General features: G+C 38.4%; 4 protein-coding genes across 6 annotated transcripts in view; all 4 read right to left on the reverse strand.

Moving 5' to 3' along the window:
• Positions 1-5,796: 5,796 nt before the first annotated feature.
• sp7 (Sp7 transcription factor) lies at positions 5,797-17,897 on the reverse strand. Its single transcript, XM_082136455.1, has 3 exons — positions 17,856-17,897; positions 9,014-9,166; positions 5,797-7,583 (listed from the first exon to the last, which is right to left on the reverse strand). Exons 2-3 carry the CDS (start codon positions 9,032-9,034, stop codon positions 6,270-6,272), a joined length of 1,335 nt encoding a protein of 444 aa, XP_081992581.1. The 5' UTR covers positions 9,035-9,166; positions 17,856-17,897; the 3' UTR covers positions 5,797-6,269.
• Positions 17,898-29,980: 12,083 nt separating this feature from the next.
• Positions 29,981-47,935, reverse strand: helz2a (helicase with zinc finger 2a). The gene is made up of 21 exons (XM_082136295.1): positions 47,781-47,935; positions 46,237-46,835; positions 44,369-44,552; positions 44,077-44,187; positions 43,152-43,272; positions 42,679-43,060; positions 41,946-42,587; positions 40,785-41,577; positions 40,611-40,686; positions 37,021-40,495; positions 36,753-36,838; positions 36,419-36,562; positions 36,186-36,326; positions 35,276-35,420; positions 35,042-35,158; positions 34,727-34,919; positions 34,355-34,489; positions 33,946-34,155; positions 32,546-32,699; positions 32,102-32,269; positions 29,981-31,000 (listed from the first exon to the last, which is right to left on the reverse strand). Exons 2-21 carry the CDS (start codon positions 46,812-46,814, stop codon positions 30,873-30,875), a joined length of 7,983 nt encoding a protein of 2,660 aa, XP_081992421.1. The 5' UTR covers positions 46,815-46,835; positions 47,781-47,935; the 3' UTR covers positions 29,981-30,872.
• A 3,206-nt stretch (positions 47,936-51,141) lies between these two features.
• On the reverse strand, positions 51,142-65,099 carry stmn3 (stathmin-like 3). The gene is made up of 5 exons (XM_082136579.1): positions 64,944-65,099; positions 62,702-62,797; positions 61,759-61,940; positions 57,664-57,855; positions 51,142-52,283 (listed from the first exon to the last, which is right to left on the reverse strand). The coding sequence occupies exons 1-5, from the start codon at positions 64,960-64,962 to the stop codon at positions 52,224-52,226; spliced, it is 549 nt and encodes a 182-aa protein (XP_081992705.1). The 5' UTR covers positions 64,963-65,099; the 3' UTR covers positions 51,142-52,223.
• A 4,293-nt stretch (positions 65,100-69,392) lies between these two features.
• arfrp1 (ADP-ribosylation factor related protein 1) overlaps positions 69,393-72,089 on the reverse strand; it is an 8,406-nt gene continuing 5,709 nt past the window's right edge. The window contains exons 7-8 of one of the 3 annotated variants that reach the window (XM_082136570.1): positions 69,891-69,988; positions 69,393-69,781 (exon numbers count right to left, since the gene is read on the reverse strand). In XM_082136570.1, the coding sequence (XP_081992696.1) occupies positions 69,901-69,988 (88 nt within the window). In that variant the 3' untranslated portion in view covers positions 69,393-69,781; positions 69,891-69,900. Of the gene's footprint in view, positions 69,782-69,853; positions 69,989-72,089 lie in introns of all 3 variants that reach the window. The other 2 variants (XM_082136569.1, XM_082136568.1) reach the window with 2 other exon arrangements.

Here is a 72,089-nt window from a genome sequence, read left to right on the forward strand (position 1 = left end):
ACACACACACACACACACACACACACACACACACACACACACACACACACACCCCTCACCAGAACTAAAACAATGAAGTGCTCACCTGCACACACCTGTGACCCTTTCCTGTGGAAATCTGCCTCTCCCGCTCCCGAGGGCGTCCGACGGGAAATAAAGGCCATTGTAGATTAGTGTAAAGGCCATTGTAACTCACCGCTTTAATCAATTCTTCTGCAAATGCAAGCAAACAAAATCTTTCGTCCTGTTTAATTAGTGCTGTTTGCTAAGTCATTCATTGCTCATACTTTAGAGCAGGGATATTCACTTGAAGTTCCAAGAACAGTTGGACATTTCCATTGGGAAAGACGTAAAAGAAAAAATCCTGAACATTCAAAATAGTCATTAAGATGTGAATCTTGGGCACCGAGAGCAAAGCAGTGGTTGTTACCAATATTTACCAAAGAAAGTAAACTGGATATAAAAAAGTATGATCGGATGTTTTATCAGGCTATTATTATTACATTTAGACATAATGTGTATGGTACAGGCTTTGGGACTGAGAAAACATACAGGGTTTACCTCTTAAGAAAAATATTAACCATTTTATATTTTGCTCAAAGAAAGTAATAAACTACAAAAAAACAAACAACGTAATCTAATAATTAAAACACACACCCTTGCCATCCCTAAATAACTTTCCAAATTATAACAGTTTATTATGAAATGCTCTTAATATGCTGATTAATAATGTGGAGGGAGAAAAAAACAAATAGCCTAACTTATCACAAACCTGGTCATCTGGATGACATACAAATAATTGTATTCTGCAGCGTTTTAGCAAAAGTAGCTAAGCTGGGTCTATATTATTCTGCTCACTGTGTTTTACTGTTCTTAAAATAACCGCGTTATCTACGGCTCTTCGCGTTTTGCCTCTAGATAGAAGTATTATAGATATAGCTCCAGAAGATCATTACCATAACGGCTCTGATCGCTGGTGTGACGGTGAACCGCTGGTGTTTTGACGCGATGAAACGGTAAAATGGCGCTGTTTGAACGCCGCTGTTTCCGGGGTTTCAAAACACAAACTTGGTGTTCTGGTAATTTTGACCAACATTGATTTTGAGGCTGTCAGAAAGGTTAACTTATTACTTTTTGTCATTTAGGTACATGCATGCACATTTTTAACACTGTAATGTGTTGTTGAATGTGTGTACAAAATTTCTATAATGAAAATTATGGGTTTTTTTTAATGTATATTGTTATGTCAGTTTTTCAATACCCTCTAAGAGTGTTTAGGGTGCTTTATGCTTTTATCCCGAAGAAATTTCTACATAGATGGCGTGCATTTTTTCCATAGGCCTACAATTTCACTGGGAATCGAACTTAGCATTGCTATAGTGCCATAATGTCTGAGCTTCAGTGTTTCTAAAAAATTTAAAAGTTGTGGTTTATAAAATTTACAGTATGTTAAAAACACTTGTTAAATACATGCAGTTTACTATCAATGTTAAAGGTATAATTTTTTTTACCAGATTTTGCTGTTGTTAATACTGGGATTTTTGGTGGATTATTATAAATTTGACATAATACTATTATGACAACACAATACTTCCGCATGCGACTCATCCCACACTGTTTGTTGACCAGAAACCTCCTAAGAAAGCCCTCAGAACACCTCAGTAACTGTTTTGCAATGCCCTGGCAAGCACTCACAACAAGTCATGCTCAAGAAATGGTAAAAATCTTTAGCCAGTGACCGGGAGGAGTTTGTGCTTCTCTCTCTTTCTCTCATGGCTCTGAGTATATTTATCTTTTTATGGCTTCACTCAAGGCAGATCCTCGTCTTTCTTTTTTTTCTCTCTCCCTCCAACATAAAGATATATAAATAAAACAAGGTTACCGCCACCACAGGGGAGTATAAAAGTTCCAAAATAATATTCAGAAGCCGCGGACCCTCCTGTACCCCCCATATAAAGCTCCTGCACCCCCACCCACGGACACACACCCCACCCAACCCTCCGCCCGAGTGTTTAAAGCTGCGGACGAGACCGCCAGCCCACTTCAGACCACCATAAACATGTCAGGCCCTGATGACAGAGCCGGCCCCGGGACGCTTTATACCAACTGACCTCAACTCCAGCTCATTAGAGCCAGTAAATTAGAAACATACATCCCGAGTAAAAGAGGAGTCGGATGAGAAGAGAGCTCACTATATGAAGGGTGATGCGTGTATTTGATCATATGAACGTAGGCCCGTGTCTGCTATGCTTCCGCAATTCACAGCTTTTGCTATTGCAGTGTTTTTAATAGTTGCATCTCATAATGTCATTTAGACAGACACAGGAAAAGTTCATTGCTCTACTCCAAAATCGACATAAAAAATTATTAAAAAAGTAAAATATGTTGTCGCCATCCTGTCACTTAAGATTCCGAAGGCAGAACATTTTAAGCGAGAAATGTTTAAAATGTTATCTTCAATTTCACACAAAATATAAGGTTTATAAAAACTAAAACTAAATACACATTAGGCATACTTTTGGCAAAGTAATTTGTAAAGATAAAAAAAAAAGAGAGAAATTTCAAGTTCTTCCTCATGAGTGCTGTAATAAAATTAAAATAAATGAAACAAACAAACAAACAAAAAACAAACAAAACAAATAAAAGCACTCAGAGTATAAGGACTTGATAATTTTCTTTAAACTCTTTACTTCATTGGTCAGTCAAATGATGGAGTCTCTCCTCTAAATTAAATAAATAAATAAATAAATAAATAAGTAAGAAGTCTAATTGCAATTCCACATGCAAACATGTCGACACTGTCCTGTCATTCTGAATGCTCAACATTCTAACAATGTAAGTGGAGTGGCACATTTCAAAACTTTAAATCTTAAAGGTTTATAAAAAAAAATGTATTGGTGAGCTGAATTAATTGCATATATTTGTAAAGAATAAAAATAGAAATGTCAAATGCTGCTTCACTTTTCTTTATTGTCTTGTAATAAAATATAAAAAACTCACATAAAGATAATTTCCTGAAACTCTTTAGTTATTTAAGTGGTCAGTCCAGTGACTCCTCACATTAAAAATAAACTATTTAAAAAGAAAGAAAGAAAGAAGTCTAATTTCAACACGTTGACGCCATCATGTCACTTTAGACTCCGAATGCTGAACATTCTGACAATATAACTGGGAGATTTTTACACTTAATCTCGAATCTCATAAAAATACAAGATTTATAAAAACTATTGCTGAGGGGAATTATTTGCATATATTTGTAAAGAATAAAAATGAGATATTTCAAGTGCTGTAATAAAATAAAATAAATGCACAAATAAACCCCTTCACTGTAAAGGACTTGAGTGAGTGGTCAGTCAGTCTCCTCACATCTTCTGTGGGCCGTCCTGCAGGGGTAATTGTCCAGTGGTGGGGCAGATGGGGGGTAATTGTCCAGTGGTGGGGCTGTTGGGGGTAATTGGTTCTCGCAGACAGCGGGGGAGTTTAATTTCCTTCTGAGAGACTCTTTGTGTCGACTGAGAGCTCTGCTTTGTCAGTGCTGCAAAAACTAATTAAAGCATTTGTTGAGCCATAGGATGAACGACTGAGGGATCAGGAGCGAAGGGCAAAGCAACCCAAAGAAAGTGAGATATTACCAGGAATATATGAACATGAGGAAAAGATCCATTTTTATATTCTTTCCCCTCTGCAAACCATTACTCACAGGCCAAACATTCAAAGCAATGACACTTCATTGTTGGAGAAAAAAGGTTTTCCTCACACTCTGTGGTCGACTTATTCTGAGCATTCATACATTTGATTTATGGCATCACCACATGCAGCGTTTCTGGATTCAATAATCTGGTGTGACTCGTGCGTTTCCAAGCCAAACCTCACAACATGTCATGGCTGAGCATAAAGTTGTTTTCTTGCAATTATTATTATTTTTACACAAACAGTACTGTATATATCCGCAGTCTTTCAGATGGTTAGATGTCTTTTTTAGTATAGTCTATTAAAAACAGATGCACTGAATCTCACAAAAACAAGCCGTATTTCATCCTAAAATTAAAAGAAATACAGAAATGTTTTGCATTTTGAACCAATTCATCATTACTGTAATGCTTTTTGATGTTTTTCATTTGATGATTCTCAGAGATGATTCTAATGACTGTAACACATCTTGTATTGCAGTAAAAATTACTTTATTATTTAAATGTTTAATGTAAATTAACATAAATGAACAGATAAATGAGACCATGATGTATAAATACTTTACCATTGACTTTACCATATCAATATATATTTTTTGTATTACAGCAATGATAAATGATTAAAATGTTATAAAATGATGCTTAATTTTGGTTTATTTTGGTTAATTTTTAAGCTTAAGCTTAAATATTCCTCTTTCTTTCGTTTTTGATTTTAGGGTGAAATAGAACCTGATGTTCTTGAAATGTTTTGTGAAATTCACACAAATAATAATAATAATAATAAACCTACAGATGTTGTAAAGCTCTAATGCTTAACTAAATGATTTGTGGTCAGTTTGACTTATATCTATAATCAATTCATCAAAATCTATCCCACTGATCTCAAAAGATGATGTTTCCTATATAAATGCCTTTCTTAAGATTTAAATTGTTTTGGGGTAAAAGATTCAGAATCAAAAGAACTTAAAAATGATCTGTCAAAATAAATAAATAAATAAAACCATCACATGAATGAGAAGACTTAATTTATTCATAAATGACTCGCTTCATGGTTTCCCTCCATTCAGCAAAACCAGTGAAACACAACATTCATAATTTAAAACATAAATTAGATTTGATGTAAATAGGAAATTAAATTAAACAATGATAAGCGACAGGACCAATAATGACATAGAAGAATACGGTTCACTGTACACCAGATTGCCTCCTAAACTGAAGATCAAAGTAATAAGTCCTCAACAAAGTGTTTTAAGACACAGGATTAAAAAAAAAAAAAAGAAGAAAAAAAAAAAGAAATCAATTTGAATTAAATAAAAAAAACGATCACAAGGACGAAATGTGCATCGATTGGAAGCCCAAACGTCTGAATCGGCCGAACGCTGGGCTTCTAAAACAGCCTCGACTGAAAGTTGTCGAAAAGAAGGAAAGGTAAAACAAATTAATTCAATCATTAAAATCTTTAAAGATACTCCTCACTCCAGACAAACATGTGTCTGAAGCTCTTGTGTAAAAGTGTTTCTTTCAAAACCTGCCAGTCTAGAAACTGTTCATGATACACCGCTCACGTGGAGCTCATTCAACTATTCCTAAAAAACAGTTGGTAAAATATATATTTACACTACCAGTCTAAAGTTTAATGTTTTTAAAAGAAGTCTCTTCTGCTCACCAAGGCTGCATTATTTGATAAAAAACAAACAGTAATATTGTTAAATATTTTGATGATATAAAATGAGTGTTTTCTATTTTATATATTTTAAACTGTAATTTATTCCTGTGATCAAAGCTGAATTTTCAGCATCATTACTCCAGTCTTCAGTGTCACATGATCCTTCAGAAATCATTCTAATATGAGGATTTGATGATCAAGAAACATTTATGATTATTATCAGTGTTGAAAAAGTTTTTTTTTCAGGATTCTTTGATGAATAGAAAGTTAAAAAGAACAGCATTTATTTAAAATAGAATCTTTTCTAACATTATAAATGTCTTTACTGTCACTTTTGATCAGTTTAACTCATCCTTGATGAATAAAAGTATTGATTTATTTTATTTATTTCCCCCAAAAATTTAATTATAATTCTTACTGACCCCAAACTTTTGAACGGTAGTGTTTAATGTTACAAAAGCTATTTCTATTTCAGATAAATGCTGTTCTTTTGAACTTTCAATTCATCAAAGAATCCTGAAATAAAATGTAAACAATTGTTTTCAACTCTGATAATAATCATGAATGTTTCTTGAGCATCAAATCATCATATTAATTAGAATGATTTCTGAAGGATCATGTGATACTGATCACAGTAATGATGCTGAAATCACAGGAACAAATGACACTTTACTATATATTCACATAGAAAACAGCTGATTTACATTGTACAAATATATCACAATTTTTTGTATTTTTAATCACATAAATGCAGCCTCGGTGAGCAGAAGAGACTTCTTTAAAAAACCTTAAAAATCTTACGATCCACAACTTGTCTGGTAGTGTTTTGCTTCTTGGTTTTTTTTTGCACACATTTTTGCGCAGCTTAGCACCAGTAGCTCCACTCGTCAGAGTCTTCATCCAGCGGTTATCGTTTATATCTCCAGAAGCCCGCTGCTGTTGTCCACACCATTCCCCGTGTTGCTCTTTTCCTCTCCACCAACGGTAGGATCCTGCATCCCAGCGACGGGATCCACTTTACCGGAATCCGTCGGCTCCTCGGCTCCTCTGGTCTCGGCCTCTTCTTCCGGCCCTTTCCCTTGCATGCTAGTTTCAGTGTGCGTCTTCTGGTGTTTGCTAAGGTGGTCGCTGCGAGTGAAGCGCTTATTGCACAGGAGACACGTGAACTTCTTTTCTCTCGTGTGTGTGCGGACGTGGCGCTCGAGTTCGTCGGAGCGAGTGAAGCGTTTTCCGCAGAACAACCAGTTGCACACGAAGGGTCGTTCGCCCGTGTGCCAACGAAGATGAGCTTTTAGATGCGAAGCTTTTCCGTAGACTTTTCCGCAGCCGGGAATGTGGCAGCTGTGAACCGGTTTCTTGCGTAGGGACGCGGCGGACGCTCCGAGCCTTTCGAGCTCCTGGCAATTCGGACAATCGCACGAAGACCTGCCGGTGGAGGAGCCGCCGGTGTATCCGCCCGAACCTCGAGTTGGTTTGACCCCCATTGGATTGTCAAGGATTCCAGATGTGGATACAGGCTTGGGTTTGTACATGTCCTGTGGGATCATGTGCTGTGAGGACTGGAGCAAGTGTGAAGACGAACTCAACCCTACGGATGAGTACTGCGCTGGATTGAGAGGCGTAAAATCGGGAGTGTAGCTTTGCATCTGTGGATTTAGGGATGCTTGCGAAGCCACCGGTTGCAACGGCGCTTGGAGGCTTTCAGGTTGAGGTTGCCCAGCGCTAAGCCAGTTTGAGTTGGTGTGGACGTCCCACCAAGAAGAAGTGGCGTTCGCAGGAGAGCCCGTGATCCCGGAATGGATGCTCTTGTACCATGAGCCGTATGGATGCGTCATGTCCAAGTAAGTGTTGACACTTGCAAGGCAGTCCGCTGTAGCTTTGGTCCCCAAGAGCGAAGGGTCCTGAGAGGCACTCGAGGTCTGGAAAGTGGAGAACGGGTTGTATTCGGAGCCGTACGCTCCCGTAGGAGCCGGAGGAGGGCTTCCGGTTGGCGTTAGCAAACCACCGGCGGAGCTGAAGGAGCCGCTGTAAGTGTCCGCGACGCCCTCATTCCCTCGTCCATTTTTAGGACTCTGGAGTTCAGAGGTCATGCTGTAGGCTTTCCTAACTGGTGCTGTGCTTCCCGCTTTACCAGGCGTTGCAGAGTCTCGGACTGGACTGGTGCTCCCAAATTTATTGCAGGTTGCGGTTAGCATAGCCAAGGGACTGGATCCATAACGTGTTTCCTCCTGGGAAGAGAACGAAAGCACTGATCAGGCAACAGGTTTGTTAAAACTATGCTATAAATGCATTGAAGTAGTGCGTAAAACATCCTTCCTGTGCCATTAGTCTAGACAGAAATATGCGCCGCCACCGAAAACACAATAATTAATGTCACCACACATGGAGTTCCTGTTTGACATGTTTACATCTCCATGGTGATCATCCGTTCGTGAACAACAAGCAAGAGATTTTCAACAATACCATTTTGTTAAGAAGTTAACAAACAATTGTTTAGTTCAGAAACACTCTAATTATGTTGTCAATCAAAGTGTCGACGGTGCATTTAAACCGAAAATGAAAAATAAGCAGTAATCAACATAAATATGTCAATGATTTAGAGATCTGAGATGTTCAATCACTTCAAGATGATCTGAACATGATTCCGCAAGTATTTAATGCCAGTGCATGAACACAGCTGCAGAGTGACATGTGGTAACCATGTTTACACTTAATTCAGTATAGAATGGCAAAAAAAAAAGTGATCAAAGTGTAAAATTAAAGAATTGATTGGCATTTTTAGGATAACCCCAACCCTACCTTAAGATGTTAAGTCGACATGTCACCTTAAAGTCACAGACTACGGTTGGAATGGCAGTGGTCTACCCCATTTTCCGTTGGGAAGCGATGATAAATTAATGAGTAAGGCAGTGTGTGTGTGTGTGTGTGTGTGTGTGTGTGTGTGTGTGTGTGTGTGTGTGTGTGTGTGTGATGATATTTCCCGCTGAGTGTGTGTCTTGGCACAAGTTCTGCTCCCGTTTCCAGGTTAATTGCTCCCCATTACCGCGTGGAGCTTACATTTGATGCCTTCATCCAAAACCAATGCCGCAAGAGTTTTATGTCTAAGAGTTTTTTCATAATTCACTGTCTAGGTTACAGGCTGGCTTATATTGATTGTCTTGTAACTCTGAACAATGAAGATTCCTCAATGGTTCTTAAGTTTAGCTTCTTTTGTTTTTGCTCAATAGGGTTCATCATAGGTCATTCAGATCAGTGAGTTCTTTAAAACACCATAACAACTAGACAACTAGACTACAGAATAAGTTAATTGAGGAACTTTAAAAGTATAAAGTAGAATGAGCTATAATGTCATAGTAAGTGTATACACTTCTTCTTGACAACATGGACTGAATTAAAATTTTCTATACACTTACTATGACATTATAGCTCATTCTACTTTTAATATCTTATTGAAACTAGCCAATAACCTTTAAGTGAGTTAACTAAATCAGAAGACGCTTATCTGAACAAAACAGCCATACAGTGCTAATTCAAACAACCTTGCGCTTGTATAAGTTCACTTGACACATATAAATATTTTTAGAAATCCGATTTCTAGGCTAAAAGCAAACTGATAACATACACAGGCAGGCCTCAGATCAGATTATGTATTCCATACCTCCAGAATCGACGCGGCCATCCCGGAGGAAAAGCAATCCTGTGAAGATCAGTCCAAAAGCAGGAGAGAGACGCTCAAAACTGAAGCTCTGACTGAAATAAACTCCGTACGAGCGCAGCGACTCTCCTATGAGGATCCCGGGAGACCCGCCTCCTAATGAGAGAGAGAGAGAGAGAGAGAGAGAGAGAGAGAGAGAGAGAGAGAGAGAGAGAGAGAGAGAACGCACATTGCGATTTATGGGGGGTTTGATACTCCTAATTAGATATAAACTCGCAATTCTTCGAATTTATTTATTTTTCTCAGAATAGTGAGATATAAACTCGCAATTCTGAGGAAATTTTATTTTTTTATTTTTTTATTTATTATTATTATTATTATTATTTTATTATTCCGTGTCGGAAACAAGCTTCCGTCCGTATGAACCCTTACAAAAGAATTCAAATAAAAAGTTAGGGGTTTCAAAAGTATGTAGCCTATTGTTTTTATATATGGGCCATTCTACGTCTTGGAAAAAAAGGTGTCTTTTTCCACTAATTTTGTATGTTTGCAAATTGTATAATATCCAAGGTATAGGCTACACATTTCTAGTAATTGTGCAGTTAATTATCATATTGTATTTTCAGAAAGTTTTACAATATTTTTCCTCTCCCCAAATGTGTCACTACCGAAACACAATAATAAATAATTTAATGAGAAGGCTTATATTGACCTATTAATATGTTGTTTACATCTACCTTGTAAATATATTTTTTGCTATTTTAAAAAAAGAAGTTTTCACAGGTAAATCAATAACAATTAAAATTTTAACAATATTTCAAGTGTAATTTATAAGATTTGTTGTATTTTGAACCCAATCTTTCTCTGTAAAAGGCATTAAGTTAATCATACTGATTTCAAAGTTAGGGATTCATTAGTTTGAATATACATTGAACCAAACACTATAATAAGATCTTAGTTGATAATTCAGTATACTTTATTTAGACAAAACATCCATTACGGTTGTGACGGCACATTTTCTGTAGTGACAGTAATGTTTTGTTAGCGACCACATCACATTACAGAATTTTAACTTGCATACTAAAATACTACTAAAACATACTAAGATACTAATGATTTGCATAACGGGACAAAAATTCTGTTTATTTCCCCCGAATAAATGATTATGTGTTCCCTTTTGTCACTACCAAAACATGGCATGTTTCGCTCATGACTGTTTCGGTAGTGACACTTTTGAGGCTAGTTCAGCACATGGTTACCTAGCACAGTTCTGAACAGTTGTACACACACAAAAAACTACATTTTATGGAATTACACACAAAAAAGTTTGCTTAGTTGAAAAAAAAAAAAGATGATTGGTAGTGATGTCCCTTAAAGTTTCACACAGATTTTCAGACTTTTGAACACATTTCCCTCAACATGATGGCACCTATCTCTAATGAGAGAGAGGCTATGAGAGAGAGGCACACAGGAGTATTTCCTGATCAAAAATGTAGAGGTGTGGTTATAATCAGTCTCAGCCAATGGCCTGAAACACACACTGTTTCGGTAGTGACATGAAAATGCGGGACACATTTTTTTTACATAAAGTTTCATGATTTAAAAATAAAATATAAAATAAATGTGTTTTTTTTTTTACTTTATTTATTTTTTTAAATAAATTTTAAAAACAACAATGGAAAAAATTGAAAACAAATATTTCAATATCATTTTCACAAGTTTAAATTTCGGGGTTAGGGTTCGGGACAGCCCCCTCCCAGTTGAAAGTACCCAATAAATGATGATTTTATATATATTAAGCTTACTTATATTTTAAATATTATTGTGGGATTCAATAGATAATAAAAGGATCTTAAACATCTCAAATTTAAATACTTAAATGCTTTTTAAATGTGTTTTTTGGTTGTCAGACAGCAGTTTGCACCAATTCTGTAGAATGGCCCATATACATGTTCCTCTACTTTTCTAAAGAAGATAGATTAAAAGTTTAAAAGTTTAACTTTTAACAAGGTTAAAAGTTCAAATCAAAAGTTAAATTGCGCTAATATGCTCGTGAACAGAAATAGCATTAGCGTAAAGAGGTAAACATAGCAACAGCTGCTCGATCACTGTGTGATTCCAACATTCAGACAAGCCTATATGTAATTACATTATTATTGATTTACAGGCTGACTTTATAAATATACTGTTTTGTTTACTTTGTTTAATATGTTCACATTCACATATACACACATAAGTTGTCATAAGGACTATATGTTGCCTACAGTAGCCTATATATATCAGCAACAAATTGCACAAATGTTCTTTTTTTATCAGTGGTTTTGCATGTTGGTTTTACAGCTCAAAACTGTGTTCATGTCCAGAACACTGTAAAAAAAAACTGCCTTAAATTGTATACACACACACATTATATGTAGCTAGGCCTATATATATTGTGTGTTTGTGTAAAGTTGATATGCTTTTGCAATGTACTTTTTCAATATAGGCTATAGCAAAGATTTTTAAACTTTGAAAGGGAGCAACACTTGTCAATATACTTCATATGCAAATGTTGATGTGTGCTTGAGTGTCCATATTGTCGTAAAGAAAATGATCTTACATGTTGAACTAGGAGAAGAGTAAAATTCTTTCAGTAAAAGACAACTATCACTGCTTAAAGTCAAAAACGGTAATGTTTTATTTTTATTTTTCTAAAACTATGTGAATATGAGGAAGTGAAATTTCACCAACCATTTAAAATGAAAAAAAATCTGTGCTAAAATCATTAAACTAGTTGAAGCAATCATATATCAGCAGGACAAATACGAGTTTCCCCACACATACCGGCTGATAGCATGCTAGTTTACAAACAGGGTTTTTTCAGATGTATTATTACACACGTACCCAGATCTCACACTACAGACAGCAACGTTACATGCAGTTTCATGAAAGAAATGTTTTCACATGTTAAGCATATATAATTATTTTATGTACAATGTATTGTTCATTAATCTGTTCACAGAAATGCTTTGGATGCTGCTATACATTTCAAATAGTGTGATAAAAATGAATGACAATGTCAATCATATCAAGTGAATCACAGTGTCTTATTTATTATTAGTTTCAGTCAAACGTCTTTACAGTTCGACAGTAATGTATCACTCTTAGAAGAAAAGGTTCTATTTGGAACCTTAAAGGGTTCCATCAGACACTTCATAAACAGAACCTTTTAGGGGTTCTATCATGAGATCATTTAGTTTTAATATTTAAAAAAAAATTATTTTATGAATTAAACAGCTAATAAACATTTAATCACTATACAAAAAAATAAATAAAAATTAAACATGAAAGTATTAGGCTATGCAATCACTTAAGACAATTTCTCCTTAGAACCTTTTTGGCATGAAGGGTTCATGAATAATTCTTCTAAGACGCAGTAGAAAGTATAATTACTCTAACCCTGTCCATTTATAGGTTAAAACAATCTCTCAGCTAATCATCACACCCTGATTTAACGCAGACACAATTATGACACAATAAGAAGAAAAACCCTTAACAATTTAAAAGGAGAAATGATGTCTTTTGTGTTGTGAAACCTCTGGAAATTCAGTTAGTCATTTATCAAATGCATGAAAATCAAAAACAGCCTTTATATTTAATATGTTTGCTTTCTTCATACCGACTGAATTTTTACTCTGTCTAAGCAAATGAAACAGAAATATTTAGCTTTTTCCCACCTACATTTTTCCATACCATAATACCCGAGCGCACACACACTCCGTGTACACACACACACACACACACACACACACACACACACACACACACACACACACACACACACACACACACACACACACACACACTACACAGAAGTCATCCGCTGTTCAGAGTCTTTTCTCTGGCTTACAGACATCCATCAAGTGAATAAACAGTTGGAACGGCCTTCCGACAGCCCATCTCGGTTTTGAGTGTCCTTGTGGGTGTTGCTTTTTTCCAAAATGAGGGGAGAGAAGATTAAAATTGTTTTCAAAAATAAACATGTAATTTCATTCTTTATTTTCTCCCTCAATTACAAGGCATGGTCAGAGCAAGCTTGTAGTTTGTGAGAGTTTGGCCCTTACAGTAACACACAGACTATATTTAGCAGTCTGCTCCTCAACTGACCCTGTGTCACACACACACACACACACACACACACACACACACACACACACACACACACACACACACACACACACACACACACACTAATTTCTGCAATCATAGTATTGACCTGCACTGGCTAATTAGATTGGTGCCATAGGGGGCAGTGTTATTTCTAAGGACATGATGAATCACGTTGCTGTCAGAAACACTACAGTAAAGACCACACAGTGATTTATTGGCAGATTTAAATGTTAGATTAGGTCATTTTTTGGACCTTAATCCACAGTCATACTTTGGTGGTTGTAAATAAGACTCACCCGTGTTTTTTGTGGCTTTTAATACAAGCTCATTACTACAGAATAACACAAACGTTTTAAAATGCATAGTTTCTTCCTGGAAAATATTGATGGCACTGATGAAATAGTTCATCAAGTCATTTAGCCGATATACAGCTCACTATAATTGAGGAGGTCGAGAGAGTGTTGAAAGGTTAAAGCTATAAGCAAGAATCATATTCATTTTCCGAACGCTAATGTGCATTTGCAAATGGTTGGGATGCTAATACATTTCCATTCATGCATTTATCTCAAGTCTCGTCTGCTCATTTGATCTCATGACTTTACTTCTCAAATGAATGGAAACATATGCAAAGACATGAGTGACTCAAAACGGTGATGCAACTGGAAGAATAGAACGATTGACTGAAGAAGAAAAGTAGACTTGCAGTGTGCCAGGTTATGAAAGCCTCAGAATGCTTGATTTCTCCTTTACCATTATGAATCAGCATGCAATCAATATGAACAGCATTTTCACAAATTATGCATTTTTAATGTAGTTACGGTAAGGTTTTATTTTCTGTGATGATGTACGATGCACACAGAATCTCACACGCGTCTCCTCTAGAAGTCTGCACTGAACAGAGATCTAAAAATATTTTATTTATTTATTTTACCTTTATTTTACCAGGAAGTCTCATTGAGATCAGAAATCTCTTTTACAAGAGAGACCTGGCCATAAAGGTAGCAGCCATGCATAAACACAACATAGTAAAATACTACATACAATCATGCAAAAATCATTCAAATACAAGGACCTCTCAAGAAAAACAACTACATGTCTCCTTTACCACATTTTTTATAATGGTCTTAAATGTATTAATTGATATACACGTTTCTAGTTTAATAAACTCAAACGTTTCTCATCAAATGATCTGAGCCGCTTTCCACATTCATTTTATATTAGGGATGCATGATATATCGGCCACCATATCGGTATCGGCCGATATCGGTTCATTTTTAAAGTTATCGTTATCGGCCCGATAAGAAGATTTGTCCGATATATTAAAGCGGATAAATAATGTATTATGTCCTTCAGCTGAGACACTTCAGATGCGCACTGTTCAACATGATGGTGTTAAATTGCTTGAAATATGATTAGAATCACTTCAAAAAAGGAAAATACAGTGCAAGTCTTTCATATCGGCTCCATAAAATTATAATGAGAACATTATAATTGTGTGTTTGGGATGTGGATTTTAATGCTGAGACTGCCAATATATCGGTTATCTGCTTTCAAGTATAAATAATTATCGGTTATCGGTATCGGCCAAAATCGGTGCATCTCTATTTTATATATATAGCTCTCTTTCCGGATGTCAACTTTATTTAATCCGAGGAATTTTAGGAGAAACATCTGAGGCATATTTGTGTACATACAGGACACGAACATTACATGATCAGCAGAGTGAAAAAAATAAGGTTTAAAATGGGTGTGCCTTTACTATATTTACTGAACACTTGGAGATATAAAGCGTGGAGCGCCACATGTGGAGCGTTCAGCCCAGTTTGAGGGTTTGCCTTCCCAACGATTTGCATGTGGTTTCCCCATTTGGGCTAATAGCTTTCCTATTTCCCTTTGAGGATCAGAAATCCCACACCCTGAACGGGCTGAAATTGAAAGGAGAGGTGTAGTGGTGTATAAGAGCCAGGAGTTTATTGGGAAATCCTTTATCACTCTGAAGAGCCACTAACAGCTTCCTTCAAAGCGGCAGGAGAGGAATCTATAATTAGAGATTTATAGGGAGACATTTTGTGTTTTTTATCTTTTCTATTTTTGGATTTTACATTGAAAAGTCTTCCTCTCTGGGTGAGGTAATGGGCTGTGGAAAGCACAGTAGATGATTGTGTTAATGAAGGGCGTTTGGGAGCGGCTGATTGCGCTGGAGTCACAAAAAACAAAAAAAACATTTTCCTTTAATAATTTGCATCAATATGTATATTGATGAAAATAAGTGGTTCTCCACTGGTTCTACTTCCGAATCAAATGGCGACCAAATACATGATCACAAACTGTACAAAATTCCGATTATTTGCATTTAACAAAATTGGAATATCGCATAAAACATTTGCGAATAAAGCAGAGTTTCCATCCCATGTGTTCAAGAGAACAAAATCATCACTTCCTGAGAAATTGGAGCAAAATATCAGTAATAAACTGCAAGTTTCTGCAATCCGGCTGTTTTTCCCTCCATCATAAACGAGTGTGTCTCCGAGTGTCAGACGAAACACAGTAAACGCTGTCGTGTTCTCTAGCGTTCGGATGCTGGTGTTCGGGAACACACTCGTGTGTGTGAGACGCTTCTGGAGGGAATTACACCAAATCATTCTGATCACACCAAACCAACATTAGAGACGCTGCGACGCCATTGGTCCGCTGGTTATTCCAATTATCCAATCACAGCCTCTTCTGAACCAAAGTCACCTGAGTGTTTGTTGAGGGATTTGTTCGGTAAATGTGTTTCCAGTAGTTTATGAGCATGTCTTCGTAGCGGATAAAACATTATTCTCCTCAACTGAGCATGTTGGCTATGATTTTTATGCAGATTTTAAAATTGCTGTTTCCATCCAGCGTTTTTTTATGTGATATCCCAATATGTGCATATAAATAGGTGGATGGATACATAGCTAGTTTCTTTTTTCTTGATTTGCATCATCCAATCATAACAGACTTGAAACCAATGTATGGTTCGTGACGCACACTGTAAACACTAATACATCGGCAGAACTCACAAAACGTAAGGCAATCATTTGCCACAAGTTAAACCCAGATTAAGTTAGAACTTAAAATTTAGATTTTTGATTGCAATGTGACTATGCAAAATGTTGACTATGCTAACTCATGCAACTGGATTTCATAAACATCATATTAACTCAAACCTTATTTGAGCTTCATTCCTTTTTACATTAATTTACAGTCGTTGTGGCCATTAGACCATTAGATGAAATATCATCATTTTTGGCCAGTTTCAAGATATAATATATATACAAACTATGTTTTTTTTAAGTGTATGCACAACTCATTTTGGAGCGGTTTTACAGTTTGGGGTTTTTAAGGTCTATATGCTTTCATCATTAGACTCCGTATCAGAGTACCGAGGATTTCGCTGTGGTTAAATGGGAATCAATGCAATAATTCTCCCTGGATTCCTCTCTGAGCCCGAGCCCTCAGCAAATTAAACTTCTTAATAACGCTGCCACGCAAGGAAAAAGTGAAATGATTAGACGTGTGTGAGTGGCTTTGAGATGGAAATGTGGTAAGAGGGAGATACAGGGTCAGGGACAAACTCGCCTCACAGCGAGATGGCTTTTTCCAGACCGTGTGGTCACAAAAACACAAGAATTCCTATGGAAAAATAAGTGAGAAAGATGGGATAAAAAAAGAAAAATCTTAATATCTTCTACAACAGACCTTTCAGCAGTAAAAAAAACACAGCTTTGGTTGTGCAGGTCATTAACTGAAGACAGTGAAATACTCATGAATTGGATGTCAAACTGTGTGGGGCCTGAAGGAGCCAGTATGATCATAACAAAGAGGGCAATTTTATGAATTACTGGTTACTCAGGACTCTAGACTATACTAAACATGGCACCGATCTACCACTAGTGCTGCTGTCCGCCCCCATGAGCTTCACCACAAGTGTCCTCCACAAATCATCAGTTTAACAAGAGTTTAACATCGCTCATGCAACTGACTCGAAACACACAACCAATGATGCCATTTTAAAACAGAACAATTCAGAAAATCAAAAGATTAAGACGAGAATATGGGTGAAACCTGTCAGGATATGTCCAGCTCACAATTCACCCCAAAATGTTTAAATAAATCAGAAATTGAATTTTGCATTAAAAAAAAAACTGCATTGTGACTCTTTCATTACAATTAGGCACATTTCCCTCCAAAAGATGTTCATACCCATAATGCAAAAAAAAGTACAATTCTTATTTCTCTAAAAGTTCTTTATTGGCATTAATGGTTCCATGAAGAACCTTTAACTTCCATGGAATCTTTCCATTGCACAAAAAGTAGGCCTACTTCAGATTATTCTTCAGATTATTAAAATGTTCTCTCTTTTTTTTTTAAAGAACTGATTACTGGAACCAAAATGGTTCTTCTGTGACATTGCTGCTAAAACCCTCTATTTTTAAGAGTGTAATAGGAAAGAAATTCAATGTTATTTCCATTTTATAGTATTTGCAGTACTACTAGTCCAGCTAAAATAAATAAATAAATAAATAAATTTTAAATTGTAGTAGCAATTGTTTATTTCTCACTGTCCCAAAAGAAATAAATAAAACTACACACAGACAGCAGGTTTGACATTTTATCACATCACGTTATTAAAAAAAGCAATTCCAACACAAGATATTTGGTAAAATACCTTATTTTAAGCAAGGAAAAACACTGCATAACAGGATGTCTTGATGTGATGAAGAAAGCGTTCAGAAGCGGCACTGCATCGGTTAAAAACCTGCAAAAAATATATAAAATAAATAACATTAATGACAAAGTTCCCCTGCATCACATCTGGCAAGTGACAGAACAGAAGTTACTTCACTTCACTTCAGAATTAACATTTCCTGATAATTTACTCTCCTCCACGTCATCCAAGATGTTCATGTCTTTCTTTCTTCAGTGGAAAAGAAATGAAGGTTTTTGAGGAAAACATTCCAGGATTTTTCTCCATATAGTGACTTCAATGGAGTCCAACGGGTCGAAGGTCCAGATGTGAGTTTCAGTGCAGCTTCAAAGTCTCGACACGATCCAGCCGAGGAATAAGAGTCTTATCTAGACAAACCAGCCGACATTTATAACAAAATAAACATTTATATACTTTTAACCACAAATGCTCATCTTGCACTAGCTGTGATGCGACACACATTACATAATCACGCTGAAAGGTCAAGCGTGACGTAGGTGTAAGTACAGACCTAGTGTTTACAAAGCCAACGTGCAAATAAGTCAAACGCCATTTACAAAAAAAAAAAAGTTAAAACAATGATGTCGGACGATTTTGAAGTTGGAGGATAAAGCGAGATTGAGTTTTTCGCCCTTTCCCTACATTTCTGACCCGGAACACGCGTGACCTTTCAACATGATTACATAACGTGTGAAGTTGTGGACGTGCAAGACTAGCATTTGTGGTTAAAAGTATACAAATATTTATTTTGTTATAAAATGGCCGCTGGTTTGTCTAGATAAGACTCTTATTCCTCTTATTCATATAGTGACTTCAATGGGGTCCAACGGGTTGAAGGTCCAGATGTGAGTTTCAGTGCAGCTTCAAAGTCTCGACACGATCCAGCCGAGGAATAAGAGTCTTATCTAGACAAACCAGCCGACATTTATAACAAAATAAACATTTATATACTTTTAACCACAAATGCTCATCTTCCACTAGTTGCGATTCAACACACAATCACGTTGAAAGGTCACGCGTGTTTCCGAAAAAAAATGTAGGGTAGGGGGAGACAACGCGCTGTTTTCAGTGTTGCACACGTGTAACAGTTTATTGGATCCGTGCAGCTCTTAAAGGGACAGCAGCCTAATATTCCGTCTCTATAATAACACTAATATTCCTGCAGCGTCTCTATAATAACACTAATCAAAAAACAAAAACTCGTTCTTGACTGAATAACTTTTGTAACTACATTTGTAATGTATATTTTATTTATAAAGTGCAGTGTTGTTTTACATTTGAGTGCAGTTTCTGTACCTGAATACCTGAAAATCTTAAAACTTGTGATGATGAATATCTGTATTATCTTGGGTATGTTTGTTTCGGCTGCAATACAATTTAATAAAATAAAAAAAAAGAACATTTCTGTTTCTTTTTTTAGGGGGGTGCAACCTGCACATTTTCATGAGATTAAGCCATATAGAAAGAGCTCAAGCAAGCGGTCCGAGTAAAAATAAGCACATTTTACCTAAAAAGAGCCCTTCCTTTAAACACGGCAGGTCTGAAACCCAAGGAGAGCTCGGACCACCCAACGCTTCACACACACCCTGCAGCTAAAGCACATGATGGTGGTGAAATATAACCATCACTAAAGAAAACACCGCTTCCACCTCCTCACCGTAAGGCCATTTTCTCTCACTCATACTCAGGAGTGCTATAAAAGTCAAGACCACCATCCAAAAAAACCTGACATTTGATGTTTAGGTCAAGGACAGTTTGAGTTTCTCGTCTCAGACTCGGAGGAAGTGATTGTACACAGACTTTCCCAGATGTGCATGTGAACTACACGCGTTTGGAGCGAGCGAGCGAATGCCACGCAGTCTGGGCTCGAAAATAAAGCCGAATGCTTTGACTTCCCCTGGCTGAGGCGAGCGGTCTCTGAATGCGCTGGCTCTGAGACACACACTCGTCCCCCACAGAGAGCGAGCGGTGGGTGTGGCCCCTGAGGAGATGGTTTTTGAGGGGGCCGCTCCCGAAGGCTGAGCTGCATGCCAGCGCCCAAGGGCTCCAGTCTGCCTGACCAGAGCCACCGCGAGCTGCCCACGCCACGTTACACGCGCCGGCCTGGTGAACGACGCCCCCTACTGGAGCTGAGGGGAACTGAGCCGCTGAGACAGCATCCACCTGTGATGCGCACAACACACACACACACACACACACACACACACACACACACACACACACACACACACGCGCATCTCATCCAGAGGCTGAATGGTTTTAAAAAACATTTTCTGACACTTGTTTCTTCTATAAGCTATATTTAAATTTTAACAAACACCCACTGGAATCTGAAAAATGTCACACACACACACACACACACACACACACACACACAGACGCACAGACACAACAGAACACACACACACACACACACACACACACAACACACACGTGCACACAACACATACTCTCTCACACACACACACACACACACACGCACACAGATGCACACTTGCACACAACACATACTCTCTCACACAGACGCATACACACACACACGTACACACAGATGCACTCACACACACACACACACACACACACACACAACAGAACTCTCTCACACACAGACGCATACACACACACACAGTCTCCCTCACACACACAGATGCACTCACACACACTCTCTCTCACACACACACACACACACACACACACACACACACACACACACACACACACACACACACACAGACACACAACAGAACTCTCTCACACACAGAAGCATACACACACTCACACGCCGCTGACAGACACCGTCCACCTGTAACACACACGTTTCTAAAATGTTTTATACATTAAATTCAAGTCACCTTTATTTCTATAGGGCTTTATACAATACAGATTTCCAAAGCAGCTTCACTGTAATAAACAGGAAAATAACAGAATCACTGATGCAAACTATGTATATGAGACAAATTCAAATTCTGCAGCTCTTAAAAACACAATGTGTAATTTTAAGGGTTTGGAATCGAATTCTGGAATCGAATACTTGAGGTCAGGAATCAGATACTTGTTATAAAATTTTAATTTCAATTCCTTTGTGAGCATTTTAACATGACTTTAAACCATTCAAGTGTGAGACGACGCACACTAGTATATACACAACAGTATATTGTGCAGCTCTTAAAGGGACAGCAGCCTAATATTCCTGCAGCGTCTCTATAATAACATTAATAATTCCTGCAGCGTCTCTCTCTATAATAACACTAATCAAACAACAAAAGACAAAGAGAACATTCACTCGCTGTTCTTGACTGAATAACTTTTATAACTATATTTGTAATGTTTATTTTATTTATAAAATGCAGTGTTATTTTACATTTGATTAGTTTGTGTACCTGAATATCTTAAAAGACTTTGTATTTCAAATGTATGTTTGTTCAATTGCATTTATCATTTGCTGCAATTGATATATTTTTATGAGTTATTTTTGTGTATTTACTTGTCTTTAATAATGCTTGAAATTTATATTAGTTAATCTAGTTGTTTTTGCTATATAGTATTTCTAAACCACAGGCAAACGTTCCTTGCGTAACTATTTTTTAGCCTGTTGATGTTTTTGTTATATGATATTCAGCTAAAATTAAATGTTTTGCAATAAGACTAAATGTGAATGATATCCAAGTTTTTTTTTTTTGTACCTTATCGAAATTAGGAATCGATAAGAATCGGAATCATTAATCATTAAAATTCAAACGATACCCAACCAGTCATTATACATTGTTGATTCACTTCAGTGCAATAACTGGAAGTTTCATCAATTATGAAACGAGTTCAATTCAGCTAGACACAGAAGATAGTGTCATAATTCAGTTCAGTTCAATACATGTCTAAACATTAAAGAGTTAGTTCACCCAAAAATGAAAGTTCTGTCAGTAATTACTCTCCCTCATGTTGTTCAACCCCGTAAGACTTTCGTTCATCTTCAGAACACAAATTAAGATATTTCTGATTAAATCTGAGAGCTGTCTCAATCCTCCATAGGCTTCTCTGTTATTGAAACTTGCCGGCCCAGAAAGTGAGTAAAGACATCGTTAAAATAGTCCAAGTGACTACAGTGGCTCAACCTTAAGTTTATCAAGCGACAAGAATACATTTTGTGCGCAAAACCCCCCAAAATTAACGACTTTATTCAACTATTAATTTTCTTCTATGTGGGTTTGAGTGAGTTGACGTAGTGTAACAGCGCAGCGCTTCTGGGTTGTACGTCAGTAGAACGGAGGCTCACTATTAGGGCTGTCACTTTTTATTCGATTATGCATTCGAACATGACGTGAAATATCCGAAATCGAACTATAAATAAACTATCCGGTTTTTAAAGTGCCATGTTTTGCACATTTTTTACAGTCAGTCTATTTTATTGTTGGCCATCTCATCCAGTAGCGGCCGCTCTAAACGTACTGTAGCGTAGGCCCGTGACCAAATCAAGCGAATAATAGCCAATAGCCAGCTTGTTTTGAAAATGGAAGATAACGACAAGACTAAAGAGACCGAATTCCTGCCTATTACACACACACACACACACACACACACACACACACACGACCCACAGAAAAGACGCGTGTCAGTATCGAGTTCTCTTTCGGGCTTGAACAAACACACACATTATGCCAAATGTCCGTTTTGTCGAGTGTCCTCATAAGAGCAGTCTTAAATTATTTAAATAAATTAAATGAACGTAGAGATTTGTGAGAACATGGGACGCGTGTCAGATGGCGTCTCTGTCCGCAGCGGCTGGTCTTAAAGTGTCATTAATGTTAATCAAAGAACAAAGGTAAGATAGTAAATGACTCACTCAGACCCGGCGCCAGGAGGAGTATTATACCGGTAGCCTAATCATGAATGCACTCCGCTATCTTTAACTCATCTCCGGCGAGCGGCTTTTTCACGCAAAAGAAAAACTCTTCATGAAGCGCAGTGAATTTCAGCGACCATGTGGCGTTTCTTGATGGATCGAGTTGTTCGTTAACTTCATTTTACATTTTACTCGTAGATATTCGAATACATTGCTTGATATGCGATATCCGTTCGGATTTGATTTTTCTCAAAAGTGACAGCCCTACTCACTATTGGCCAGCATCACACGCATCACACACATGACCAGCGTCGGCCAATAGTGAGCCTACGTTCTGACGTACAACCCAGAAGCGCTGCGCTGTTACACTACGTTAACTCACTCAGAGAAAATGAAGAAAATGAAGAGTTGAAAAAAGTCGTTAATTTTGGGGGGTTTTGTGCACAAAAAGTATTCTCGTCGCTTGATAAACTTAAGGTTGAGCCACTGTAGTCACTTGGACTATTTTAACAATGTCTTTACTCACTTTTCTGGCCCGGCAAGTTTCAATAACAGAGAAGCCTATGGAGGAGTGAGCCAGCTCTCAGATTTAATCAAAAATATCTGTTCAGAACATGAACGAAAGTCTTACGGGGTTGAACAACATGAGGGAGAGTAATTACTGACAGAGTTTTCATTTTTGGGTGAACTAACCCTTTAACTACTACACTCAGTGTTTTACACACAACCAGGGGATTCCTCGCTAACCACTCAACCCAAACTACAGGGTTTCCATCAGGGATCTGCTTTAGCATTCGCAGGAACAACACTAAACGCTCATAGCTAAGTCAAGCATCACTCTTATTTTATATAAATTGATGCCTCAAATTAAGTGGCTTAAGGTGATCGAAAAGAAAACGGGGGACATTATATCATTGAAATTTCCAGTCTTGTTATCTACGAATTAAAAAGAACAGGGACAAATAATTGAGAGCAAATAATATGGTATCAGTTCAGTTTCAGACTGTAAGGTTAACATTTCACAATACAACAAATGCACAAGCAGGCACTGGAAAAATTAATGAAGAATTACTAATTCAGAAACATGACAAACAACATCAGACCCTTTTTCTGATAATCTCATTACAATTTTAAATGGTTCTTATGCATTTACAGAAATCACATAGCCTAGTTTAACAGCACAAAATATGCATATGCATGATGAAACTATTAATCAAGCATTACTAATGTTTAAACATTTGAATTCGTTTGAACTAATAACCTAATCTTGGAAGATTATATACAGCAATATCGTCAAGTTATTATAAAGTGTTATGGGTATAACTTACACTTAAACTCTCATATGCATAACTGGAATCTCTATATTATAATTTCATAAACATAAGCTAAGTTTTCTCTCATAATGGGCTAATGGTTCAAATGTTCATTTATTCGTCAAAATTCATGATTGACAGTCACACACAATATATATTTTAAAAATGTTTATATTGTTATGCATTGCAACACTATTTAAAACGGTTCATCTTGGAAGCCGCCACATACATAATTTTTTAAATTTTTTTGTAAATCATAATTATGACATGAAAAAAAAAAAGAAAGATGAAAAAGTCTATCATGACAAGTATATGTTATGTAATAATTTCGATAAAAAAAAAAAAAAAAAAAAAAAAAAAAAAAAATTATGACTTAGTTTGTCACAATTTCGACTTTTTATGTCGTAGTTTGTCACAATTTCGTGATGAAGATTTACCAAAGCATGTTTTTGGCGTTAATGGCATTCCATATAAACTGCGAGACGACGCGTGCACGCGCTTTCTTTACTGAATGGAAATGAATGCAAGCACCCAATCGCAGTGGTAAATGTAATTTGCGTATACAGATGTATTTGGGAGTTTATGTATTTGTGTGTCAGTTTTGTTTGCCTTACTTTGAAGCTGACGGTGATACTCTTGCGGTCGTTCATTCTGATCGAGTTTTCACCAGGTTTTCACTGACAAAACTAGCGGTAGCATAATAGCATTAAACTAAAGGAAGACGAAGATAACGATAACACGACTTGAAGCGGCTAAAGCGAGCAGCGCTCTCTGTTGGTCAAAGCAAACACCTGTAACTCTACTACTGCTTGCATTTCACTCTGTGGGCTGTTTTGGCCCTGTCCCAAATGGCACACTCCGGACTTGTGGACTTCCTCAGAGTCCACACTTTGGTGACGTCATGTAGTGCAGACCTATAGGGCCCTTGGCGCGAGTCCACGAGGGCGCATTGAGAGGTATTTTTGGGACAGACTCGCTCGGCATGCCGGAAATAACGGTCTGGTTGTTGTTGGACAGGAGAAATCACATTTTTGCGCTCCGACGTCTTATCTGCATGTCCACTACACAGCCTAATTTTACAGTTCTATATTTTGATATTATGCATGCATATCACCTGGGCATTAGACAATAGATAAATCATGCTTATTTAAATGATGTATACAGTTGTACATAATAATACATAATGTTCCATTTGAACTAAGATTACAATTTTAAAACATAATTTAAATATATTTTTTTCAATTTACAGGTTTCAATATTCATACTATGTTTACATATGACTCAGTAAAGCCCTGCCATTCGGTTCTATTTATTTAATGAATCATAATGCGATCGTATTATTAAACACGCTATTATTATGTTTGAGACATCAACCACTGGTCGATGACCATAATGTTTGTATAAACTGTAGGTAACAACTGGTAAAATGTACATTTAGGTCATAAAAACAGTAATATTTTCATGTCAACAATTATCCGTGAGTGAAATCTCCTCCCATCTGTTGTCTGATTGGCCTTTCGCAAGGATTCCTGGGTAGTTAAAGTGCGTGGAGCCTGCATCTATGCGGGCTTCATGGAAGACCGCTTCAAGGGTACAAAGGGGGCGCTGCTGAGCACACTTCAGAGCGGTAAAATGCTGAATGGGACGGCCTACGGACTCGTAGACTCAGCGAGCACGCGCAATTCAAGTCCACGAGACCGAAAGTCCGCATGAAGTGCGCCATTTGGGACAGGGCCTTTGAGTAGTCTACTCTAAAAAGGGGACGCCTGGGCACCCTAAAACATAGCAATGCCATACTAACAACAGAACACCCTAGCAACACCTTAGCAACCACCCAGAACACTACTGCAACTGAGTAGCAACATTATTAAAATCACATAGGCTATCTGCGTCCACTGCATTGCGATCACCCAGAATCCCCAGTTACATAAAAAAGCACGCAGAACACATTTGCAACTGCACAAAAATGCCAAGTAACCTGTAATATGTTGGTACGTATATTGAAATACAAGTGCCATTCTTTTTACTTTTATGACACTTGTTTCTTCTACAACACCCACTGGAATCTGAAAAATGTGAAAATCCACACACACACACGCACGTACCATAGACTGTAAAAAATACACGTACGCAAACACACACCCAACACCCACACTCTCTCACACACAGACAGACGAACACAACACACACACACTGTCTCTCACAGACACACAACACACAAAGGCACACTCACACATACAAGACGCGCTCTCTCTCTCTCTCTCACACACACACACACACACACACACACACACATACATACATACTCACTCATACACACACACGCACATACATACAAAACACTCACTCACTCACTCACTCACACACACACACAGACGCACACACTTCCTGGCTACATTTCAATTTAAAAAAACACCACAATGGAGTCTGAAGAATGTGCAATCCAGCTTGTTATTGAAGTCACACACATTATCTTTATTCATCCGTGTGTAAACACACACGTTTCCCTCACACTCACTCACTCACAGCAGGGCTTAAACGCTATTCTTCCAGTGACCTGTAATTATTTGATAGATTTTTCGAGCTAACTGCTCTTTAGTAAGTTTGTAAGTGCTTCCTAAACAATCAGACATAATATGGGACTAATTTAAAGAGTAAGGCAGGCAGTTTCGTCTGGTTTGAATCAGCGGAGGCCCTTCCTCGCTCCAGCTCTGGGTTTAAACCATAGACTGTATAAAAAATAGGTTTAAACTGTTCTTCGTGTTTGTGGAAGTGCGGCTGGCGGTCGAGGCCTGCGAGGCAGCGCTGTTTAATAAGTCTTTGTTGTGGAAAGAAACGGGGAACACGGTTCATTGCGGTCACATCTGTACAACGGTGGCGGAGAGACTCACACATGTACGTACGCACGCATTAATGATGTGTCGTTCGCGAACGAGCCGGTTCTAAGAGCCGATTCTTTGTAGCGAACGAGAAGAGCCGACTCTTCAGCCGCATGCAGGGGCTAATTAAGTGTCTTAAAGGGATAGTTCACCCAAAAATTAAAATGATCTTCTTTCAGGCGAATACAATCAGAGTTATATTAAAAAATGTCATGGCTCTTCCAGGGTTTGTAATGGCAGTGAATGGGCACCAGTCCATACAAGTGCATCTATCCATCATAAAAGGGTCCCAAATGGCTCCGAGGGGTTAATAAAGGCCTTCTGAAGCAAAGCGTTGCGTTCTTGTAAGAAAAATGTCCATATTTAAAAGTTTAGCGACTAAAATAACTAGCTTCCGGCAGATGGCCGTACACAAGTCGACTTACACCACAAGAGTAACACACACAAGAGGTTTTTAATATAACTCTGATTGTATTTGCCTGAAAGAAGAATGTCATATACACCTGGCTTCAGGGTGAGTAAATCATGGGCTAATTTTCATTTTTGAGTGAACTATGCCTTTAATGTTAAGGTTCTGTGTTCAATTAAAGTTTTATTAAAATTTTAAATAATAGTAACTGTGTATTTTTTGTATCGAAAAAATGCATAAAAATAAGGGTTTTATGAAAACACTGAATTAAAAAAAAGTGCTTATCAACATACAAATCATTTACAATTGCTAAATTGGGCTAAAATAGAAGGCTCCGAGTGATACTAAATGAAGAGCCATTTGGGAGCCATTAGAGCCGGCTCTTCTAAGGGAGCCGACCAAAAGAATCGGATCTTTGAAAAGAGCCGGACTTCCCAGCACGCATTCACGAGCGCGGATGACACGGGACCTCGTCATAAATTATTACTAATGAAGACATGCAGTCAGGGGAATTTATTGAATATGAGTTTATATTCATATTCACAGCAGGGCGTGACTTGGTGTTCAAACAGGATGATGCGTTTCCTTTGTGGACTTTAGCAGCGTATAATTATCACATTTACAAACTGAGCTTCTGAATAATACGACGTGACTGTGTGGCCTGCAACTCTGACATGAATCTAATGCAAGCATTTTTCTAATTATTGTAAAATTATGTTTTATGAGCTCAGTCTGATTGAGTCCACATGAAATATTTGCACTATTGGTTCTTATTAAGATACTATAGGTATGAAAGTAAAATAATGCCAAATGATTTTGAAACAAAAAAGCTTGTTGAATTGCACTAATTGAAAAAAACATGCATTGCATTAACCAAGAATGCTTGGTTCTAATTGAGATCCTGTAGAATCCTAGAAGAAAAGGTTCTATTTGGAACCTTAAAGGGTTCCGTCAGGCGCTTCATATTCAGAACCTTTCAGGGGTTTCATAATTGAATGGATTTTTGTTTTATTTAATTCATTCATTTTTAATTGCAATAAAATTCAATTAATTAAGAAGCTCGTAAACATGCTTTATCACTAGAGAAATTGAAATAACCAGTTAAACATGAAAGTGTTATGCAGTCAATTTCTCCTTATATAGAACCTTTTTTTGGCATGAAGGGAGTCAAGAACCCTTGGGTTCTATTTAGAACCCCGAAGAATGACAACAAAGGCAGATGGAATAGTCTGTTTGAAAACTGTTTGGAAACAATCACTATTTAAAAAAAATAATAATATCATAAATTACACAAATGACTTGCCTGTCAGCTAAATTAAACATAAATAATATAATAACTATAATTATCAAGAAATGGACCATAAAAAGTGAGAATGGACCAAGCATGAGACCCTGATGTCCTGAATTTCATCATCATGCATTAAAACGATTTCCCCCGAGTCCCCCTTCTTTATATATATATATTGCTCCTACTTTTCATCCCACATCTTTTCCCTCCATTCTCCACTTCATCTCTCCTCCGTCTCATGTGGCGCTGATTGAACCCCATCAAAGACTGCGGTGAGAAGAGACGGCCTGCTGCAGCTCCAACCTCTCACAGCCTAATGAGACACACACACACACACACACACACACACACACACACACACACGCACACACACACACACACACACGCATGCACGCACGCACGCACGCACGCACACTCACACACACAAACAAACACATGCACACACTCACACAAACAACACATGCACACACACGCACATGTGTGCAATTCAAAAAAGTCAGCCTAAGAAATGCACTATTCTCATACACACATGCACAAGTTCACAGTTTGTTGACACACACTTTTCATGCAATGCACTGCAAGTCTTGTCTTGTTTTATTCAAAATATCTACTGTAAATATCCTTAAAACAAGATGCATTTACTGAAGTATCAACTGTTCTTCATGTCTGAAGTGTGTTTGAATCAGGTGATTTCTACTGTGAATGAAGTCAGTTCTCCTCTGATATATATATATATATATATATATATATATATATATATATATATATATATCTTAAAGGGAACAAATTTTCTCCAAAAACAATATATATATACATTTGTTCAAGTTTATTTTTCTCCCATAAAGAGAAAATCAAGATATTGTCAAGATATGTCAAGATATTCTCTCAAAACAGATCTTTATATTTTAAACAATTGTGCTTCTCCAGTAATGTCTTTCCTCCGTTTATCCACTCCTTTCTGCCTTCATCAGTGGATTCTCTCTTTCTTCTTGCCATGTCTCGTCACACTCCCGCAAAACCACAGCTCTCCTCAGAGTCTTTTCCAAACCGGCCTGGCGTCTGTCTCCCCCTTATAACACCCTTCTCTCTCTCTCTCTCTCTCTCTATCTGTGTGTGTGTGTGTGTGTTATCAAAATATAGACAGTGGCCCCAAAAAGTATTTGGACATGACAGAAGTTTCTTGGGTTTGAAATGATAAATCAACAGTAGTGTTGAAGATTATGATTCTTCTCTTCACCTGTGTAAACTTGAGGAGAACTGACTTCATTCACAGTAGAAATCACCTGATTCAAACACACTTCAGACATGAAGAACGGTGACATTAGTGAAGGAAAAAAGCATTTGAGACAGATATAATCAATCACATTCACAGATTTTTATTAGTGACTTTCAGGATGATTCCCTGGGGAAAGTGTCCCAATACACCCGAATTCACCCCTTCATTTTGCAGCTGTATGTGCTGTTGTGCAAATTAAGTAAAGAGCCGTACATTAAGCATAAACTATTAAATAAATTAGTGACACAGATACATCCTTATACATGTAAAAAAAAAAAAGAAGAAGAAGAAAACACAGTGTAACGTTAAGGTTCTTCATCTATAACACATCAGAACATTTTCTGACACATGGTGAAAACTTGTTTCACTAGTTTTGGTACAAAATATTCAACAACATCTCAAATCAACAGAATCCAAACACATGTCATGTACACAGTTACTAATTGCCTTACTATTGGCTTTATATGCAAGTATAGCACCACTAAGTGGTCGAATTTGAACATTGCAAGTATATAGATAAAAGTCATAACCTAGTGGTGCTAAAGTGCTCAAATTAATATATATTTCATAATTACACGGACAAAAATCCCAATAACTTTGTTTTTTATATACAAAATTTGTTTGTTTTTTTAACAAATACAATGTGCTTTACAGTTCTCTTAAAACTTTACAAAAATTCTGGCATTAAAATGAAAAGTTTAATACGATCAAATTATAACATAAATCGGACACAAAATTTAAATATATTTAATATTTAAAAAATAAAAGGTAATATATACTAAAGTGCCTTCCAAGATTGGTTATTTTATAATATTAATGTATAACAATAGCATAGATTAACATACGGATACAATGTTCCCTGATTTACCACGGTAATGCATAAATGAGTGGATGTACAGTAGAGTATATGATTGCACATGTAACACCGCTAGAGAATAAAGTAAATACAGCTACAAAAAGAAACTTCAGCTACACATCATCTTCTCACAGTTCTCCTGAGTCTCTGAACCTGGATGTCCTGAGGATTCACTACACATCCTTTCTCCTGATAATGATCCAGAAGTCTTCTCCACAAGACACTGCAGCGCAGCAAGTTCTCATTACCTGTCAAAATACCAGAATTAAGGCACTGCGATCCAGACATTATACCTGTTGATAATTACAAAATTTATAATGAGGATAAATCAAAACGAGGTTTATTGTGTCATTATAATGGCATTTGGCTTAATAACCCTGAAACTATTCACACAAACTGCACTAGATTAAGATAAATAATACCCATATTGCTTTGAAATTATTGTTAGGACTGAATAATACTCATTATTATGCGTAAGAGTAGGGTCGGGAATCGAAAGTCGGTCAGGAGACTTGTCATAAAATTTTAATTTGAGCACATTTTAATGTGGTTTTAAACCATTTGAGTGCAGGAAGACATGAAAGAGAGCTCAATTCGGCACTCGCATATAATGCATGAATAGTGAATGAGTTCTCTTTCACGTCTTCCTGCGCTTGGACGGACAAATACACACAAAATGATGTCAAAATATCCCTGTAAACACCGTTGGTTTTGTCTTAAGTGAACGTAAACAGTTGAGAAAGAAAATGCATCCGCTCTTAAAGTGACAGCAGCCTAATAAACCTGCTGCTGTCTGTCATTAAGCTTAATCAAAGAACAAAAGAAAAACACTCTTGACTGAATTCTAGTAAGAATTAATCTGTATTATTATTTTACAGTATTTATTTGTGCTTTAATTTGCTTATTTGTCCGTATCTGTTACATAGCGCTGTAAAAAGCGCTATATAAATAAAGGTGACTTGACTTATTGTGTTACTGACTGTATATTTGTCTTTAATAATGTTTGAAATTAATATTAGTCTAGTTTATTAGTTATTATTAGTTGTTTTTTAGGCTGCTGATTTTTGTTCGTGGTATTCAGCTGCAACAGAAAGTTTTGCAAAAAGACAGAACAAATGTTTGATATTAATGTCTGACTTTTTTTTTTTTAATCATATTGGAATGCTTATAATAATAAGGAATTTCATAAGTAGAATCAGAATCGCCAAATTTCAAACGATACCGGACCCCACATAAGAGACAAAAATGACTGTGATTTGTGCATTATTTTGCATAATTCAAATAGCAGGTGTAACAGATCAAATTGTATTAGATTCACACATTATTTGTTTCTTCATCAGTAAACTAACCAATGATGCACAGTCCTTCTTGTGCCCTGGTAATGCCCACGTTAACCTGGTGTAGGTCCGTGATGAATCCAAGTCGTTTCATAATCCAGGATTTCGTTGGTTGTCTCTCTATGTCAGACTTTGGACAGGAGCGCACAGTTGACATGATGACATATTTCCACTCACTTCCTGTGGCCAAACAAAGAAAAAGAGAAAAGATCAGAAATAATATTGGCTATATATGCCTTAATACAGAAACAAACGATATCAAGTGTAAAAACATTTATAAACACAGCTTAGAAAGTATGAATGCCTTGCTCAATAATTACAAAGTTAAAACAAGCTCTACTTAGTTGTGCCCTACACATTATGTTATGCATACATGCATATATTTATTTTAATGTTCTATCATGGGTCCAGAATGGTCCATTGATGTAAAATGGCATTTGTTAAAAACGTTATTACCTTGACTCCTCATGATGGTGTTGACTGTGATGTCAAATATACCATTATAGAAAAGGGATTCACTAATGGTCTTAACTTGAGCATTATATGGTGTGAGGATGGCGATGTCCTTCGTCTGTATCCCAGCCTGAGTCAAAAGAATGGCGATCCGCACCTGTTGGAAAAACGATTTAAGTGTTACAGCAAAATGTTTTTTAATGAATGAATGAATGAACAAATAAATAAATACATTTTAAATAAAAAAGTTAATTTTATTTGGTGGAAATAGTGGGATTTAAAACATTAAATAGAAATAGGTAGGGTTTAGACATTTAAATATCATTTATTTATTACATTATTTTATTTATCTTATCATTTCCCATGTGTCTCTTTGATATTGTAAGACGAGGTGGTCAAGTGATGTCTTTTACATTTTACAGCGCTGATCTAGATCAACAGATATCTGGATATAATTACGTTTTATAAATAATTTTACAGTCTTTACAATCAATATATCTTTTTTATTTAAAGTTATGTTCAGTTATATTTATATAGTTTATATATACATAAATATTATATATTTATAAATACATCCAATAACGTCAGTTTAGGATAACAACGTCCTGAAATTTGAATGTTTTGCGCGCTTTGAGTAGTCGTCGTCATGTCTCCTAGGAAACTTAACCGACAACACTTGCCGGTTTGCCGCCCAAATCACGGTCTGAGGAGAATCTGGAAGAGTGTAAATCTAATGCTCTCTGCATCAGTTGGAGTTTGAAGGTAAGTATGTTTAATAATATCAATTTTTTGTAAAAAATAACTTTAGTTACACATAATTTGTTCGTTTATTTGGAAACGGTTGTCATATTTTGTAAGTTTTATTTTGACGCATGCTTTAAAGATGGATGAAGCCGCCTGTTGATGTGTCAGCCGTCAGGTTAAAATAACTATTATACTTTGAGATCATTTTTTAATCATAGTGACTATTTTTAATCGCAAGATGGCGCTAATTAACTATTCTAGCTCCTGTTATAGAAACCATGGAGTGAAATGAGAGACAATAGTAGCAACTACTATGTGAAATATCTAAATGAGTGATCATCATGAGCGGTTCTAGTAGGGTCAGTGGATATTTGAGGCTTAGCCCAGACCTTTGAATGTATATGAAACCATCTTTTGCTTAAATATCGTAATAATATGCTGTATTTTATGCTATGTTGGAGTACTACATACAGAGGTTTTAGGTGTATGATCTTAGATAATGGTTCCTTCTTTTACTTTCTAAACAAACACACGTATTATACTTGTAGCAACATACAAAATGAATGAATTAATGAACGTGTGTAAATTAATAGGCAATAGAGTTTAGTTTGCACTATAGCCCAGATACACTATTTCAGCCTACTGCACTTCTAACTTACCACTTCTTCTGCCTCTTCCACATTTGCCTTTGAATTTTCATTCCCCTGTTCAGTTCTGACCAGCAGACTTTTCTCCTTTCCTTCAACATGACCAAAGACTATGCATGTTTGCCTTGATTTAGCATGGAAGAGACTTGGTTTGGGTCGAGTTCCGGTTTTCAACTTTCCTGCATAGAACTCCTGAGATGGAAATGCACAGATGTCTTCTTGCTGTAAGAGACAAAGTGAAACTATAACAATAGAACTGCTAGGGTGTAATTGATTAGATCATTGTTTAATATCACTAGATAAAAAATTATATTGCTAAATAAAAAAACAACAGAACCACACCTAAAGCAAAGAACAAACAACTGAAAGAAATTTGTAGATACAGATACAGTGTTAAAGCTATATTCTGATCATTTATTACCATTCTGTACTGAGTGTCAAGCATGAATGCTTTCTCCATGTAACGTTCGAAAAGAGATTTGCTCATTCCCAATCGCTCCACCACATCACAGTGCACTACAGGTTGCAGCTGCATATGATCGCCCAGAAGAACAATCTACAACAAGAAAATAATAGTATAAGAACCCAGAAGTGGATTCAACTACAGTAATGCATGTTGTAGTCATTGCAAACATAGTGAAAATAGAATACTATCCGTTTTACCCATATTGATGTGAATGTTGACTGAGGTGAAGCCTCCAGTAACTTTTAATGTTTGTTATTCAACCAATCCATGCTGCTAATATCCAGGTTTTACTGTTTGTCTAAAAAGAACTTTGGTTTGCATTCATACCTGCTCTGGTTTATGAGCCACTAGAGGAATAAAGGCTTCAGGTTCAGTTGCCATGGCACATTCATCAATGATGATCTGTTTTAAGTCGAGGGTTTCAACTAAGGCAGGGTGTGAGGCTGCAGTGCAAGTGCACAAGATGACATCGTGCTGCAGTAATTCGTGTTTTCGAGCCAATTTGAGGGTGTCTTTGTAGCTTTAAAACAAAAAAAGTTTTTGTTTTGCAACTCATGTGCACTTTAATACTTGTGTCCAAACAATTCCCAACAGCAAGAAACAATAATTAGGAACCAGAAAGAGATATTGAGCCATACATACAGTTGTTTTTCTTCAGGAGTGAGTTGATCTCCTCTTCCGATTTTCAAATCGAATGCTTGTATTTGAGCGGAATATCTGTTGCCAGCCTTTCGAATCAGGTGGTGTAATGCAATGGAACTAATAAAACAGCAACAATAAAAATGTGTTCATGGAAATCAAGGTTTAAATACATAAACACTGATAAATATTATATTCACCCAAATAAGTGATTAATGGACAATATTTGGGGAATACCTGAGTTCAGTGTTTGGTTTTTCCCCTCTTTTAGAATTGCGTGACAGCTTAAGATTGGAGTCTGGGTAAGGAAACTCCAACATCTCCATCTGACTGCTGTAGATTCTGAGAGGTCGAACATCTTCTCTAAGTTTTAGGAGATGACCTGCAATACATTTGAATAACCAGTTAAATTTGCAGTGATCATCGGTCAGGTAATGTTCTTTAAAAGGGAATCATGTAACATCTGCCTCACTAGTGGCATCAAACTAACCAAGGGCCAGATTTACTAACAGCTTACGCCAGCACACACCTGCTTTTGGTGTTAAAAAACTACTGTCAGGATTTACTAAAGACACGCAGTTAAACATTTGCGCTGAAAAGGCGTGGACAGTGTTATTTTGGTGGCTGACCTTATTGCATATGCATTTGTAGGAGTTTCCCTCTTAGGTGCAAAATTCATGGGAGGAGAGTATTTAAATGAATTACGCAAGGTGATTTACTAAAGTTTGCTCTGGTCAATTTACCGGTGTTTGTGCCATTATTTACTGCCCAAAAAAAGCATGTCTTAAACCAGACGCTAACTGGTAGATTGCGTTGGTTATTATGGAAATGATCTGATTGCGTCTGTGTTCTTTAATTTGCGAGTTGTCAGTAGATCACACGCAGAACTTTACACTCCCATCGGCGCTTTTTTGGAATTGCGCTCTCACGCTAATTTGCCCTGTTTAGTAAATCTGGCCCCAAATGTCATAAATAATAATTGGCTATATGGAATAGAATTCTAGATATTACTATACTGCTTTTACTATTTCTGCAATATTTACAGTACATACTTCTGAATATTCAAAATTCTTAATATTTGAATGACCTACTACTTTGCCAATATGCAAAACAACTGTATTTTTTTTACACGATTTGTAAAATGTACCTGCTACAACATCAACAGATTTATTTGAAGGGCCACAGTACAGAATAGCTCTCTTCTTTTGTGAACTGGAGGTTGGAAGCTGTTGGATATTCTTGAGCATCCAGTACACAATATGGACACCAACGACAGTTTTTCCAGTCCCTGTGAAAATGCACAACAATAGTATAGCAGGAAAGGACTACAACTTACAATAGCCTTTGTGAAACCAAAGAAGGTAAGAAAACATCTCTCACCTGGTGGTCCTTGGATAAGAGTGAACGGGTTGGTCAGTGCTTCTCTTATAGCTTTACATTGACTGTTGTTAAGATGGGAAAACCCAGAAGGGAGATAATTGTCAATCTCAAATCTGGCTGGGTTCTGCTCCGGATTGGTACATCCTTTGAGGAGATGTATAGTGTTAAATAAAATTAAACTACATTTGAAGAGATTTTGAAAAGAAAATGGCTCGTACTGTAAGTCACTATAGTTTAAAAGAAATAAACTATCTATATTTTATGTAAGTAATATAAAATATAGATAGGCTATGCAAGATGTTACAAAGAGGCATTAAAAGAGAAACTGTAGTACCTCCAGAGTTGATTTTCCTGCCCATGGCAATTGTTTTCACAAGGTTGTTAGCTTTGGTAAGACTGCTAATTGCATTCTCTTTACGCCTGCAAAGAAGCATAACAATTAATGAAGCTTACATATATTGTTTGAAGATGTGCTCATAATTGAAGGACACACATTAAACTATACCGTTTATAAATATACTCAAAAGAGTAGCTTTAAAATTAATCAGTCTGTATTTTTGAACATTTTAGTCAGCTATAGTATACATGATTTGTAGTCTTACACATCTGGCAGAAGCTTTGTAATCAGCTCCAGAGTAAACCTTGTCTTCTCGCAGAATATCGCTTCTGGAATATTTGTCATGGGCATGTGGTTAATCAGAAAATCAATTCGTAAGTTCTTTGGTTCTTTGGAGTCTGTTTCTTCAACTTCTGTAATTATGCCATGGGCCATCCAAGTGATAGAAGGAACATCCATGAGAGCTGTGCACTGATTGTTTTCCAGAAAGGGACCACTCTGACTTTGGTGAATCTTAGTTCGAATGCAGAGAAAACTTTCCCTCAGGTCACATTCAATAGACCACTGAGATTTCTTGTCAAGTGGGAGGAGAAAAAAACCTTTAAGGTTTTTTTGAGGAGAGGTTTCCCATTTCAAGGCTACATCTTCAATAAGAATGCTCTCATTTTCGGCCACAGCACTGGAGGCTGACTCCATTTCACACAAAGGCTTCCATATTGCCTGATAATCCATGTACGAGTTGTATGAATTCCTTGATGAGAGTAACGCATATTTTGAAAAACACTTGATTGGATCTTTCACATGATCCAAACAAATCTCAAATTTTGGATGCACAACAAACAGCTGAATTGCTGGTGTCCATAATCCTCGAGCTGCGGCTGTACCTAGCTGCACCTCGACTGCCTCACCTTGCTTTATTCTCAGCGACAGTTCGGCATAATGCTCAGAGTGCATGGGATCAGATTTTTCTGAACCTTTAGAGTTTCTCAGTCTTTCCTGGAATTGTCTTGTATGGATTGTTGAGCTATTTTCAAGCTTCTCAATCAGGGGAAACATTATGTCCCAGTTTTCTTCTCTAACAGCAGCTGCTAGGCATTTCCAGGACTTTGTAGGGACATAGGCCATGACTGAGTTTGGATTTTGTTGTTTGACTTCTGCATGGATGTGAGGATTGGAGAATGAATATATCCTTCGCACCCATTTCAAGATCATGCATTTGTTTGTTTCATCAAATTCTGGTTGATCTGCCAGCTGAAGATCCCTGTACATAATGTCTAAGTTTTCTGATATAGAGGCCCTGTTAAGTGGGAAGGATACTCTGAAGTTTGACCCTGACTGATTGAGCTCCACAATGTACGCCACCTTCCTTTCACTTTGGGTTGACAGTTTTAATGCAAAATGTAGAGCATTTGCTTTCCTCTCATATGCCGACTGTTGATCATTTTTCCTGGAAAATTCCATGCAAGACATGTTAATGTCATGAGCTGTGTACCTATTGTTTGTCTTGTCGATCACAGAATGAAGAAGGCGCTGCACGATAACATCTATGTATCTGCGGACTGGAGATGAAGCCCATGTATAGCTGTCAAGATCTAAATCATAGTGTCCAGTTCTTGAGACATGTGTTGAGTTTGAGCGCAGAATACATGCTTTGTGAAACAGTCTCCTAAATGCAATAGCAAAAGGGAGAAGTTGGGGGTGAATGTCATCAGTTGTAACAAAGTCAATTATTTTGTAGATATTTTTCTGCTCTGCTGCTGTCTTCAGGCATCTCAAAAGTGATTTTAATATAGGGAAGGTTTCAGAATAAAAAATGTCAGCCTGAGGGGTCGGCATGGCTTTGTAGCGAATCAAACCTTGGTTATTCAGTTCACGAGACACTTGTTCACTCTCATGAGCTCGACTTGAGAAATGAACAGATAGTGGAATCAAGGATGCATTTTTGTCAAAGAGGTCAGTAATTTTTTCACTTTTTGGCCTGTCCTGACATCTCAGTGGAGTTATGCTCCTTGTTGTTTCATCAAACAGAAGGCGTTCAGCAACTGTGTGATTAAACATGACCATCAGCTCTTCCACCATTTGGTGAGATTGTCTTCTTCCAAGGGTTACGTCCTCATCTGGCTGTTTGTAGCACCAGCTTTGCTGTGTCCTGTATCTCCTGTGAACTTGAGCAAAGTTCCATGCTTTCACAAGGCAGATTTCAAGTGGGTCAGAATGCTGATGATTGTTTTCAAGGATGTCCTCAGCTTCATCATAGGAAAACTTCCTCTTGGAGTGAATGATTGACTTGAAGAAAAATCTTCTCTTTATGCAGTTTGTTTTTGCATCTACTTCTATTATCAAGGAGATTGCTCGTCTGTCACGGTTTGGGATTAAACTGAAGAAATTGGCACTCAATTCTTTAGGGAACATGTGTATTGGCTCCTTCCCACGTGGATAGAATGTAGTGCACAGCTGTCTTGCATATTTGTCCAGTTCACTGTCTTTAGCCACAAAGCTTGCAACATCAGAAATGTGAACTCCGATTTCATAGTACTCACCTAAATCCCGTACACTGATTGCATCATCAAGGTCTTGTGAATCAGCAGGATCGATGGTGAATGTTGGGAGCATGCGAAAATCTCTTCGTCCATCTTCAAATAAACTGAGACCTTGAAAGTCTTGCATCTGTTTTTTCAAAGATGAAGAAAGTGTCCTCCTCAACTGGAACTCGATTTCGAGTACATTCAATCCATCATCTATAGTTGTTATTTTTGGAAACACACTCACAACTATCCCCAAGGGAAAACTGCTATTCTTTCTCCACTTAAGGACTTTGACAACAAAGAGGTATTTTCTACGTGCTTCCTCATTTATTTTGATGAAACTCTTTATATGGCAGTTGTCTGGATTTCGTACGGCAATGTGGTCTGGTTTGTCCTTTGAAAATGGTGTGTAGATTTTGGTGATGCATTTGTTGATAGGTGTCATCACTTGATTGTCATATCTTTCAAGGGTGCAGACAAATTCTTTGACAGTATCTGCACTTTCAAGGATGTTGATTACTTTTCCAATAGGGTGATCTGATTTCTCACTCAGGATCTCCACTGTTACTTTGTCTCCAGGGAATGCCTCTCCCATATTCTTTCTACCCTTGATATCGATTCTCAGAGTCGGCTCGTCAAGTGGTACTGCATAACCACACATATGATTCTCTTTGACTAGCTCACAGTGTTTGTGGATTGTAGAGCTAGTAAACAATTGCTCTTCATCTGCTTCTGTAATCTCGTTGTTCACATTACTGACAAGATGCCCATTGGTAAAAATGGGAAATAAGCCTTCCTCGGTCAATGCAACATTGATGTCTTTGCTCTCATCAAGAAGCTCTTGAAGTATTGGGTCTTCTGTGTCTAGTATTTCAGATGTAGTTGATTCACTATCACTACTCTCTTCATCCTCACTTCTGCAGAGCTCAGATATCTCAAGGAGATCTTGTTTCAAAGAATCCAAGCTAAAGTCATGGGCACTTCCCTTGTTGATGCAGTACTCTATGTAAGATCTCCATAGTCTCCAGCACATACCGAACTGATGGCAAGAAATTGCAGCTGCATCTCCAACAACAATTATTTGGGATTGGGCTCTTGTCATAACAGTATTCAACACTCGCATGTCATTGAAAAACTCAAGACAGGTCCGGTCCGTCTCCAATAGGCTGTCCTTGGTGTGCACAGTGGAAATCACAATGACTCTGAATTGTTTTCCTGCAAAATATGGGAAAAGGCAGTATGCTCTCACTGTGAATCATAACCATGAATACTAGAATGTTTGCACATAATCATGGCATAGCATTACATTTGAGTAATGCATCATCCTTACCTTGCACATTTTCGGCATTCTCCACAGTGAAACGGGGCAGTCTAAGCTGACGCAGTCTTTGCCGTATTTCCAACACCTGAAACACAAAAGAGGCAAAAGCATCTGGTAAAAACACACTGACAGGAATTAGATGAATTTGCAGCATAAATTGGTGAATAGCAATATGTTTGATACCTGTCTGCCTTGAGAAAGGACGCAGACTGATTCTGGATCTTTATCACCCCACTCCTGCGGCCATTCCTCCATTATTCCTTGCACAATGTCAACAACACTTAGAATTTGTTCCGGATTGAACCAGGACATGCTTGTTGAATCCAAAAAGCATTCTCCTCTTACATGATGGAACTGCAAGGCATGCTGGTGTGGATGAGGAGGCACATCTCCTTTAGCCTTGATCACATCGGTCTTTCCCACATAAAAATGTGTTGACACAAAATCCACAATGTCCTTTGTGGAGCGGTAGTTTTCATTGAAAATGATTCGACTTTGTTTAGCAGCACTGTTGTTTTCAGCTTGGTAGTAATAGAAGAGGCGATTGAGCAGGGTATGTTCTGAGCATTTGTCTTGTCTCACAGAGAAGAGCTTGGGTCCCATCTGCATGTGATCTCCTGCTAAAACAACACGTGTATTTTTACCAGCCAAGCCCAATGCATTAAGAGCCTCACACTCCAACATCTGAGAAGCTTCATCAATCAGAATGTGGCTGAAGTAGTTTTCAGGTAGCTTCATGTCATGGAAGAAACGGGCCAGCGCGGTTGTTGTTATGATGATTCTTGTGGAATCTAGAACAGCTTTATCAGGAAACTCAAATTGATTGCCGGCTTTGGATAAATGGCAGTACGGTAGAATGATAGGATCAGTGGATCTGAGATAGCTTTCCATTGCCTTGATTCTCAAAGGTTTGGCTTCGTGATGAACAGTTGTTACATATTCATGGAAGTGACCTCTTATATAAAGATCAGCTGAACTGCATTGGGAAAAAAATAATAATAATAGCAGCTGGTACAATTAAACATTTAGAACAATGCATTTGGCAGACATTTTTATGCAAAGGGACATTGCCTTTAAGGTATTAATTTTATCAGCTTATGAATACTCTACTGTTTGAGCTACAGGAATGCAAATGTATTTTAAACAAATGTAGGCCTATATGACAGGCCACTGATCTGTTGAAAAGACCAGCAAATGTTGGAAGCCCAGTGCCTCCACATGACTTTTTTTAACAATGCTGGTCCACCAGCTATCCCAAAACCAAACAAGCACTAACCAGCATAAATCAACATTGAATTTCAAGTTATTCTGAGTGTTCTGTGTCACAGAATTACAATGCCTTACCTGTTTGTGTGTGTGCAAATCAGGATTTTGTTCTGTGGTTGCTGCACAAGAACCTGGGCCATCTTTGCAAGGGTTCGAGTTTTCCCTGTTCCAAAAGGTCCATAGATCAACAAAGGTGGGATACTGCTTCTGTTGTCCGTTACACCCAGGACAAAGTTCATTGCTGCTTGCTGCTTCTCATTTAACTCTTCGGGATCTGACTGGCAAGAAATACAGATGTTGATGTTTTTCAGATCAGGCAAAACTTTGTCCAAGTCGGGGAGATCATCAATGGCCTTGTGCATCTCGCAGAACCATATACGATTTATTTGGTACTGGACTTCCATCTCACATTGCTCTCCATTCTGCAGATTTAGATCAGTGCAGCAGTGTTTGGAAAGCTGTAGATGTACTTGTGTATCAGTGGTCGTGTCTTTCAGAAAGTTAGCCTCATAAATAGGCCCAAGATAATTATCGTTTTTCACAACACGAACAAGAGATCTGATAGCTTGTCTTTTCACTATGAAACCTTGAGGGGCATCAGGGGTGAGTGGGTGAGACACAGGCACAGCCGCAAAAAGTTCCCCCGTATTAGCGAATTTCAATCCAAACCTGTAATCATACAGTTTATTTTCCAAATGCACAGTCCCTCGTAGATTCAGCCTGAAAATATTTTGGAACAAAGAGAGTACATTAGAGTTGTTATAAATTGCAATAGTCAAATATTGGATTTAGACCTAAACATATACTCTACCTGGCAAGCAGTTCACCTTCTTCCTTTTCCTCCTGGTACAAAAAGGTGTGCATGCTCTGTTTGTAATTCTCACGGTTAATCAAACTGATTGACTGGAGTTCCTTGACGAGTGGGTATCTGTTTAGCAGCTCTCTCTGTGCCTCATCTCTTTCAACAAAAGGAATGACTTCCAGGCTTTCCTCATTCCAGGGCTCAAGATGCCTGGCAGTCTCTGGAGTTTCTTGCAGAACCTCAGGTGCTGGGCATGTTCCATTACACTCATCCTCTCCAACTCTGACCTTGAGTTTTTGTCGCAGTACGGGTCTCGTATTGAAGTCAAACACTACCCACTGCTCATACAGGCCTGGTTGGTCAGATTTGAAGGACACTGGAATTTCATACACTGCAGAAACAATTTACAGTCATTGTTATTGAATAATGAATGAATAAGTAAGGTTTCTTTCTGGGTTTTGTAAGAAACATTCAGTCTTCACCTTCAGTATTCTTTTTAAACCAAGCACTAGTGGAATATGACAGTTCCTCATGGGGGTCTTTGCTGAGGCTGAATTTCGCCCCCTGTTCCCGTCTGAGTAAAGCAATCACTTCTAGAGGTTCCTGGATGGATTTAAGTCAAATTGAGAGTACAGATCAATGTCTTTGCAGATGTGGCTATCCAACACTACCAACATTACATATTTTTACATTACTTTAATCATCAAAATAACCCAAGCGGAAAAAAAAATAGCAAAATATATTTAAAATGTAAATGTAAGTATACTACAAATACATTTCCATATGTACTTAAAATAACTACCCTGCATTTGTACTTTTCGTATACTAAATGGGTATACTGATAAAGTCTGCTAATTTGGAACAACTAATTTTGTACTTAATGCACTTTACTTAATGCACTAATAGTGCTGAGGTCCAACTAAAGATATACTTTGATTGTGCTTAAGTGGAACTATTGCAACTATACTTTAGGCACACTTTAAATATCTTGCATTTAAAGATATTATACAGAGATCATACTATCCTTACTAAGAGTGATATTAAAACACATTTTTTAAGTTAAAATTTACTTATACATCTTAGTTGATTGTACTTATAATTTTTAGGCAGCAACTTTTTTTTATTTATTATTTATTTATTTTTTACAGTTTTCAGTTTGGCAGATTAGAGAGCTGTTTACATAATTCAAAAAAATTTGGATTATACATTATTATATTTATCCCACACAACATATAGACTTGGTAATAAAAACGAACTAATAAAAATCCTTTTTTTATAAGGATAAGGTATTTCTCAGGGTTCATTGATCATTTAGCTGATCAATAGGCACAAAACACTGCTTTGAACCCCATAATTCCTAAAAAAAAAAACAAGAGAAAATATTGTAGTATTAGTTAATGCACAAACCTTAGAAATAATGGTAAAACTCCATGTACACTGTATTCCCTTTTTCCTAACATAGACACTGTCTAAATCTGGGTCGCAGGTGATAGAAACATCAGGAAGGGTGTCGCTGACCTGAAGGAATATTAATTCAATCAGTGTTTATGATGTTGTAAAAAGCAAATATGTACAGTAAGAATCAAGCTTTGGTTTTAAATATATGCCAACTAATTTAGCATCAGCCAATGAAGTAAAATCGTTAGCATTGTGCCACTAATGACATTATACATGGTTCATTACTGTATGGCCCACTTACAATAATTTTCTTGTTGTCGCTGTGCCTGTATTCCTCCAAAAGAATGTCCTGATAGGACAGCAATCCCAGCTCGGCTGCATCCCTGGCTTTTTTCCGTGTAGCCTTGATTCTTTTTTGCCATTCATGAAGTTCCTCTCGACTGTGTGCCTTTGTGCAATTTTTCCCATACTCGCATATCAGGGATCTATGGGAGGACATTTTATTGGCTTCTTTACGTATAGGCTGCAACAGAACTGAATCAACACTGAACTGACTTCAGTAACACTTTTTTCTTTATAGAGCTGCATTACAGTAGCCTAGAAATCTAGACGCACCCTAGCGGCAGCAACATTTATTTTGCAGCCAGGGTAGTCTAGCAACTCTCCGTTGATTTTCGAGCTGGAAAACCCAAAATCTAGTCAGGCCAATCAAATCGTATATAGAGTCGGTGGGCAGGCTTAACATAATGACGGCAGAGTTGTGATGGTTCTGCGTGAATTCCCTGTTACTTGAAAACAAAGAATGGCTGCTGCTGCTGGCGAACAGCGGTCTTTCAAATCAGCTTTGGCCGTGAGTCTGGAGGACTTGGAGTTAAGCTTTTCTTCAAGAAAAGAACAAAGAACAGCACTTAAGTCATTCTTAAAAAGGAAGATGTGTTGTGAGTTTTTCCGACCAGGTACGGCAAAAGTTGAATCTATCAACTAGCTCCGCTGGTGGGAGAACGCTCTGGTTGGTTGTAGCGCTATCCTATTGCGTGCAGAGGGAATTTGAAAGACAACCGTTTATCCCGCCCTTCGGATTGAGCCGTGCCAATGGTGAGTTGCTAGACCTAACATCTTGATGTAGGTCTGGCTTGCCAGGCTAGCATTACAGTCGATTTGAACTATGTTTGCACCATTTAATCATTATTTGCCTGTTGATCACTGTAAACTGATGAATGTTTGCACTGTATTTTATTTTTTATTTTTTATTCTAAACTGTTTTAGTTATTCTTACTTCTTTTGATTCTCTTGATCCTCCTTTTTATTCTAAACTGAACTCAAATGTCACTGAGAATTTGGTAAGAGAGATGAAACCCTGCTGATGGCCTGGGTCTGTGGTGGAGTAGTGAGTTTGACGTGATTAAACTCGAGGTTCTGTGGGGAGCGGACTGGATCGACTCCATTCCTAGAGCTTCCGAACAAATGGGTTTTGGGGGTGCAGACTGATTGAGGCAGTGAACCCGAGGTTACCCTTTGATTCCTAGAGCTGCTCCTGTCCGATTTTAGGAGATAGTCCTCACTGCAGAACACAAAATCCAGGGGGAGGATTTCCCACCTTACATATACCTAAACCTACCCATCTCCACCCCCTGATCCCTAAACCCACCCCTAAACCTACCCATCTCCACCCCTTAGATGTGGATCCAACCCCGCCCCCTGGATCTTGTGAACTGCATTGAGGTGCTACTGGATTTTAGGGGGAAATCGGGTCCATTGGAGACATCCAATAGATTTCTTAGGCGCGCCAAAAGAACACCACAGACACAGTGTAATCACAATGGGAAAATCTCAGAGTAAAACTTGGAGTTGTGAAAAATATGATACACTGGTGTTTTGCCAGATTAGAAGTTTATCTATGTATTATCTTTTTACTCTTTTAATTTCTTTTAGAACTGTTTTAATTTTCCTTGCTTTTATTTTGTGATTATTTTAATTCCTTTCTGTAAAGCACTTTGAATTACCATTGTGTATGAAATGTGCTATATAAATAAACTTGCCTTGCCTTGCCTTGCCTAAAGCTGCTTTGAAACAATGTATAAAGCGCTATAAAATAAAGGTGACTTGACTGCTTTGACTTGCTTCGAAACAAGCAAACATCTATTGGCATGTCTGATGTCATATAAATACCTTTCACACAATTTCAGGTCCTTGTATGTTGGTGGCGGATCACGGTACTTCCATTGCAGAGAAGTATCTTCAAAGATCAGTCTCCTGTGCTTCACCGTGAAACAATGGTTCATGAATTCCTCGTCGCCTCGGAAGTGTTCCTGACATAATGTGCAGCTTCCTTTCTCTTGAGGCCTTGACTGCAGTGTCCTTTGGTCTCGTTTGATCAGATTCACAAGCTGAGGAATTGTCAGATTTAAATCCTTCATGACGTTCCACACCGATGCTTCCTCTGGGCACCTAGCAAAGGAACATCTACTTCCATGTGTTGTGCATCCACGTTCTTCAGTGTAGTTCCAGCAAGCAACATACTTATAAGGTCTGGGAAAGGGTGGCAGGGGAGCAACTGGCCTCCACACTGAATTGGGACATTTCCGCCGGACCAGTAAGATGCTTTCTGAGCACTTATGGATGATCTGATTCTGGTTAAGGGAGTATGAAATCGCACTGTTTTTTCGACAGCACTTCTGACATCTCACACTCAGATTGAACGTCTCTTGTAATATTTGAAGGTTAAGATGATTTCCTACAGGAGCCATGACTCAGAAGGCATGAAATTCCTGTGAAAAGAAATCATTTGTAATTAGAATAAGATCCATTTACTATGGAAAGCATGTTTCCGCCACAGAATAAAACATTTTAAAAGATAATTACGACTTTTTATCCCACAATCTCGCAATTCTGACTTTATTTCTCAGAGTTGGGAGATATAAATTTGCAATTGCGAGTTATAAAGTCCCAATTCTAAGGAAAAAAAGACTGACTTTTTTTCCACAATTCTGACTTTATAACAAGCAATTGTAAAAAACTAAATTCAGAATTGGGAGATGAAAAGTCGCAATTACCATTTATTTAAAAATTAATTTTATTCTGTGGCAGAAACAAGCTTTCATAATTTCCCCCTTTTTTTGTTTTAAACGCTTAATTGTTACGCATTCTAATTTTGATGAACTTTTACTTCCTTCTGACTACATTGACATCAGTTGTGAGGAACATATCTTTACACACAGTAATTCACATCTATAAAAACGATGTGGTAGTTAAAAATGATTAGCCTGCCAACACAAAGTTTTATGATAAATGTGAAAACAAATACTGAATAAGTGCAGATATGACAATAATTTCTCCACAGAACAATTCCTTATTTGTATTTAAGGTTATAAGCGGCTGATTAAACTTAACATCGTTTAACAGTAATTTACATTTAATGGTTTAGCAGCAGATGCTTTCCGGTCACCTTCTCTTAAAGGAGCAGTTCAGTTCTGTACTCACTCAGTTATGCCGAGTACGGCTTGTTTTCTTCCGTGTAACACACAAGGGGATGTTTAGCAGAGTGAGAGACTCAGTCACCAGTCACTGTTGCTGTAAATGGTGACTGAAGCTGCCATTCGTTTGAGTACCACAGATGATATCTTTCACAAAGCTTCATGAATTGTTTCCCACTAAATAATAGGCTAAACGGTTCACAAAAGAATCAGGTAACATGAACTAGTAATGCATCTTACCTTCATATAAAAGGTTTTCTGATACGCCACAATCTTCCTGTAGCACTGGATGTTTCAGCCACTCAGTCATGGGTATCTTCTTGCTAGAGGCGTTTAGGCAATTTATATAGATGTTGCTGAGTGACGCTGGCTAAGCCACTCCCTTCTAGAATTACAGAATAAGTTTCCTTTTCCAGGACAGTGTGTTTGTACGTAACAGTGCAAATGCAGCTCTAGGTTTCAGTTTCACTTCTGATGAAAACAACAGGAAGCATTAGCTTAGGGTTTACAGAATCACTAACAAACAGCTCTCAAAGGCAGTTGTAATGGGTATAAAATGTATGTAGATATTATAAATATGTTTTTTGCTGGAAAATAATGTTTGTGTGTAATGTGCATTTTTAAACCATGAAGTAAGCACACATTAGACATGTTTTCCACATTGCACAAGATTATTTGTTTCACAAAATATTTCCGAATGGAACTTATCTTGCAATATAGTGACCATACTTTTCCCCGTATTTAAAATGTTTCTTTTAACAAGAAAGAAAATGAGGATTAGACACACACTCATTAAATGAGAGCTTGTTATGTGAGGAACACTTTAAATGCAATGACATTTTCCGAGCCAGTTAGTGCTGAAGTTGTTCAGATGAAATTAAAATAAGGTTTCAAATGTAGTGAAATTAAGAAAAAAATTGATGGCTGAAAAAGAAACTGTCTTGGCTGATAAATTTGGTTGGAATTGAAACTAAACCACTAAGAACTTTGATCTGTGGTGATGTTTACATGTGAAACATGCTTACATCTGTGAAAACTGAACAAAGTTAAACAGTTACCGACTAGAACAGTACACTAACTATTAAACAAAACAGCTGAATGAAACTGCTTTAATTGTCCCTTGAAGACTGACATCACATGCATATGGAGTGTTAATATTTATGTATCTATCAGCTGACCTGACCACTCCCTGTTAAATGCCCTATTATACAAGGTTATGTAAATATTTCCACAAACAAAACAGGTTACTGTGCTACGTGTCTGATTAACCCACGATTCTGCCTCTGATTAAGGGCCCAGGAATGTCATAATTGTGTTTACTTTTAAAAGTGCTTTCAGATCCACCTGCCTCACAAGAAACCAGGACACACACACACACAGATCATAGACGTAATTGTTTTTATACTGTACAAACTGTAAATTATCTCCCCTTACACTAACCCTAATCCTACCCATCACACACACACACACACTAACCCTAATCCTAACCATCACGCTCGCACACACACACACACACACACACAGACACACACACACACACACACTAACCCTAATCCTAAATCTACCCATCACACACACACACACTAACCCTAATCCTAAACCTACCCATCACACAAACACACACACACACACACACACTAACCCTAATCCTAAACCTACCCATCACACAAACACACACACACACACACACACACACACACTAACCCTAATCCTAACCATCACGCTCGCACACACACACACACACACACACACACACACACACTAACCCTAATCCTAACCATCACGCTCGCACACACACACACACACACACACACACACACACACACACACACACACACACACACTAACCCTAATCCTAAACCTACCCATCACACACACACACACACACACACACACACACACTAACCCTAATCCTAACCATCACGCTCGCGCACACACACACACACACACACACACACACACACACACACTAACCCTAATCCTAAACCTACCCATCACACACACACACACACACTAAAGGCGGCCGCACACCGGACGCGCAGCTCAGCTCAGCGCCGCGCCGCGCCACACCGCGCCACGTCTAGGACAACTGTCACCTGAAAATCCGATAACATCAGCAATTTTCTGATTTCTGTAAATAAATATAAAACTAAATGTATATTGCAGCACAGGGTGAAGTCCGTATATACATTAACTACGATTTGAGACACACACATGTACATTTTATATAAAACTATGTAAATGGCGCTCTGTGGCGCGGCAGGATTTTGAACACGGTCCTGAGCCGCCGCGGACAGACGCCGAAAGGCGCCGCCAGTGTGTGTACTCTCATAGAGAATAGTGTGTTCGAATTTAAAAGACGTGGCGCTGCGCGGCGCGCCGCCGAGCTGCGCGTCCGGTGTGCGACCCCCTTAACCCTAATCCTAAACCTACCCATCACGCTCACACACACACACACACACACACACACTAACCCTAATCCTAAACCTACCCATCACACACACACACACACACACACACACACACACACTAACCCTAATCCTAATCCTAACCCTACCCATCACGCTCACACACACACACTAACCCTAATCCTAAACCTACCCATCACACACACACTAACCCTAATCCTAACCCTACCCATCACGCTCACACACACACACTAACCCTAATCCTAATCCTAACCATCACGCTCGCACACACACACACACACACACACACACACACACTAACCCTAATCCTAAACCTACCCATCACACACACACACACACACTAACCCTAATCCTAAACCTACCCATCACGCTCACACACACACACACACACACACACACACACACACTAACCCTAATCCTAAACCTACCCATCACGCTCACACACACACACTAACCCTTCACCTAAACCTACCCATCACACAAAAATTTCTGCATTTTTACATTTACAAAAAAAACTTTAATTACTAGATTTACAAATGAGGACGTCCCTAAATTGAGGTTTTTGAAGATTTTGGTCACTTCTGGGTAAATATAGTAAAGTACACACACAGTAATATATGTTCTAGGCCTGCTGCAGTGTGCACTAATATTAGCAAAAAAAGGAAGTAGGATCTAAGCAAACACAACAGCTTCAGTTTCAGTAATTTGCATCACACTTTGACCAGTGTTTGCCATATGACGACACGTAGGCAAACACACCATTCTTTTACTGAGCTGTGATTATTGCTTTAGCAGCATTTACGAGCATATAATGAGTCTTATCAGCTGCTATATAAGTCCTCATGATTTAGAAACTACTGCGTCAGAAATTTCCATATACTGTACAAAACCTGATCATAAACTTGTCATAGACTACTATAAAAACCACTACAGAAACTTCACAGATACACAGGAGACACTAAATTGCTTACCATTAGTAAATAATAATAACAGCAAATGCATGCTTGTATTATGTAAATGTAAAATGCAGGTCAAAGGATGTCAGAAATAAATGACACTTTTACCCGAAAGTGATAAACATCAACAAATAAGGTTAATCTCGGAAAGCTTGATGAATGGCCATCATAGACAATCTGTTGTGTGCGTTTGCAAAAATGACAAAGACTTCTTCATTACGAACATGTTATGCTTTAATCTTATTTTAAATGGTTTTCATTAATCAGTTAGCAGCATATAGCTTAGACATTTCTCTTTCAGGCCAACAAATATCAGTGACCCTTGAAAAGCACCTAAACTACCAACGTGAATGAATCATATCCTATAAAGTGCAGTGTAAATGTGGACACAGAGTCATGTTTTTTGGTTTTGTGAGATTCAGCCCTGCTAAATTACAGTTTAGACCAGATTAAATGACCAGATCATACCATTCGCTGGTGTCATAAGGTATGTTTGAACACTTTCATGCTGGTTTAAGCTCATCTACTGGTCTACAATAAGCTTGTACACACCACTAATGGCAATCGAAAACAAGTTAATCTTGGAATTTAAGATGGTCTAAGTTGTTTTTTTCCCAGCAGGCAAATGAACTTCATGGCCGAAAGTATGTGGGCACCCCTTTCTAATAAATGTGTTTGGCTAGTCTAATAATTTTAAATCTTAAACATTCTGGAAATGTTCATTAGTTTTGGAGGATGCTTGTCTTGTTTTGCCAAGTAGCGCATGTTCCTGGATCAAGATCAGCCAATCAGATTCTAGGAATAGGTCACATGATTTGTTTACGGTTTGGCTCAACATTCTCATCAGTTTATAATTTCACTCTGATTTGAGCCATCATTTTTTAGTAAAGTTTGGGTTTCGGAATAGAGATATGACAGGACATGTTGGTACACGTCTTAGTTAGAAAAATACACAAGGATCATCAAAAAATGTGGAAAAACTTGACTGGCTGCTCAAAGTCTAGCCCTGAATATCTTTGGGATGAAAACAATGACGGAAAGACGAACTTCATAATAATGCCCAGGGTTCTGAAATTAAACATTTAACAAGCACGTATATGTATGGAGTTTGGGTGCTCACATACTTGTGTCCACGTGGTGTATGTGGGATGTTGTTATATGCTCAGACATTTATTGATAAGGAAAACTGATAAGGTGAGTCTGATTTGACCTCATAAGACAGTGTGGCCAAAGAATGACATTTCCTCCAAATGCCGTCATGACTGGATGTCTCGTGGCTCTGGCGTCAAAGATTGTCCTTAGCCAGAGAGTTCAGTGTGAAGTTCCTTATTCTTACGGACTTCTGCAGCATGAATCTCCTGACGAGAGAGAGAGAGAGAGCGTGATCAATGCTCTATAAATAAGGACTGTTTTGCAGTAACCAGGGAGGAAACTTATTTATTGACAGTACATTTGTAAGCCTGTTACTCCAGAAAAACAACATGCAATAGGAAGTGTGCTAAAGCCCATAGTTCATTCAGTTAGTTATTTCCTAAAAGTCAAGATAAAATTGTATTCCCAGCCCATTTTTTCTAGACTTTATTTTTCTGTTGGATCCAGGGGTTGATATTAAAGGGGTCATCGGATGCCCATTTTCCACAAGTTGGGATGATTCTTTAGGGTGTTCATGTAAAGTTTGTAATATACTTTGGTTAAAATTCCTCAATGGTTATGTAAAACAACACCCTTCTACCTCCTCAAAAACAGCTTTGTTCACAGCGACCTGTTTCGGTGCATGTCTCTTTAAATGATAATGAGCAACTGCTTTTTTCCACGAACCCATTTATACTGTTTAATATAGCCAATATACTTCTCTTTATGTGCTGCATTTTGGGTGTGAGCACAAAATCTGCATAAATGAGTCAATTTTGCTCAATACACGCAATCCTTGCCGAAATTCAAGCCCTGTAACGCCAACAATATTCATTCGGAGCAAATGAATCGAGTGAGTAAAGGGATGTGCAGCTGGTATTGTGTATCCTGCAAAAGAGTTTCAGATATTTCGATATGTATAAAAAAAAATCATTATTTCTAAAAGGAAGTTCAGTGAAAAAGAATGGTTAATTTTGTGCACTGAATTGACCTCACCTTTGACTACAAACATTAACGTTAAAGAAACTAATTATACATTTCTGTATAAATATTATATAACTCCAGTGAAGCTTAATAAATTTGATGATACAAATTCTCCTATGTGTAGAAAATGTGGAAATGAATTAGGAACATTTATGCATTTATTTTGGTATTGTAAAGCTGTTTACTCTTTTTGGGAGAAGATTCATAAAGTAATTCAAGATATGTGTAACTGTACTTTTGAGCTATGCCCTATGTTATATTTGTTGAATCATGATGTGGAAAATAAGTTTCCCTATACAAAAAGATGTGTGTTTACAATGTTTTCTTATTTTGCTAAAAAATGTATACTTACTACATGTATTTCCCAGTCAGGAGTCAGGACCCACTTTGGGTCAATGGCAGGAGCAGATAATAGACTTGTTGCCCATTGAAGAATTAACAACTAAACGGCATTTAAGACTGCAAGATTTCCAGTCCACATGGTCCTTAGCACTGAATTATATAGAGACTATAAAATGATAAAGCCACATTGAATAAGGGATAACCCACAGACTGTGGTAGTGTAGATTTTATTTTATTTTATTTATTTATTCTTTCTTTAATGTCTTGTTGATATATTTAGCGGTATTGTCTTTACTGTTTTGTGTGATGTTTTTGGGTTGTGTGTGTAATATGTGCTAAATTGTGAATAAAAAAATAACATAAATAAATAAAATCATTATTTCTGACGACACTAGATGCCTTTTTAAAAGACTACAATTGAAAAATGTATATTATATAAAATTCAACCCGCCAAAGTGGCTAGTAGGGGTGACTGTGTTACACACCACTGCTGAAATACACCCGCATTTGGCGGGTGTTAATGTTAAGCCCTGGTTGGATCATAAAAAAGGTTTGTTTTTCAAACAAATGCCATTCCGGTAGATCAAACAATAGAGCATGGCGCTAGCAACGCCAAGAATTGGTTCGATTCTCAGGGAATGCATGAACTAACAAGATGTATACCTTGAATGCAATATAAGTAACTTTGGATAAAAGTGTCTGCCAAATGTGTAAATGTAAAATAGATTGAGTTTGCATTGGATTTTATGGATCTATAGTACAGGACCAGCGGGCAGCATACTAGAGGCACGCAGCTCGCAAGTGGTTTTCTCTAGAATACCTTGTTCTCCTGATATTTCAGTGCTGTATTTTAGTCAAGTGAGAGCATTATCTGTATATCTGTGTAATTTGCACGCTGCCGCGGAAGCGTCAGCGGAAGCATTCAGCTCTCGTGTTCAGCCTCCTCGTGTGAAGGCCGACTCGGGTAAAGACCAGCGACTCTACCTGCGCGACTCCACCGAGCAAGGACACCAGAAAGGCACTTACGTATCTCCTCTTCCCTTCTTTTTCCCTCTACTTATCTTATTGTTCACCTTAATCAACATGTGCTTTCAATACATTCCTGTTATCTCTCGGCAACGTCCTTTCATCACGCACAATAGACAGCGCAATATTGCCAATCTGCGTCCCATCCTCACATCCTCACATACTCCTCTCTCTCTTTCCGTGGGTCTATGGAATTGTCAGTCAGCAGTCAATAAAGCTGACTTCATTCCAGCCTTTGCATCTCATTCTACTCTTAGTATCTTGGGGCTGACTGAGACCTGGATTCGTCCAGAAGACTCAGCAACCCCTGCTGCTCTCTCTAGCAATTTCTCCTTCTCCCACTCCCCTCGCCAGTCTGGGAGAGGTGGGGGTACAGGGCTTCTCGTTTCTAACAATTGCAAATACTCCACGCTCTCTTCTCTATGCAACAACAACTCATTTGAATATCATGCTATTACACTTACAACTCCCATTAAAATCCATATTGTAGTCATTTATCGCCCCCCAGGTCAGCTGGGTAACTTTGTAGATGAGCTGGATGTGCTGCTGTCCACTTTCCCTGAGGACGGCACCCCACTTCTAGTCTTCGGTGACTTCAACATTCATCTCGAGAAGCCACATGCAACAGACTTCACCTCTCTCCTAGCCTCTTTCGATCTCAAACGACTCATCACCACGGGTACTCACAAATCAGGCAACCAACTGGACCTGGTTTACACACGCAACTGCACCACAGAAAACATCCTGGTGACACCTCTCCACGTTTCAGATCATTTCCTCATTACTTTCAGTCTACAACTCTCTACCCCTGCACCACCACCCCCACCACCAGTCACTTTCAGACGAAACCTGCGCTCACTTTCCCCCTCCCATCTTTCCTCTGCCGTGTCATCCTCTCTTCCCCCACCCTCCCAATTCTCATCTCTGGATGTGAATACCGCAACGGACACCTTATGCTCCACTCTAATCTCTTCTCTAGACATTATCTGCCCTCTCTCCTCCAGGCCAGCACGCGCTACTCCCTCTAACCCCTGGTTATCTGAGGTTCTCCGGGAACACCGGACCGAACTCAGGGCAGCGGAGAGGAAATGGCACAAATCAAAAGACGCATCTGACCTGAGTATGTATCAATCTCTCCTCTCCTCCTTTTCTGTTGATGTTCATGCTGCAAAATCTTCATACTTCCACAACAAGATCAACAGCTCCTCCAACACACGATTACTCTTCAAGACATTCAACTCTCTCCTCTGTCCACCTCCACCACCACCCGCCTCCTCCTTAACTGCTGACGATTTTGCGCACTTCTTCACCAACAAAACAACAGCTATCAGCAGTCAGTTCTCAGCTCCACACACACAGGAACCCAGACCGACCCCTTCCACAGCCAATACCCCTCTGTCCTCCTTTTCTTCGCTAACCGAGGAAGAAGTATCTACACTTCTCCTCTCCAGTCACCCTACCACCTGCCCGCTTGACCCCATCCCCTCACACCTTCTACAAGCCATCTCTCCCACACTTCTACCATCACTCACACACATCATCAACTCATCCCTCCATACTGGCACCTTCCCTACAGCATTCAAGCAGGCTCGGGTTACTCCACTGCTCAAAAAACCAACGCTAAACACATCATTTGTAGAGAATTACAGACCTATCTCTCTCCTACCATTCATTGCGAAGACACTTGAAAGAGCTGTCTTCAACCAACTAACATCCTTCTTGTCTCTAAACAACCAGCTGGATGTCAACCAATCTGGCTTCAAGAAAGGACATTCAACTGAGACTGCATTACTGTCAGTCACAGAAGCCCTACGGATCGCAAAAGCTGCTTCAAAATCTTCAGTCCTCATTCTCCTGGATCTGTCTGCTGCCTTCGACACAGTGAATCATCAGATCCTTATGTCCACCCTCTCATCACTGGGCATCACAGGAACTTCACTCCACTGGTTTGAGTCCTATCTCACAGGTAGGTCCTTCAAGGTCGCATGGAGAGGTGAGGTATCCAGAGCACATCAGCTGACCACAGGTGTTCCCCAGGGTTCAGTTCTTGGTCCCCTCCTCTTCTCCATCTACACCACATCACTGGGACACATCATACAGGCACACGGTTTTTCCTACCACTGCTATGCTGATGACACGCAGCTCTTCCTCTCCTTTCAACCAGATGATCCCACAGTAGCTGCACGGATCTCAAGCTGTCTGGCGGACATCTCCACATGGATGAAGGAACATCACCTGCAGCTCAACCGGGCAAAGACTGAGCTTCTCGTCCTCCCTGCCAATCCGTCTCTACAGCACGACTTCACCATCCAGCTAGAGTCATCATTAATCACCCCATCAAGATCGGTCAGAAATCTTGGAGTAACGTTTGATGACCAGCTGACCTTCACAAATCACATTTCAAAGACAGCTCGATCATGCAGGTTTGCACTGCACAACATCAGGAAGATCAGGCCTTTCCTAACTGAGCATGCAACACAACTTATCGTCCAGGCCCTGGTCATCTCTAGGCTTGACTACTGCAATGCTCTTCTGGCTGGACTTCCAGCATGTGCAACCAAACCCCTACAGATGATCCAGAATGCTGCAGCTCGTCTTGTCTTCAACGAGCCCAAGAGGGCCCACGTCACTCCTCTGTTCATCTCTCTGCACTGGCTACCTCTCGCTGCTCGCATCAAGTTCAAGGCACTGACGCTTGCTTACAGAACTATCACAGGCTCAGCTCCCTCCTACTTTCACTCACTCCTACGAGTCTACATCCCTACCAGACACCTACGATCGGTCAACGAGCGACGTCTCGTGGTTCCATCACAGAAAGCCACAAAATCGCTTTCCAGAACATTCTCATTCACAGTTCCATGCTGGTGGAACGCTCTCCCCACCCTCATCCGGAATGCAGAATCCCTGACAACATTCAAAAGACAGCTGAAAACCAATCTCTTCCGTGAGCACTTAACCTTGTAGAAAAAAAAAATTAAAAAAAATAAATAAATGCTACTCTGAATAATACCTGAACTTTGTATTTTGAGCACTTCTTGCGTTGTTGTTGTTTTTGCCTCTTTATGATGACTCGCTGAATTTTGTCCTAATTTGTAAGTCGCTTTGGATAAAGGCGTCTGCTAAATGACTAAATGTATGTAGTACTCCCATCACAAAACACAGGACCTCCAGAGCATCTACACACATTTTCTATAGAGTAACATACAGTAAGACCAGGAATATGGATTAAGACAGAAAGACTAGTTCATGTCTCACCTTCTCTCTCAGACGCTGCTTCAGGGCGTTGAGACGGGCCATGCGGTTTTCTGTGATCAGCTCCATTTTGTGGTTGAGTTTCTCCTCGGTTATCTTGCTGTAGTTGTTGTTGACCTCCTGGGCCTTGTTGAGCACCTCCTTCTCACGCTCCCGCTTCTCCGCCAACTGCTTCAGGACCTGCTTCTCTTGGGACTACACAAAGAAGTGTAGAAAGAGGAGATGACACGGCTAATGTGAGACAGTGAGGAGAAGCTTCTCTGACATTTAAAAAGAGGCCAAATGTGGGACAAAGTCATGAAAACATCTCAGCGGTGATGGAGACGTACAAAAGAGCACTGTGTTGGTTATCAGATGGCAATACAAGGGTACTAACTGTTTTCCATTTTCATATCTATTCACTATAGAGAGTTTCCATGGATGTTGTAAGACTGAAAATACTGGTTGAGGCCTGATTTATGAGACAATTAGGGCTGGCTAATTAACATTCGACCTCCCCCATACAACCTAACTTCCTCTCAGAAACAACAAAAAACTCACACAAGAACATGGTTTAATGTGAATGTTTATCATTGACTGTTATGCTTTTGGTGTCATTTGAAATGTCTCAAAGTGAGTGGTACAGATATCTCATATCCAGATAGATAAAATAAAAGGAAATAAGGTTTATAGAAATTTAGAGAAAACTGGTTCAGAGATAAGGCCAGATAAGGCAACCCCACTTCTGTGGGATAGAAGCCATTTGAGGGTGGTCTCCCCCATCCCCCATGTCACCTGGTCAAAAAAGGGATAAAGGAAGGTGTGCTCCGGCTCTCTGGGCTCTTCTTTGCTGGACGTGAATGGAATAGGTGGTTTCTCTCTCTCTCTCTCTCTCTCTCTCTCTCTCTCTTTCTCAGGTGCAAGCTGGGTAAGATTATTTGGTGTAACCATGTATAACCATGTTCTAGATATTTGAATTGATTGTGGAATTGATCTCTGATATCTGAAATATTAAATTGTTACATGTGATTATTCTAACCGATTTTGACATTGTTCATTTAATGGTTAAAAGGAATAGTCATACATTCGCTCACCTTTAGTGAGGCACAGATGTTATTAAAACCTTTCATTTATGGAGTCAGATGAAGTAACGAGGAAATACATATGATTAATGTATTACAAATTTAACCAACCAATACTTTGCATGAGTGAGGACAGAACACGTGATAACCTTCACCGTGTATTGGCGAACCGGCGTTGGACCAACGCTTTGAAATCGCTTTGAAATCGCTGGTGTTTCTGACGTCACAAACTACCTTGTAACCAATCAGATCAACGTGTGATCGTCAACCAGTGGATCTCTGAGTGAGTGAGTGAGTGGAGGCGGGGCTCATTTGCATATTCATAGAACCGTGAATACTAAATGAGGCAAGGGTTTCAAGTTACATTCAAGCTATTTTAAGGCATGAATAAATGTTTTTCCAAGGAAAAAACTTTTAAATATGTAATTTCGGTGATTAAAGATGAGCTTTAAGGGATAAAATGATTGATTACAGGGGGACTTTAAGTAAATGTTCTCCGAATGTCCTGTAGAGCGTTCCCTGATAGCTGGGATGTTTATCATTCAATCATAGATGCCAATAAAGAACTTTTATTTTTAGGCTACGTCTTCATTAATCCGGATAGATTTTTGCCTCAAAAGCTCACTGAGATGATACAGACAGATCAAGACGTGATCCGGTTATCACGCAATTCTTCTGACAGGATCATTTTATTTAGCAAAATATCTCCGCATTCACTGATGTGTCCATGTCGCTCTCTCTCACCATTATATGTTTGGTCTGAAACGCAATTGCTCTCATGTTTAGCAAATGTGAGTGAATTTTCTGTCATCTTTGCCGGACTGTGATATGAAGAGTGTGTTTAGTAACATATTTTAGCAACAGTGTGAAAGTGAACAGCACATAACAGGCACAATACCGGTATAAACATGAATATCTATGGGTTCAATATGCGTCACATGACTAAACTTACGTCATAGTTTTTAAATACCTTCATTTTCACAGTCCATATACGACGCGAAAACTGCGTTTTCAAAATATCCACTTTATAGAGCTTTTCAAAAAGCGTAGTTTTTGTTGCTAAAAGCGTTGTCTTAGTGTGAACAAAAGGTCAAAACGGAGAGAAAAATATGCATTTTCAAACAAAAACGTATTAGTGTGGACAAGGCCTGAGAGTGTGAAGATTCTCAGTTACCCATGTGCTCGTGCTTTTCATGAACGTGTCTCAATGGAAAAATGCATCTGCTAAATAATTCAGTGTTATTCTAACCAGCTGGATGTGTTGCTCACGAAACATCCTGGTGATTAACTCTACTAGAACAAGTAAGTGTCCAAAAAACATGGTTCAATCTTGGTAGTGTAAACTTGCTGCGTCCCGATTCGCTTACGATCCGTCCTAAATAGTATTCGAAATCAGAATTAGTGCGTCCCAAATCGTAGTATGTTGAAATGAGCGTTCCAGAGATACCCGGACGGTCTACTTTTTCCAGTTAGAATCTGAAGTGCAGATCCGTGCTAACGGCTAACATTGCCCACGACCCATTGCGCTGTGGATGAGGATTCGATTAGAACTACAAACATGAACAAAAAGTTGAAAAAAACTACAAACATGGTGCATGTGCGTGACCGACGGTTAGGCAGAGCGGTTAAGATAAAGGGGGAATGAGTGTTTAATAATCAGTAGCCTATCTAATCTGACAAAAATATATTTATTAAATGTTATCCACATTATATTTAATCTAAAACAGCATTGTGAACTTTTATAACGATGCGTTTGGTCATTAACTTTTATTAAATTCATCACTGTGCAAACATGAGGAGAGTTCTCTGAATGAAAGACCCATGACTGGCAGATTAAAGGGTGATTTCTCTCACATTTTTCTCTGAAACGGTAGGAAATTTAATTTGATTGAATGTGGAGGATTTTAACTGTGACAAGATGATTGGCAGGGCAGTTTAAACTTTACGAAGAGACAGAGCGTTCGCTAAAGACGCTGTTATGATGATGCATACTCTTCTGCTTCACACTCATAAGTATATAGTTTTTCTTTTCAAAAACAGTACGTACTTTTAGGGCGTAGTATACGTAGGTGAATTGACCGTTCGCAAAGACCCGCCCCTTTTAGTTACTGTTGCTATGTCCGACAAGCCACACCGCTCTCACACACACCATGTTCTCACGCAGTGAAACACACATCGCGGAGCAAAGAGGACACTGACAACACACTGAGACAGGACAGACCAGCTTACTTATGATATGAAACAAAGCCTCTCCTTTCAAAGTTGGTCATTTTTTAAAAGAAATTTTGTAACCAATCAGATCAACCAGATCTACCTTGTAACCAATCAGATCAACATGTGATCGTCAGCGAGTGGATCTCTGAGCTGAGTGAGTGGAGGCGGGGCTCATTTGCATATTCATAGAACCGCGTTTACTAAATAAGGCGAGGGTGTCGAGTTACATTCAAGATATTTTGAGGCATGAAGAAATGTTTTTCCAAGGAAAACCTGTTTAAATATGTCATTTTGGTGATCAAAGATGAGTTTTGTCCACCATGTTCTCACGCAGTGAAACACACATCGTGGAGGAGAGAGGACACTGACAACACACTGAGACAGGACAGACCAGCTTACTTATGATATGAAACAAAGCCTCTCCTTTCAAAGTTGGTCATTTTTAAAAGAAATTTTAACAATAAATAGCGTTTTGTGTCTCTTTAATGTGTCTGACAGATCGCTCAGTTAAAGCTGCTCGTGAACCGATCATCTCTTCCTTCTAGTTCATTTATAGCATCAACTAAACATGAATGAACATCAGAAGGAATGTTGTTTTAACCGCGGAAAGACGTCAGGACACTCCGTTTTTCAAGTTCAAATCCTCCAACATTAATCTACTAACTCTCCTGTCTGCTTTGTCGGACAAAAATGGCGAATTCGGCGGATGGTGGATTATGATTGGTCAGATCACCTGTCAATCAAACTCCCTGCGAAGGGTCAATTGGGATGCAGCATTTGTTTATGTGCAGTGTTCCACAGATGAACAATGGCATGATCTTACCCTGCGTCTCTCCTCGGCCGCCTCCAGCCTCCTCTGCAGCTCCCCCAGCGAAGGCTCCTTCTTCTGGGCCGGTACCGCCAGGGTCTGGGGTCTCTCTGGAGGAGACGGGTCAGTTGGACTCTTCAGGATGACCTCAAAAGCCTGGCCAGATGCTCGCTTATTCAGGGACTTCACCTCCATGTCTGCGGAGGGAAGATGAGGACAATGAATATGTGATCATTGGTGCTCTTCGGGAAAACATTTAATTTATTACTTCATCGGAATGGTATGAAACTTGGTAAAGGTTTTGGCACTTGCTATGTGGACACACACAAAAATCATGGACATTATTCAAAAAGGTTAAATGGTCCTGTAAAAAATTGTCACACTTGTGCTCCTGGTCAAAAATGAGTGGGAGACGAATTTCCTCTAGTGGAAGCGTTTGGTACTGCAGCCAAACTAAATCTTACTAAAAGCTCATTTTTTGAGATATCAAGCTCAAATTTGGAACACAACTTGTTTAGATTTATGGCTTTGATTTTCTTGCAGTTTTAAAGTAAAACGGGGTTTTTTAAAATATAGATTTCATATCAAAATTGAAAATAGTATTTTTTTTTTTTTTTTTATAAACGTAAAATTCTGTAACTTTTTGTAAGTTCACTTTTTAAAACTTAAGAGATCAAACTTAAGTCTACTTTAAAGCATTCAAGATTTATGACAGTTTAAGTTGGAAATCAAATTTTCAGGTCTATGCTCAAAACATGAATAAATGGATTATAAATACAGCGTAAATATAATGTAGTACAATAAAATCCCCTAAAAATAAAAAACATCAAAATAAAATATAGTACATTCCTTTCATTGAAAAAAAAAACAAAACAGATTGGTCATTTTTGACCGACACTCGAAGATATTCAATATTCTTGTATTGAGGCCTCCAGTTATTGACTGTTGAAGCTACCACCTTCAAACTGGCCGAAGGTGTTGGGATGAGGCTGGGAATACAAACAGGAGCAGATGAGAGACAACACCGACATCTCTCTCAGCTTCTCAGAGTAGGCTGCGAAAGAAAGAAAGAAAACGGTGATATATGTGCATGTGATGGGGAAAGAAGAGACACCTTTGCTACTACATACTACGATCCGGCACTAATTCTAACCTTAAATACAATTTAGGACAGATAGTTTCAGCTGTATAGACATACATTTCTTACAAGGAACATAAGAAATATTAACACTTCAATAAGGTTAAAGTCCCCATGTGGTTGAAAATCCAGCATTTAATGTTGTTTATATGTCTATGTGGTGTTTTTAATATTCTTTAAGACAAACCATGTGTAAGTTCATAAGTCGACACCATTGCTGAGTATTTCCTCCTTAAAACTGCAGTGAACCAAAGACAGTCTCAAACACACGCTTTGAAATCGCTGGTGTTTCTGACGTCACAAACTACCTTGTAACCAATCAGATCAACGTGTGATCGTCAACCAGTGGATCTCTGAGCTGAGTGAGTGAGTGGAGGCGGGGCTCATTTGCATATTCATAGAACCGCGAATACTAAATGAGGCAAGAGTACAGTCAAGATATTTTAAGGCAAGAAAATAATCGCTTAAATACATAATTTTGGTGATCAAAGATGAGCTTTAAGGGATAAAATGATTGACTACAGGGGGACTTTAACTACATTAGTTAACATGAATTAGGAATGAACACACAGACCGCACCCTCAACCTGATTCATGCATTATTGATTTGTTCACCACAGCACATGTCAGCTAAATAGTTCACCGTGTGAGCTTGTGTGAAGGTGAACTGTGTGTCAGGATGGTCATGTGACACAGATCCTCAACAAGACTTGATTTGATTCATGCATGTGAAAGGGGCAGAACCTACATAAATAGTACATTTTATATGTAATGCACATTTCTCAAACTCAAAGCGGTACAGCATGTGCAGCACAAAAAAAAAAAAAAAAAAAAAAAAAAAAAAAAAAAACATAATATAAAAAAATACACAGTGATAAATTAAAAGCTTTACTAAAAAGATGCATTTTAAGAAGTTTTTAAAAAACAATCGACACAGAAGCAGCATTTCTAATAGATGCAGACTTAATGTTAGTATTACTATAGCGAGTTCTTCAGGCGTGTGCATCCAAGCCGAGCGGTATGTGTGTGTGTGTGTGTGTTTATCACACATGAGCTCAAAAGAGAGGTGACTTTGTGAGAGAGCTGAGATAGCAAAGATAACTCAAATCCTGCTGCATCCGCCGGACATTAGAACGAGTCACATGATACACCGTTGCTGTTATTTATATAACTATTTCAGATCCAAAAACACAACCGCTGGGGTCGCATCGGCTTCTTTACAAGGTCTCATCAAAGACAACACTATCTGTGACCCCGGACCACAAAATCAGTCTCGTGTCGCACGGGTTTATCTGTGACAATAGCCAACGGGTCATTGTACGTCAAAATTACCCGTACAAAATTTCAAAATTAATTTCAAAATGATCAAAATTATCGATTTTTCTTTTATGCCAAAAATCATTAGGATATTAAGTAAAGATCATGTTCCATGAAGATATTTAGCAAATTTCCTTCCGTAAATATATAAAATATTTAGTTTTGTGAGTGGATGCAACACAATCGAGGACTTAATTTGGACAAATTTAAAGGCGTTTTCTCAATATTTAGATTTTTTGCACCCTCAGATTCCAGATTTTCAAATAGTTGTATCTCGGCCTATCCGTCCTTCTTCAGCTTTCAGAAGATATATACAGTAAATCTCAATTAAATGGACCCTTATGACTGGTTTTGTGGTCCAGGGTCACATATAGTGGATGAATTATTCCCGTGTGTGTCTGAATGTGATCTAGACAGTCTCGGCTACAACATTGCGACACGTTTTGCTGCACTGCTGCTACCCTCCAAATGAACCCGCTTTTTATTGCGCAACATCTGCAGCGTTGAGCATCCGCACATAACAAGTCTTGTTTAAACAGAAATGATCCATCTATTAATGATCTCTTAGATACTACAGACTCCAATAGCATCATGCCTGGCAAAGGACATGTTCACTAGTTCCAATGTCATGCAAAACATCACTGGCAAAAAAACCCAGACGAGTCGATTCTATGGTGGAATCTCATGCAATCTCATGCAAAACTCTCTTTATAGTGTCTTTTCTGTGTTCTGGTTCTGGCTCTTACCTGAAACCGTGCTGTCCATTGTGCTGCCGGATGGATGCTGAGCCGAGAGATGAAGGGAATGAAGCACTGAAGGAGTGACGCACAGCGATGGTCTGTATTATCAGGGGAGGAATGATGGATGAGAGGAGGAGGAGGAGGAGGAGGAGAGGACGAGATGAAGAGAGGAATAAAGAGACGGGAGAGAGAAATGGCGAAATGATGTCGCAGACGAAGCTGGACTATATTATCAGATCCAGAGATAAACTGAGAGAAAAAAAGACAATAATAAAGTGATGTAGTGCTGTTGTCTTGGAAACAAGAGCTATTTTTAGTCATTTTGGTTGAGAAAAGTTCTTGCAACATTTGTTTGATTTGATATGGTATTAATATTTGATATGCATCTAACATTTTATAATCTACAGTGCAAAAAAAATTTTTTAAATCAAGACACATTTACTTGGAGAAGCAATGACTTGTTTTCTGACAAATGCATCAAAATTAAATGATTTTGTGCTTAAAAGAAGAAAATGAGCCAATGATTCAGACAAAGCAAAAGATCATTTTCTGACACCACTGTTTTAAGCATAAATTAAAATATAAATTTGCATACTCCAGTAAATCTTGATTTAAGAACGTTTAGATATTTGCACTGGAAAACTAGACAAAAATACAGTGTAAAATACAGTGTAATGCTGTGTCTGGTAAATATTTCGAGATATTGTTGTGTTTTTAAATGGACTACCGTTGGTCCAATCGCTGAGGCACTAACAAAATCAATAACTCATCGACAAGACAGAAGATGGATTGGGTTCAGTCGCGAGACAAACACTCGAGACGACATTTGATCCTTTCCAATCAGAGATTGATCTGAAACCGACAGTACGTGCATCAGACTGCTGCTTATTAATATACAGGACCAAGCTTGTCATTTAAGATGGGAATAATAATAGAAGCACTGGGTCTTTTTTTTTTTAAGATAAAGCCCTAATAGCATTTTTTGTTATTAGTACGCTTTTACTTTTTTTCACATGTTCCTGTCAAGTCAAGTTTATTTGTATAGCGCTTTTCACAATACAGATTGCATCAAAGCAGCTTCACAGTATTAAATTAAAATAATACAACAAAGTTTGTTTCAAGAGGAATTTATTGATTGATAAAATTAAATTAGATATCCCCAAAATATCCCCAACTGAGCAAGCCAAAGGCAACAGTGGCAAGGAACCGAAAAACTCCATCAAGTGACCTAATGGTGTCCCAAAACTCCATCAGGTGACCTAATGGTGTCCTAAAACTCCATCAGGTGCCTTAATGGAGAAAAAAAACCTTGGGAGAACCCAGGCTCAGTCGGGGGCCAGTTCTCCTCTGGCATTGGATAGAGGCCGGATTGTAGTTTGAACTGTAGGATTATATGAATGCCTGGCTGAAGAGATGCGACTTTAATCTAGTTTTAAACTGGGAGAGCGAGTCTGAGCAACGAACAGTATCAGGAAGACTATTCCAGAGTTTTGGAGCCAAATGTGAAAATGCTCTCCCTCCTTTGGTGGTTCTGGATATCCTAGGTATGACCAAAAGCCTTGAATTTAGTGATCTCAAAGAGCGCAATGGATTATAGGGCGATAGAAGATCCGTTAAATAGACTGGAGCTAAGCCGTTTAGGGCTTTATAAGTCAGTAGCAATACCTTGTAATTAATACGGAACTTTATAGGTAACCAATGCAGTGATGATAAAATCGGTGTTATATGATCATATTTTCTTGATCTCGTAAGAACTCTAGCGGCGGCATTTTGGACTAACTGTAGCTTGTTTATTGAGGATGCAGGACAACCAGCTAATAAAGCATTACAGTAATCCAGTCTCGAGGTCATGAATGCATGAACTAACTTTTCTGCATCAGAAACTGATAGCATATTACGTAGCTTAGCAATGTTTCTAAGGTGGAAAAAGGCTGTTTTTGTAACATATGAAATATGATTTTCAAAAGACAGGTTGCAATCGAGTATAACACCCAGGTCTTTTACTGTAGAGGATAAAGTAACAGGACATCCTATGATGTTAAAGTTGTATTGTGCGAGGTTTTGTGGGCGGTTTTTTGAACCGATAAGTATTACCTCTGTCTTGTCTGGATTTAATAAAAGAAAATTACGCGTCATCCAATCTTTTATATCTTTAACACACTCTGTCAATTTGGAAAATGTAGCGTTTTCATCCGGCCGTGATGAAATATATATTTGAGTGTCATCAGCATAACAATGGAAACTAATTCCATGTTTCCTTATAATATTTCCAAGTGGCATCATATATATTGAAAATAACAGAGGGCCTAATACAGATCCCTGCGGCACTCCATAGTTTACTGGAGTTATGATCGATTTTTCTCCATTTAAATAGACAAAATGGTAGCGGTCAGATAGGTATGATTTGAACCAGCTTAGTGCTTGTCCTTGAACACCAGTATAATTTTGTAGTCGATCTAAGAGTATTGTGTGATCTATAGTATCGAACGCAGCACTAAGATCAAGTAAAACTAGTATTGAGATACAGCCTTGGTCAGAAGCTAAAAGTAAATCATTTGTGATTTTAACGAGCGCAGTTTCAGTGCTATGATGCGGTCTGAATCCAGACTGAAACTTTTCATAGATATCATTTTGTTGCAAGAAAGAGCCCAGTTGAGCGGACACCACTTTTTCTAATATTTTAGACATAAATGGAAGATTTGAAATGGGTCTATAATTTGCTAGATTATTATGATCTAATTGTGGTTTCTTAATGAGAGGTTTTATAACTGCCAGTTTAAATGTTCTTGGAACATGACCTAAAGATAAAGACGAGTTAATAATATTGAGGAGAGGCTCTTCCACTACAGATAACACTTCTTTCAGTAGTTTAGTTGGTATAGGATCTAATAAACATGTTGTTGTTTTAGATGAAGTGATAAGTTTATTTAACTCTTTTTGTTCTATAGTTGTAAAGCACTGTAATTGTTCTTTCGGGGTGATAATTGAAGCTGAATTGTAAGGCGCGATTGAAGATTGAACGTTTATAATTGTGGTTCTGATGCTTTCTATTTTCTCTATTTTCTATTTTCCTGTGCAAGTTATTACTAGTCTAAATGAAGCACCGGTTTAGTGGAAGTCTGGTGTTTTCTATTTTATCTGGCAAACATTTTGTAGAGAAAAAGCTATTTGCTAAAAATGTTAATCCAAGATAAATTCTCTTAAATCAAGTCTTACAGTTTTGCTAAACTCTTGTATCATGTTGCAGGTCAATTTGACAAAATTACAATACAAAATTGAGTTGTTGGAAGTAGTGAAATTGAAATTCTGAGGAATGAAAGCACAACATTTCGTACGATTTTGATGTTCGCAGGTCAATTTGACCCGCAATTTCATGGTTAACCAAAATAAAATAAAAATAATGCAATATTTTGTCAGTTTCTAAACTACTCTCTGACGGTGTTTAAATGTAAATGTATGCATTTGACAGACACTCTTATCCAGAGCGAGAAGACGCACATTTTTATCATTTCACTGGGAATCAAACACATGATTTTATTGTTGCATGATCTACTGTTTGAGCTTCAGACAAGCACACACAAATAACACATAAAAAAAAAAATATATATATATTTTCCTATTAATATCCTATTTTATTTTAAAACAAATAGTTTAAAAAAAATAGTTTAATGTTAATTTTTTTTGTAATGTGTGAAAAGTATTAATATAAAAAAAAATCATAGTGTGATTTTTCGTGAATTGTATTGAATCGCAACATATTATCGTACCCATAATTCGAACATAATACAAGGTTTTACAGCTAAATATTTAATATTTAAAACAAGCCCCCAAAAAAAACAAGCCCTTTTTTTTTGCAGCGTAACCAAAAGTGCCAGCTCTATTATTCAAGATCCCTTCCAGATTCTCGGATGCGCTGTTACAGAAGTCTTCATACACAATTCATGTCCGAACCCTCAGCTGAAGGCTTGCGTGCGAAGCCCGGCTCGATTTAGCCAGATGTCCTGAAACAACCGCACAAGGGAACAGCCGGATTCAAGGAGTTCAGATCCTCGTTCTCAAGCACTCATACGCACTCAATGAACTCTAAGACTAAGTGTGACATATCTTAACATCTACATATGAACATTAGCACTTATGATGCTTACATCACTGATTAATCATATAACATCTGACAGATCAGGGGCTTTTAGAGCATGTTAAACATCACACTGACTCTATCACACACACACGTATGATTCATTAGAGAGGTCACAGGTGTGATGCACGCCGCTGTAATAACATGCATAGCATGAGCGGTGCTTATTGATTCACCGGTGCCTTCATGCAAAATGCATTCAGCTTAGACAAGAGAGAAATCAATCGAACCCTATCAGGACTGATAGAACAAGGCATCTCCTGGATCTGTAAGGGTTTGGGAAAACATCTGTCGTGCAAATGAAACCGAGACACCAGAGCTTTGTTTTCCATCTCTGCTGTTTATTATATAATTGGTTAGTAATTAGAACTAAGGTTTTGAGTCTTAAAAACAACACCTCTTGAAATTCTATACTAGGAATGTCTTCATTATTTTACTAACTATTGATTAAAAAAAAGAAAAATTTGAGCTTAAAACAGAAATCAAGACTGAAGGTGTCAGTTCAGCATATAAATATCTACAGTGTCACAGCATAGATATCAAACTCAGGTCTGCAAGAGCATCAGCCAAATATAATATCATAACTTACATGTCCTCAGAACAACTGCATCCTCTATGCATTTACAGAAATCCCTACACACACACACACACACACACACACACACACACACACACACACACACACACACACACACACACACACACACACACACACACACACACACACACACACACACACACACACACACACACACACACACACACACACACACACACACACACACACACACACACACACACACACACACGACACAGAGAGATGATGTTCTATGTGATGTCTTTTTGTCTGGGAGGGCGGTGAATGTTCCGGATCACACATTTGACCATCCATTCAATCCCGTCATTCACTCCCTGCCTGGAAAACACAACGGCACAGAAAACACACACGGTTTAAACAACCAGCAAAACCAGTCGAGCACAAGTTTAGAGCAAGAAGTAACTAGGGCTGGGTATTGACACAAATTTTACAATTCGATTCGATTTCGATTCACAAGCTTGCAATTCGATTCAATTTCGATTCAATATTGATTATTTTGGATATCAGGTGGTCCAACATGGCAAATTTTCTCAAGGAAAACAAATCTCTTAAAGGTGAACTAAGTAACTTTTTTTTACCTTAACTGAACAGCTTCGGAGTCATTGGAATGGTTATATTACTTATTTCGGGTTGAATGGTGGTCGTTTCGCACCCCCCTGGTGCCCCTGAGCGGAAAATACGCACTTGCAACTTTGAGCCGGCGGGCCGCCGGCCGCCGCATCAGGAAGTATCGCGTGATATCAGGTCTCGCGATGTAAACAATTGCTTTACGGCCAAAAGAAATCTGCTAAAATGCTGTCATTATTGCGCTCCCTCACGCTGTCCGAACCCGAATGAAGAAGACGTTTGAAAGAATGTCCCGTCTGCTTTGATGTCGTTGATCTATAGCCTCTGGTGTCTGAGAATCAACAACGAGTTTTTACAACAGTTTTGTCAAATATCTATTCCGAAGCTGTGGGGGGAGCTCTAGAGAGAAACCTGCCAGCAAAAAGCGAGAATACAGCGAAGAAGTCCCGAAGCTACTGAGTGCTGCTTTAACTAATGCTGTAAACTATGGGAGTCGGTTGTAGCCTATAGGCTTCATTAGCCTACTATCATATTGAAGGTAAAAATTTACTGATTTGTATACAAACACTTAAATTACACTTATTTATTTTTAGAATAATAAAGTTATATGAAATATAAACATTTAAATGGTGGCTGTCATAAAAACCTGCCAGATTTATTCAAACATGCATTAAAAATTGAAGAATGTTAAAAATTATAATGAATATGTATATACAGTGAGGAAAATAAGTATTTGAACACCCTGCTATTTTGCAAGTTCTCCCACTTGGAAATCATGGAGGGGTCTGAAATTGTCATCGTAGGTGCATGTCCACTGTGAGAGACATAATCCAAAAAAAAAAAAATCCAGAAATCACAATATATGATTTTTTAACTATTTATTTGTATGATACAGCTGCAAATAAGTATTTGAACACCTGTCTATCAGCTAGAATTCTGACCCTCAAAGACCTGTTAGTCTGCCTTTAAAATCTCCACCTCCACTCCATTTATTATCCTAAATTAGATGCTTCTGTTTGAGGTCGTTAGCTGCATAAAGACACCTGTCCACCCCATACAATCAGTAAGAATCCAACTACTAACATGGCCAAGACCAAAGAGCTGTCCAAAGACACTAGAGACAAAATTGTACACCTCCACAAGGCTGGAAAGGGCTACGGGGAAATTGCCAAGCAGCTTGGTGAAAAAAGGTCCACTGTTGGAGCAATCATTAGAAAATGGAAGAAGCTAAACATGACTGTCAATCTCCCTCGGACTGGGGCTCCATGCAAGATCTCACCTCGTGGGGTCTCAATGATCCTAAGAAAGGTGAGAAATCAGCCCAGAACTACACGGGAGGAGCTGGTCAATGACCTGAAAAGAGCTGGGACCACCGTTTCCAAGGTTACTGTTGGTAATACACTAAGACGTCATGGTTTGAAATCATGCATGGCACGGAAGGTTCCCCTGCTTAAACCAGCACATGTCAAGGCCCGTCTTAAGTTTGCCAATGACCATTTGGATGATCCAGAGGAGTCATGGGAGAAAGACATGTGGTCAGATGAGACCAAAATAGAACTTTTTGGTCATAATTTCACTAACCGTGTTTGGAGGAAGAAGAATGATGAGTACCATCCCAAGAACACCATCCCTACTGTGAAGCATGGGGGTGGTAGCATCATGCTTTGGGGGTGTTTTTCTGCACATGGGACAGGGCGACTGCACTGTATTAAGGAGAGGATGACCGGGGCCATGTATTGCGAGATTTTGGGGAACAACCTCCTTCCCTCAGTTAGAGCATTGAAGATGGGTCGAGGCTGGGTCTTCCAACATGACAATGACCCGAAGCACACAGCCAGGATAACCAAGGAGT

The sequence above is a fragment of the Leuciscus leuciscus genome (genome assembly GCF_965113295.1).
Source record: "Leuciscus leuciscus genome assembly, chromosome: 14".
Lineage (NCBI taxonomy): Eukaryota > Metazoa > Chordata > Actinopteri > Cypriniformes > Leuciscidae > Leuciscus > Leuciscus leuciscus.

Coding starts and splice junctions, on each gene's coding strand:
- sp7 (XM_082136455.1), bottom strand. CDS start 9,034: ATGGCCGCGTCGATTCTGGAG. Junction 7,584..9,013: donor TGGCCGCGTCGATTCTGGAG/GTATGGAATACA, acceptor TTCTCTTCCCAG/GAGGAAACACGTTATGGATC.
- helz2a (XM_082136295.1), bottom strand. CDS start 46,814: ATGGCTCCTGTAGGAAATCATCTTAACCTTCAAATATTACAAGAGACG. Junction 36,839..37,020: donor ACAAAGCTTCTGCCAGATGT/GTAAGACTACAA, acceptor GCTTCTTTGCAG/GCGTAAAGAGAATGCAATTA. Junction 32,700..33,945: donor TGGAAGAGGCAGAAGAAGTG/GTAAGTTAGAAG, acceptor TTTTTCCAACAG/GTGCGGATCGCCATTCTTTT.
- stmn3 (XM_082136579.1), bottom strand. Junction 57,856..61,758: donor CGGCCGAGGAGAGACGCAGG/GTAAGATCATGC, acceptor TTCTTTGTGTAG/TCCCAAGAGAAGCAGGTCCT. Junction 52,284..57,663: donor AGCAGCGTCTGAGAGAGAAG/GTGAGACATGAA, acceptor CTCTCTCGTCAG/GAGATTCATGCTGCAGAAGT.